The sequence below is a fragment of the Lampetra planeri genome, chromosome 8 (assembly GCF_965212315.1).
Source record: "Lampetra planeri chromosome 8, kcLamPlan1.2.h2, whole genome shotgun sequence".
In the NCBI taxonomy this organism is placed as follows: domain Eukaryota; kingdom Metazoa; phylum Chordata; class Hyperoartia; order Petromyzontiformes; family Petromyzontidae; genus Lampetra; species Lampetra planeri.
In genome coordinates, this window is record NC_136114.1 from 15,276,578 (window position 1) to 15,333,343 (window position 56,766).

The 56,766-nt window shown below is 47.8% G+C and overlaps 1 protein-coding gene across 13 annotated transcripts; it reads left to right on the plus strand.

The window, feature by feature from the left end:
• Positions 1-10,047: 10,047 nt before the first annotated feature.
• Positions 10,048-56,234, plus strand: PPFIBP1 (PPFIB scaffold protein 1). 13 transcript variants are annotated; one of them, XM_078597166.1, is made up of 28 exons: positions 10,048-10,197; positions 18,944-19,060; positions 19,723-19,949; positions 26,206-26,295; positions 26,539-26,652; positions 27,101-27,235; positions 27,691-27,783; positions 28,940-29,051; positions 31,160-31,192; positions 32,363-32,424; positions 33,120-33,204; positions 34,565-34,653; positions 34,904-35,016; positions 35,683-35,748; positions 36,172-36,232; positions 37,599-37,637; positions 39,597-39,804; positions 40,670-40,787; positions 41,319-41,447; positions 42,550-42,700; positions 43,171-43,282; positions 44,738-44,826; positions 46,008-46,130; positions 46,847-46,972; positions 48,645-48,833; positions 49,471-49,686; positions 51,412-51,480; positions 52,393-56,234. In XM_078597166.1, the coding sequence occupies exons 2-28, from the start codon at positions 19,000-19,002 to the stop codon at positions 52,468-52,470; spliced, it is 2,988 nt and encodes a 995-aa protein (XP_078453292.1). In that variant the 5' UTR covers positions 10,048-10,197; positions 18,944-18,999; the 3' UTR covers positions 52,471-56,234. The 13 variants fall into 13 exon arrangements, with proteins under 13 accessions (XP_078453292.1, XP_078453294.1, XP_078453295.1 ...); XM_078597168.1 differs by having other exon boundaries at positions 51,415-51,480; XM_078597169.1 differs by lacking the exon at positions 37,599-37,637 and adding an exon at positions 38,394-38,423.
• Positions 56,235-56,766: the final 532 nt, after the last annotated feature.

Sequence of the window (56,766 nt, forward strand, 5' to 3'; positions counted from 1 at the left end):
GTCCTCGCATCAGCAATGAGTCTGTCGGTCTTCATCTCCTGCTTTGTCGTCCTGAGACAGTGGTGCACATTCCACATTCCTATGGCGGGGGAAAGTCTTTGCCGTAGGACAACCACCGTTGAAGTTACCACAAAGTGATGCTTGTTTTATCGACTCCCGAGAGATGATGGGCTGAGTCAACCCCTGAATTGGGACGTGAACTCGAAATCTTCCGATTGCGAGCGGCTCGCTCTACCGCTGAGCCACGTGGGTAGTAGAGTAGAGCAGAAACAGCTCCTCTGGTCCCACGGACCCCCACGCACGAACCCCATCTGTAGTTGCTCGTCGGGCCCCCCAACCTCCCCAGTGGCCACGGCTGCTGCTGCTGCTGCTCCTGCTGCTGCGGCTGCTCCTGCTGCTGCGGCTGCTCCTGTTGCTGCTGCGGCTGCTCCCCGGGTGTGGCTCATCTGCCACTCGGCGCGCGCTCCCGCGCACTCCGCCGGGCCGCTCGCGGCAGCGAGTCGCCAAACGCCCGGCTATAAATTCCGCGTATGCGCCGTAAATATTCCACGCAGTGCAGCATGCACTTACGTTTGTTTATTTATTTCCCTTTTTGATTGATCGCTTTTGTTTACCCAGGAAAGCCTCGCTGAGTCGGTACGACGCGAACACATGTCGGAGAGACGTGGGGCACGACCGCGATATCCAACGCGGGGATTTCGCTGCTATGTCGTTCCATCTAGAAACGCGCACAGCAACAACACACACACATGTAATGTAATCATAGCACTGCCCCGCCCTTGGTGTTGGGGCTGTAGCGTGCACTCTCCTCCTCGCCAAGACGTGGATATAGGTGAGGGTTCCAATCCATGTATTCTACCATCACCACACAGCCTCCCTCCTTCATCCACAGCTCTCGCTCCCCACGTCACTCCTGCTGACGTGCCCACTTATCCCCACGGGCCCCATGCCCCCTCCCCTGCCCCGTTACCTGTCTTCTCACTGGACCACGTTTCACACCTTGGACCAAGACTCCTCATCTCCAGCCACCAATCCCCTTTCTTCATACCTCGAGGTTACCTCCGGTCAACTTGGTGTGGGGATTCATCTTCGTGGTTCTTTCGGTAAAGTCACGTAGAAGGGAAATAATAAAATAAGAAAAATAAAACATAATAAAATAATTCTCACGACGTTTCGGCCACAACGCAAGCAGCCATCCTCAGGTGAAGAACAGGTCTGTCGGGAAGACAGCGTCTGAATGAAACACCCCAGGCTCGGAGCGTATATTTAAGCTGCTGGGTTGGAGGGGGAAGAGCGCCTTGACAAAATAATTTCCATATCACTTGTTGTCATCCCCCCCCAGAACCTCCGATTAGCACGGTTGGCTACGTATGGTGCGGAAAAAAGTTCAACATGCGTACGTTTTGCCGATTAGCCATCGCTATTGTCTTGTAGGAACCCGGGGCCCAAGGCGGCCGACGGGCGAGTTGTCTCGTGAGGAGGCCGCAGGCGAGCGGCTCTGACGGCGCCGCACTGCGAGTGTGCCGAGTTGCCGGCGCGTGGCGACGAGTTGGCAGCAACGCCACCGCCACCGCTCGCTCGCTCGATCACCGCCCCGCCACTCGGCCAGCCGCTGACAACGCCACAAGCGGCTCGCTCGTCAACAGCAGTGTGGCCTTCAAAATGGCAAGGATGTAGTCGCTGACGTTTCGTGCAATGGCCCCTTCAGAGTACAGGGAGGCCTTTCTGTACTGCGAAGAAGTAGTGACAGATGCGGATACTTGATAATGATTATTTATGTTGGACTTCTTTCGCACCGTACGTAGCCAACCGTGCCAATCGGAGGTGCAGGGGAAGGACAACAAACATGATGATGCATGAATAGAACATTAACCTCCGGTCAGCATGCGGAGATTTTGGTCACCACCCAGAAAAGAATCGTTGAACCTATAACGAGACGTCATCACAGCGATGATTCACCACTCCACTGCTCCTGACGTAATCATCTGACTCAACCACCTCAGTGTACAATTCCAGCCGCTGCTCTAATGAACTTGAGGTGTACGAAGAAGACTGAAAATGGGCCATTGCCCGAGACGTCCCCTGCTATATTCTTGTCATTTTGATGGCCACAGTACTACTGACGACCGTGTTGCGTTTTGTTGTTTTAATTAACACCATCGCTAGTAGTGGCCTGCACCACACACATTTCACACTAAAAAAACCTGATAATATTCAGCAATAACACTGCTTTAAAAAATTGTTGCCAATTATATATCGATATATTCCATGAAAGGCCACACAGTATCATTAACGAATACGTTGAGTGTTGTTGTTGTTCGTGATTGTGCACCACCACGGCCAACGCAGCAGCAGCAGCAGCACCACCACCAAAGCAAGCGCCTCTCCCCGCCTCTGCCCTCACCGAGCGCTCCCCGGGCGGAAGTAGCGCGCCAGGCGCCTCGCGCGGGGTCAAAGGGGTCGCGAGGTGTGGGTGAGGACGGACGGGTTCACATCCCCGGGGTTTCATTAATTAATCAACCCACCCCCACCGCTTTGCTCCCCTGTAAGGAAGCGGCGGCTGTGTGTGCATTCGTTGTTTACCCCGACCTCAAACAACCCTGCACCCCGCCGTGCGTGTGGATCGGGGAGCGGTTGTGTAGTGGTCAGCGCACTGCTCTACAATCACGGCGATCTGGGGCCAATGCCAGTCAGTGTTTGAACCAGTCCTGGCCCTCGCCCAGGTCGGCTCAGCCTTAAATGAGTACCTGGAACAGTACGTAAACATCAGCAACAGCTCCTCTTGCGTCGTGCCGGCCTTCATAATAGGTGCTCGCGAACAACACTTTGCCCCAACAGGCTGTTTAGGCTGTACGGGGGATCTTTAACTTCGTGGCAGTCTCAGGAGCGTGTTTACCACGCCGCGCCACTCAGTTGTGAGACGTGATACACAAACAATGATTTACACACACGTGTGCATCACTGTCTCCTTCCTGCTATGCCACAATTCATAACCACGGTCATTAACAACACAAGAAAAGAACTCCATGCATACGCATTGCTCCTGTACTGCTGCCCAACATGACTCCAGTGCTCGGAAGCATGCCTTCAATATTAATGATAATGAATTGATGCCTGTTATACCCATTAGCGAGGTGTCGGCTTGGGATTACATCGAGAGCCCATGAGGGACTGATGGTGAAAAATAATGACGGTCTTGCAGCCAAAAAATGGAATGTATCTGAGAGGACGCCTGCCGCGGAGACGGGACGATGGGAACTGCTCTCGTGTGTACAGGTGGATTGTTGCATCACGGGGAGTTCGAGTGATGGCGAACGGTTGGGGAGGCTTTCATCCAGCAGTGGATTGAACATGGATGATGATGATTATCCATCCAATACTGGATGACATTTTCCCCACGCTAGGGGGACCCACATGTAGCCCTCGTGTCAACCCACTGCTGCTCCGTGCGGGTTGGTGAATGTGTTGGAGGGGGGGGGGGTGCGTTGTGGGATTATTGCCCACAACGCCTGCTGGTCGCCCATCCAAGCACTGTCCAGGCCCCCGTCCCTGCTTAGCTTCTGAGATCTGATGCCGAGATCGACCGCACTCCGGGCACAGGTGGCGCGTGTGATCGAAATGGGAACGTTTCCAACGTCGGGGCATGCCATGGTGAGCGTGACTATCACAGACCTCCACGTGTGAGTCCTGTCGGTGCGTATGTGGTGTGTGTGCCGGGTCGCGTTGATGGCTATCCATAATAGAGGTCTTTTTTTGTTAGATCGCGTAAATATAAATGTGTCGTTAACCCCGACACAGCCAATTAGTAAGGTGTTGCGCTATCTAACCCAACAACCTCGACTGTGGATACTATTTGGTCGCGAAAGCCTCCTGCTACGTATTAGACGTGCGACGGCTGTGTTGCACGTCGCTGCTGCCAGTAATCCAGCGAGGGTTGGTGGATCACACAGAGATGTTTGCGAACCTCCATTCCCCTGAGTGTCGAGGAGGTCGGTGCCATACTCTGCCTAGCTCGCCAGGAGAAAGTGCTCCGGCAAAGTGCGGACTAATATCATCTGTTCTACCTGTGTGGGGTAGAGTGTTTGATCCCTCGTACGCGTAGATTTTTTCCTTGGTACTCCGGTTTACCCACACGCGTTGACAAGAGAAATGGAGCACGAGCTGGGGAAGTATGCAAATGCGCATGGGAGAGGGTGCGTGCTGGGAATTTACGCTGAGAGCAGCACGCGGAACAGAGCGAGAAGCATATCAGAGACAGGCGTCGTCTGGACTGCGAGAGCACAGAAGTGGGCTTGGGCAGGACACGTCACGGCTAAAGGGGACGACGATGACGATGATGATGATCGGTGGTCAAGACTGGCGACAGAATGACAGACAAAGGTGGGAACACGCAGGCGTAGGAATACCACCGCGGATAGATCGAGAGATGGGATCAGCTCGGGCACTGAAACGAGATTGCGGCTTCATGGGACGGTGAGGGATGGCGACAAGTGTGGGGAGAAGGCGGGGCCTTCATCGAGCAGTGGATTGAACAAGGCTGATGCTAATGACGCTGAAGGGCTTTCCTTCCTTAAGCACACGTGGATTGTAGATGCGAAGCATAAGTGCATTACATTAGAGGAAGCGGGGCGCATTGCCAAGGGCACGGAACAGCGCCAGTCCCAGCCCCATCTGCTTTGCCTGGCGACACAAACTGCGGGTTTGGGCTGGGACTCGAGACTCAGTGAGGCTCGGCTCCGATGCAGCAGCTGCTTCGCTTTTATTTATTTATTCTCTTATACATTTTTTCTCTTTTTATTTGGGGTAGGGTGGGTGATGTTGATGCATGGCCAGAGAATTCGTTTTAAGGATTTCTTATTAACAAAAAGGGCGGCCTGCCAGGTTTTTTTGGTGTTTTTATTATTATTTTTTTTTATTATTTTTTACGAGCCGTTGTGCACTGAGCCTCCAGTAAATATAGCGGCTCATCCATCACGGCCAGAGCTATTGAAGCGGTCACCTCCGCTTCATAATGCCGCGGCTGACTGACGCGCCACTAACGATTGGTGCTGTCACATGCAGGAGTGATTCTATGTTACGGACGTGGGTCGCCCCGCAATCCCCCTACTATAGAATCGTACCCCCACCCCCCCACTCGAATAATCAACAACGGTGTTCCCTGCCATATTCAGAGTTAAAAAGGTCATCGCGGACAATGTCGCTGATGCCACCACTGCACCTCGCCGTCGCTTCCTTCCTTCCTGCCAGACCCCGCAGCAGCTGCGCAGTCTACGCCTCGTCACCTCTCCCCGTGGTTCTACTCCGAGGCCCATCCCACTCGTGGAGTTTTACGCTGACGATGTGGAATTATGTCTGTCCCGCATTTGCAAGGTGGTAACCATGCGGAGTGACCTCGCTTTAAGGGATGGATACATCAATGAAGGGGCCACGAGAGACAATGTTAAATAAACACGTGACTGTAGCGATGCATAAGGGGGGCTGAGTCTTCAGCAGAGGACGGCTCAGCACCCCCTCCGACTCTAGGGGGCTGTTAGTTGGTTTGTTCCCCCCCCCCCTGTTGACTGTGTCCTCGAGTCACCTGCAATCGTCACATTACTCACACGGACAAATGTACGTTTAACATTGTAGATCTCTTCGCAGTCAGCCCGTCCCACCCATCGTCATCATCATCACCAGCCATCATCAATCCACTGTTGAATGAAGAAGTGCCTTGACAAGCCTTCGCCATTTCTTACGGTTCTGAAATGTACTAATCCACCCAGCACCTACGTCCGAGTTGATTTCATCGCTCCATCTCCTCGATTGGCGGGCACCCTGGCCGTAGAGACTGCCATTCTCAGCCCACCCACCGTGGCGAAGAGAAGGAGCCAGCGCTACTCTGCCAGCTCAGAGAGAGAGAGCCCGGCGGAGTTGGCGTCAGCGTGCGAGCGAGTGCCAACACCCACGTGCAGGCTCGGGGTGAAGGCCACTGCCCCCGGGCAGAGATGTTTACATCCAATCGCCCTCGGCGGTTATATTGTATACATCAATAATGCACGTTTGGAATGTTGCTAGATGATTGTAATACAATTATTTCACGCGGACTTTTGTGAACACACTGCTGGATCAAAGCTCCGTGCCCATACCGCGTCGGTCAAGGGGGCTGTTTGACCATACTTCACCATATTGGTCAGTGCGAGTTGGTGCAGAAAGGTGGGGTGGTGGTAGGGGGAGTCCAAGACACAGAACAGGTTCTTATATCACTCTGATGTTAGTCGTGACCGGGAATACTCAGATCGCCGGGTTCATAGCGCAGTGAGGGCGCCACGGCAGCGAGATGTTAACTACCTCGCCTGATATACAGGATGTCGTGGGTCCAAGTTTGCATGTTATCTCCATGATCGCGTGGGATTTTCTCCGGGCCCTCCGGGGTTTCCCTCCACATGTATAATCAGCATGCGTTTAGAGTATTTGGCTGCTATACATTGTCACACGATAAGCAACTTCATTGAGCTATCATTTGCGGCCAGGTCGTTTCCCAAAAAGAACTATACAGCTCAGTGGGCCGTACCTGGTAAAATAGAAGTAGTACGAAAATCGTATTTAAAAAATAGTACAGTAGTGTGCTAACTGCTTCACCACACCTCCTTTCATTAAAATACAGCGGATTGAATTTTTCCTCCCACTCATCATCATATTTGTGAGTGAAGTTCCCATTACGCGTTCTCATTATACCACACTAGTGCTGCTCTCATTTCGGGGAATTTTCAAAAGTGTCCCACAGGAACGCAGACCGACCTCTGTTGTCCTTGCCCCGCACCTACAGCACGGTTGGCTATGTATGGCGTGAAAGAAGTTCTACATGCATACAGGCAGACAGGCAAGTGTTATTCCAGCAACGGGTCCTGACAGACACTGCTTGCAGTACGGTGGCAATAATCATTATGATCAGCTGTGATCAATCCACCGCCGGATGAAGGCCTCCCTACGCCGAGCTTCTCCTGGGAGTTCATTCCTACTTGACCATACTTCACCGCGTTGGGCAGTTCAGTGAAGGGGCGCGCAGGGAAGAAGGCTCCGGGGTAGTTGTTGATGTCACTCGCCACTGATGCTAGCCGCGGCCGGGTTCGTGGTTGCGGTGAGTGTGCTCACCACTCCACCACTCCTCAAACACTGAGGTGTTAAATCGGAGTGTTCTAAACTAAACACATTATCTGGTGATGCTGCTGCTGCGTTTTAAGTGGTGCACAAGCACAATGAACAACAACAACAAACTCAACGTATTCGTCAATAATACTGCGTGGCCTTCAATGGAATATATAATTAGCAATATGTTTTAGGGCGGTGTAATTGACGAATATTATTTTGTGTGTGAAATGTGTGTGGTGCAGGCCACGATCGTGGGAGTGGCGATTAATTCATACTATTTGTAGAAAGCGCATTGTTTCCTGGACTTGTAGCGCCCTCTATGCCTCGACAGGGACTACATCATCATCGTGGTGCGGCGTGGAGGTGGTGGTGGTGCAGCGTGATTATCACTCGTGCCTCGCAGCTAGAAGCACCCAAGCTCAATGTCCGAGTGGGGCGCCCCTCCGTGTGGTAGTTTGTGTGTTCTCTCTCCCGCTGTTCTGCATGGTTGTTCTTCATCTTCTTCGAGTTCAACCTCAACACGTAGCTAAGACAAACCACGCAACGCCATTGGAATTGGCCAAACATCCTAATTCTGGAACGTAGCCTGCACATTACCCACTTGGGACTACGGGCAGCAGCAGCAGCAACATCGCTCTCATCCATGAAAACTAAGCACGACCCTCCTGCAAAATAGTCTTGAGACTCTGTGAGGCTCTGCTGGGTAAACAAACATTCAATAATCATCTCTTAGGCGACTTCCGCCACGTTATAGGAGTAAATGAGAGGGTTGTCCATAGAGGTGTAGCCCAGGGGTCGCCAGCATGCGGCTCTTCAAGGACCGCTTCTTTATTCAGGACCGCCGTGTCGAATTCACGTTGCATTGGCCGCTCTTGAGATGTTTAGGTTTAGTTTTTGTTACCGAATTCTACAAAAAGAATGGTTCTTCTTGTTATATTGCTTGCCGACCGCTGATGTAATCCATGAACTCACAACCCTGTTGTCGCTCCACTGCTGGTATGGCCCGCGTGGAAGAGTAGGCCAAATACCCCCAGACTACGGCGGAGCTTTCTGGAGCCACCAAACAACCTCTGACGAAGGCGCCTCCGTCCGTGGAGACCCTTCACCTCGAGCGAGCCACGCTCACTCCGCGGGGCATTCCTAGAGAAGGGAGCAAGAGGCATGGGCTAGGGAGGACGAGCAGCAGAGATGAACGTGGAGTTCACGCTGCGTCGGCTTCGTACGGCTGTGGTTGAGCCGGATGATTGCGTGAGCAGTAGCTGAGTGGTGAAATCCGCCGTGATGGTTGGTCATTGTGAATGTGCCCCCGAGTCGTTATTTCTCCCCGTGGTCCGTGCTGTGTGGAAGTCGCCACTGGGCAGTAGCAGCAGCGAATAAAAGGAAGGGCCGGGAGGAAATGGATGCCTTTGACCAACAGCTGGTACCCAGGAAACATGTTTTGTGGTTGTTGTTTGACTTGCATCCCACTGGGATTTTTGCACACAGCGTTAGTGTACGGTGCTGTTTCTGCAATAGTTTGCTGTCTTCTTGGATTTTCTGATTGCACATAGTCACATATTCACTTTAAGAAGTTTTCTTGTTCATGTTTTTGTCTTTTGTTTGTTGTGGTTGCACCCGATTCAATAGCCGAATGGCTCACAGGGCTCTACCAAATTAACGAAACTGAAATGTCAAAGTTTGGCCGACATTAAAGTTACACGCGGTTAACGATTACACACTTTTGATCGTGGCTACTCGAATAACTTCAGCCTCCATTGAGGGAACCATGAATCAAATAAAGTGATGTGAGGTAGGAGGACTTCATGGAATTTATGATTTTATTCCAAATAAATATCCGGGTGCCCTTGTAATAATCATTACGATTCGAGCAGGAGATATCTTCTTGTAAGACAACCCAATCTGCTAAGGGGGTGGTACATCAACATGCTAGTGACGTGTATTGTTAATGATTTACAACACGAGGTAAAACATGTTTCATTTTTATTGTGGGATTTGGGCCGTAACAGCAGGTGGGACACAGCGCTTCTGTTGAATACTCTTCCTCATTGCAATCAGAATCAGTATTTATCCTGGAGGAATCTGATGATCTATAATACCCTTTTTCACAGATGTCATGATTATGATTGTCGAAAATCACCATCATGATCATATATGATCCATCGCCATCATAATGATTAGCAACATACTCTTTATCGTATTTCATAACGATTAATCTCATGATCGTATGATCTATCATGATCATATTCATCATCATCATTATAATTTACACCATAAATTATATTATCATCAACATATTCATGAGCATTAATCTATCATATCCAACCATGATCCACCTTCACAATAATAATATTAACGATCAATATTTTGTCGATAAATAGGATCACAATAATCATCATATTGGTCATTATGATCATATCGATACGATCATGATAATTGATCGTCCTGATAATCATGATCACCATGATCATATTGATAAAACCTGATCATCTTAATAATATTTATCATGATCATCATATTCTTCATCCTCATCGTATTGGTCACGATCACCATTATTATATTGATAACCCTAATCGTATTGATTATCCTGATCATATCGATTATGATCACTATTATTCATATTGAACATCAATATTATATTAATTATTTTGATCATATTGATCACGATCACCATGATTATATTTTTAAAAATCGTATCATCCTAATCATATTGATCACAGCCATCATATTAACCATTCTGATCGTATCGATCATCACGATCACATCCTCGAGTTATTCCGAGGCCGCCCCCGCGCCTCTCACATTCCCTAGTGCACATGCGTGCCTCGCCCTCGCACCGACGCCTCCTATTGGTGCACGGTCCCTCACGTGACGCATCGCCAGCCACTGGCGGCGCCTCCCCTAGGCCGCGCCGCCTATCCGCACTACGCTTTGTGGTGACGCCCCCAGCAGCAGCAACAGCAGCAGCGGGAGTCAGGCGCGGGGCGGTGGCGGCGACGCGCGGCGAGATACAAAGACGGCGACGGCGGCGAGAGGGAGACAAAGGCGGCCCTGGCCGGTTCGGATCTACGGGTACGGATCGGCTTGGCGAGGCTCGTGCGAGGGAGCGGTGGATGAGTACGGGGGGTGGAGGGGGGCGGCGTTAACGGGAGGCACCACGGTCCGTTAGCCGCGGCCCTGGGGGGGTCTCGAGACTCGGTCTCTCCCTCCGTGGCTCTCCGTGTCTCTGTCTCTCCCTCCGTGTCTCTCAATGCCTCCGTGTCTCCGTCTCTCCCTCCGTGTCTCTGTCTCTCCCTCCGTGTCTCTCGTTCTTCGGTGTCGGCCTTCCTGTGTCCGTGTCTCGGTGTCTGTCGACTCGATAGACGCCTCTTGGTGTCGTGTCTCTCGAGGTCTCTCTTGGTGACTCTGGGTGCTGCGTGTTCGCCTGCGTCTCTGTCTTGCTGGATTTGTCTCCCTCGTCTCGGCGTCGTCTCCGTTCCCGCGTTTGCCTCAGCGTCCCCTGTCTCCTGGCCTCTAACCCTGGTGGCTGGTTCGAGCAGACGTGGCCACGCAGAGTCCGGTTCGGCCGGAGCGGAATGCGCGGAATGCGGGAGACGCCACGGCGCCAGCGTGGCCGGGCCCGGCAGCCCCGTCCGCCCCGTTCCCCGTGTCCGCCTCGCCCCCCCCCCCCGTGTCCCCCTCGCCCCCCCCCCCCCCCGTGTCCCCCTCGCCCCCCCCCCCCCCCCGTGTCCCCCTCGCCCCCCCCCCCCCGTGGCCGCCTCGCCCCCCCCCCCGTGTCCCCCTCGCCCCCCCCCCCGTGGCCGCCTCGCCCCCCCCCCCCCGTGTCCCCCTCGCCCCCCCCCCGTGGCCGCCTCGCCCCCCCCCCCCGTGTCCCCCTCGCCCCCGTGTCCCCCTCGCCCCCCCCCCCGTGTCCCCCTCGCCCCCCCGTGTCTCTGTCTTGCCTGGCTCCCCTTCCTTTCTCGTCTGCCCGTCTCGCTTTATGTTTGTCTCTCTTCTTCTAAGTTTCTCATGAAGCCTGCTTGGCTTTGCTGCCCTTTCCCTCCTGACTTTGTTTGTCTCTCCTGCCTGTCTGTCCTGTCTACATCCTCATCCCTTTATCGCCTCTGATTGAGTATCCGTCGGTCTTTGCCGCCTCTCTTTGTCTCCCCTCCTGTCTTTTATGCGCCCCCCCCCCCCCGTGTGTCTTATTCACCTGCGTACCGTGTCTACTACATCCCCGGATTGTCGGTCTCCCCTGTCTCACTCCCCGCAGTGTCTGCTTCTCTTCTGTCTGGTAGTCGACTCAACCTTGGTCTGCCTGTCTGTCACCCTGGATCGGCTGTCTCCATGACTACTTTCTTTATGCCCATTAGCTCTTGCCAGTCTCCGGCTACCCAGTCGTCTTCCTGGCTGCCCGCCTTAGAAGGTCTCTGCCCATATCTCTCCCTGCCTCTCCCCCCACCTGCTCTCCCGGACAGCATCCTGCCCCGTGGCAGTACACACCGGACACCTAATAAGGGAAACACACACGTGACTGTATAACACAAAGCTATACTGCGGCATGAACCCAGTGGTTATATACTTAATGCCTTGTGCGCCTTAATGACTTGATAATAATGTGTGTGTCACGGAGAGCAACAAATGTAAGTTTTACAGAACAGTTTCACAACACGTGGAGTTGTGGCCACTCAACACGTGCCAAGATTGTGAGGCTACTCGCTCAACGGTATGCTGTCGCAGCTTGTTGTTTTGAAGTAGTTTCACCAGTGTTCGAGTTTTCATTTTTCTTAGTAAATATTTTAGGTTACAGGTACCTTGGAATCCCATCACGACGTGTAGACATATTTCCTCGGGAGTGTCTGATTATGACAGCCACTGACAGGGAGTGTCTCCGGAAAAATAGATTTGTAATGAATCATAAAAGCCGAATGGGCACGTTCCCTTGTGGCAAGCATACACAAAGTGAGTCTTAGCAAGCAAGCGAACTACCAGGCGACTATTGGTGAATGGGTGGTATTGGTAAAGCAGGCCTGGTAAATACTCTGATAAAAAGCAGACGCACATAACACGCTGGTTCATACGGATTTTTGGCAATCACCATGCAAGTACTTGGCAGTGGCACGGAGCGCCCTAGTGCGAAACACGGGTGGCAGTGCGTTTAACATTTAACGGTTTTGTAAATATTTGAAGGTGTGTTACTGCCCATTATACATAAGCACAAGCACATTAACCTGTTTATTAGTTTTATACACGTATTATAATGACATTGATGACACATGGACATTTGTGATTGCATGTAAACTTATTGACATTGTTGCAAACCTGTTTTCTGATCACGCTCGTCTCACGTTCCTCAACTTCAGCCGTTGTGACCCCTCATGGTAGAGCTTTCCATGATTACCAACTTTCAGGTACATGAAGTGTACGTTAGCTTACTTTTCATGCCAATAGAAAAGGTCGTCATGAAAACATGGATCGCGATTGTCCAAAATAATGAGAACTGCTGGAGTTAAGATACACTGTTCGAGTTAGCAATATCACACTGGCATGACACACACATATACCATGAGTAATACTATCGTAACAGAATTCCAATGTTTTAATGACTCGGGCATTGCACAGCCGGCATAGTGATTGGCATTGAATACTGTAGGATGTAAGAGGGGAGTGAAGCATTCTGTTTGCCCAGTGTTGACGTGGAATTAATTGGCATAGCCCGGGAGAATATATTTGTAATCCTACAGGTAACTTGGGATTTATATGGAAGGCTGGAAGGTGATTACATGTTGACATTTCATCATGACAGATTGGCAATACATTTGTGTGAATGTTTTCCGTTATAAATATATATTTGTCGTGTGTACGTTCATGTGACGTAAATTTAACTGATTTGCATTTTTTGCGAGTGAATTCATCGTAATTATCATTTTAATTTCCCTAATCAACTCACAATTGCATGAAATCGATACCAATGATGGGCCCCATCTGTCTGATATTTGTTTCTCGAGTGTTTTCCCTCAAGGTCACTCTGAAGACAAAACTAATTTAGTCAAATCCTTTTTAGCCAAGTCTTTACATCCCTCCGTGGTCAGAGCTTAATCCTTTCTCCCTCTGGTCTGTTGACAAACGTGTTGCTTTGGGATCTTCGTGCCCAGAGCAGTCGCTCCAATTGACTCGCTGTGCTGAGTTATTCCCCCAAGTGGCATTGTCTTTTCCTTTGTCAGAGCGCCGAATCGTAGATATGTGTGCCACCCAGGTGTTATAATTTGCATCAATGATCATTTTTCACAAGTTCATTGGAAATCAACAAATCACGATGGGCTATACCCAAACAAACACATGTTGACCACACAGTTAACCTGGTATTGTAAAACAGACTCGTGTTGTTGAGGTTGCGTGTCAAACTTTGACAGCCGAAACTTTTATTTTCCCTCGAGGCGCTGATCATTTGGCATTTGTGAGCCGTTTAGAATTCTCAAGAATTGAAAGCATGCGTTTCACTTTTTTTTCTCCCTGTAATCATTTACCTGTTGTCGTTTTTTTCCCCTTTAAGACCGTGCTGTTCTTCATATGTAGTTTAGCAAAACGCCTTCGAATAATTTTAACTGGATATAAATGCCGTTGACCAAATCACCCAGATCTCGGATGCTGAGCTGGGTAGAGGCCGACAAGTGGACGTTTGTGAAAAAAAGCTTCGTAGCTCATCGGATTTCTCCAGGATAAATAAAGATAATGATTCTGATAGTACTCGGATGTACGATCACGTGCACGATACGTGTTACAGACTGCTTGGTGAACAGCAGAATGCAGTGGAGTAAAATCCATTGTTGAACTGTATTTTGCTCCAACGCCTGACCACCGTGCAGGAGTAGTACGGCGGAATAACCCCACATCCAGCAGTGGATTAACAATCATGCGGCACCTGCGCATGTATGTCTTTCCTGTGTTGTTATCTTAACCAGAAAGCGTTGTAGTAATTGGAACTGGGTGCAAGTGACAGGCACGGATGCTGCTCTTTCCACGCATTACTGTACTTGTTTATACCCGCTATTATGGCAGGCGGCAGCAGTGTGTGCGTGCTGTGTTTTTCCACCTGCTCTGTCAGGCCCGCGCCATGAATGGTTAATGGGACGTTTGTTTGCATAGTGCTTTCTGACCCTAGTCTAGCTTAGCCCCTGAGCAGTGTTTGCGTGGTCTAACTTTGACTGAGGATTTATCGAAGTCGTTACGTGTACGCATTTGGTAAGCCTAATGTACACGTGCCGTAGTGCTATTTTTCATATTGAGCAATTATTAAGAGTGCTGTTTACTGCATTGTTGTTGTTGTAAATATTTCCCCTTAAAAATTCCACATGCAGTTACCATTGTTCTGCAATGAAATTTAGAGTCGTTCTTCATTTGATCGGTTGGCAGTTTGGTTTCTAGATAATAGAGGCAAATTTTGTTGTTGGGCAAGGTTGCATTGTAGTTAAATGTATAGATCCTCGGTGGCCCTGGCAGTTTATCTCAAAGGTAGCTGTGATTCATTATACCCACACTGTTACGTGCTATAAACACATGCTTTGCCATCTTTACAGAAGCAATGTCTTTTCTGTTTCATTGTGCCGCCCGTTCCTTAGTTCCTTAACGGGTGCTCTTTGGGCCGGAAAAAGCCATACATTAAGCAGAAAGTACATTTATATCTGTGCGTTTCTTGTATGTGCCGGAAAGAGGTGAGTTATCGGATGACCTGAACCGCGATCTGTTTATGAGCTGTTCTTTTGTAAGTGCTAACTGTAGACTACATCTGTAGACGTGTTTACATTCTTCCGTGAACTGCAGACAGTTGTGGATTAGCTCGGTCTTTGTGGTCCATTTCTCTGCATCTTCTCTCCTGGCATTCAACCAGCAGCACACAATAAAATATTTTTATGTGCTGAATGTACGTGTGAATAATTTAATGAGCGCTGTAATGTGCGATCCCACGCTAATGCTGTATTTATTGATTTTATTAGACACGCCACACCCGTTATCAGTGCGGCCTAGTTAAGATTTAATGCGGGCCATTAATATGTTTGATTACTTCCTTCCTGCTTGCAGGCGTTTTTGGTTCATTCTCGTTTCAGCTTTTTAAAGCGGTCGTCTTGAGACTACTTGGGCAGCAGAAAATATGACACAATATTCAGAAGTTAATTGTTTTATTTAGTTGTAATGCTTCGTTTCCACTGCAATAATATGTGGACCAATGCTTGCATGCTTACTGGATCAGAAAGCAATGCTCGATGCGTTGATTTCTAATAATAGTAAAACCTATAATATTCAGCCGTTTCACAATCTGCTGTTGGATGACTGCTTCCCCATGCCATGCGAGTTGTGAGGGGTTGTTTTACATTACCTAACCACACTGCTTCAAATACACTGACCACTTATCTTAGCCATCGCCGGGATTTGAACTTAGTTTGCCAGAATCATCGTGCAGTGTGCTAACCACCGCACCACCACTGCACCACCATAGCGCACCCGTTCTCATAAATATGTATGAGGAACTGATTCACTGCGGTGAAATACGAGGGCAATTTCTCATCCATTTAGCATACCCATTGATACGGACAATTAAGCTCTCTAGACGTCATGCCATGAGGTATCTGTGAAGTTCTTGGTGTGTTACAGCCTTAAGACTGGTGCATGAAAAGTACTGATAAGCAGCAGCAGCAGATGTCATCTCGTTTCGATTGTCTACCCCCTCGAGAGTTATCGTGTTAATTGGCTTTCTCTGGACCATGACGTGTGGCTACACGTGGCTTGCCGTTCGATGCAGTCACATGGAGAAGTGTTTTAAATCTGACTTTCATACCCACGCAAGAAGGTTTTGTTGGAGTGCACAGAGAGAGGAATCATAAGACCGTAACCCTCTGTGAAGTGTCTCTTCATTGTAAACGGTGATGGGCTACCCGTTCACAGCCTTTCGTCTCTCCGCATCATTTCATGACGGTCATTAGGTAAATAACACCTCAATTCATAGATTTTACATTCACGATGCATGCATAGAATTGTGCGTGTGAGAATGTATTGTTTTCAGTTCTTATACCCTGTATATAATGGGTTCATGTGACTCCTGCTGCCACTAGAAGCCACTACAGTCACTTTTGCGTTCGACCTTTCTCTTTCTTGTGCCGTGTGACGCATCGGGGCAACGGAGCTTTGCCACCACTTCCGGTCTCTAAACCAACTGAGTTGTGTCATCCCAGGTTATTCATGGAATTACTGTTCGTAGAAATACCATTCGTAGACATACCATTCGCGACACAATTGAAACAAGGGAATTGATTCTTGAATGAAATCGCCACCGCAAATAGTGGCAATTCCTGAACTCGTGAAGAGAGCAATTTGTAATTGGTCCAATGGCAACACGTAATTTAAAACAAATGCTGTATAGCTGATGCAGCATGGGAGCCTTTTATGAATAGTTAATAGTCACTGTCTATTAAAGCCGTTCTGCTGTTTGTTCTCCTGTTGATGCGGTCCTCTCCTTTGCAGTACAACCTAAAAATGTGTCGACTTTGCTTTAAGAAATATTTATGAACACGCCCAAGGATCGTGTGGGCTGTGAAGGGAAGCCTGTGCCCTAGTTTGTTCTTGGAGTGTGTGTGTGTGCGCGTGTTTGGCAAGCAAGTATCTGCACTCAAGCCTTTTTTTATGCAGGATCTGCAAATTTTTTTATCATTATCAAAAGCCGTCCTAGACATATACATTCAATCTCTATTCCCAGAGTGGCCAGGAGTTGTCATATTAATGTTGTTCCTTTGTGCCTCTTTTCCACGGGTCTGTCAGTGCGTGGTATGTCGTTATCGTGGAGGATCGGCATTGTTTTGACAGTGCTGACAAAGCTTAACAAAACATTAAAAAAATACATCTTTTCAGTAGTATACAAGAACTTATAACATGACGTGACAATAAAATATATAGATTTCATATTTAGTATTTTGTCCAAAAATGAGGTGTACATTCATAAAGAAAAACACTTATTAGTTTTTTTTGTACTGCACAAAGGTTACCTTGCCAGATGCCTGACCGGCAGTGATGACCCTGATACTCTAAGCATTTTGACATTTGGAAATCACCATGAGTCATTTAACCAAACATGTAAAGAATGAAAGTGCCCAGGTGCTGGTAGATTTTTTTTCTTTCTTTTGTTGAAATGGTTATTCGCCTCAATTTTCCGTGTTTTCAGCCAGAAGATTTGTGCATGCGAATTCTCTATTAACCTTTAACAAGCTTTCTAAGCTCATAAAATGCCAGAACACTTGCACCTCAAAGTGATGCACATGGAAGGTTTCACTGCAGCTCAGAGATACAAACAGCAGAATACAACCCAGCCTATCGCAAATGTTTGCTTACACTCAAGAAATACTGCCGAGTAGTGACCTTTGTTTATGCGTGGTTGTGGACCACATGAGAAATTCATCATTCTCTCTGTTCTCTGCCAAACCCCGTTAGTTTATTGCTATGTTGTGACATGACCTGAAACCAGGACTCTTTTGTAATTAATAACAGACCTGTTCTCCCCCAGTACCGTCCACCTTCTGGTGGTAATTCTATTTCATTGTGTCGTGTTTGGTGCGCGTATAAATAAATAAGTAAAACTGGAGAGACCTTCACCTGCAGGAACTTGGAAACAATTGCGCATACGTGGAAGGAAATTGAGGTGAAGGTTAACATCTTCCTTTACAACAGGACATTGTCAGGAGCACAAGGTATACCGATTGGCCCGGTGACCAATTCTATATCTGTGGCATAGCGCGCACAAGTGAACTCTACATGGCTGGTTTTGCAATGCGCACGTTTGGTGTTGCTGTGTTGTGTACCCATTGGCAATTTCCACATTTGCACCCCATGCTTCCCTCCTTTGGATAACAAAGCCTTGCCTTCCAGGACCAAATAATCAATGAACAACCTATTGTGCCTTCTGTTGGCCCAGCCTTTCGTGGGGGCCACGTGATTGGTAGGGTGGTTGGATGGTCAGTTCACGGCGGGTGAAGTTTTTTTCTACTTTGAGTTAATGGTCGGTTGGAGCACATTTTCCGTCACTCAACGCAAGCGACGTACGTGAGCTAGAGTTTTTGTTTGGCTCGCTGTGTGGCCCTGCGGCTGTTTTATGTCAGTTATTTACATCTCACAAATAATGATAAATAATTGCGTACAATGGACAAGTCCGGAGTGGACTACAAGTGGGCTGTAAACATGGGAAGTCACCTGATTTTATATTCCACACGCACCTCACACATGTTAAAGACATCTTTGCTCTGACAACTGGCTCATGAATGGACAGTAGAGAGCCCTTATTTAGCTCCCCCTCTGTTGCATGACAACTCTTGAGTTCAAAGTTCAATGTGCATTGCTTAAGGGTTGCTCACATAGCTTTCCTTCTGTTTGAGTTTAGACAAGAGCCCGACTTTCTCTTCCTGTTCAACTGCTTCGCTCCCATATGCTTGCAGAATGAGGCAAAGCGCCGCAAGTTGCTATTTTAATAGCATATTGCCTTTAATGCTCGGTATGTTATTCTAGTATTTCTGTTTGCCACGTGAGGGTTTTAAATAGCTAGCACAAAAAATAGGAAATCAGACGCTGTTAGAGCAAAACAAGCTCATGCTTGTCTCGGCAAACAAGCCTGAAGAATACTTGTCTGCTGACACATTCGGCGTGACATGTTTTTACCTTGGCATTTTCCTATTGGCATGTTTGCTTACGTTTATTCTTCAAATAATAGTCACAAATAATGTAGTATGCTAAGTATAAATTAAACATGTCTGTGCGTCTCTGTTCCTCCCTCTGCCCCTCCCCTTACTTTGCTTTGCTGCAGAGGAGAGGGAGTTTTGGTGGCTGTCCGTGCTGCAGTAACGGAACACTAACGCCAACATGTCGGATGCCAGTGAGATGCTGGCTGCTGCCCTTGAACAGATGGATGGCATCATCGCAGGTACCTCCCTCCCTGCCTGCCATCGGTTCATCGTGTCTGCGGGAGTCAGTGGTGTGCGCCCAGCTTCTCGTACGTTCATATCTGTAGAAGGTTTTTGTTTAATCATGAATAAGCATCTGAAGGCAGGCACGGATCCGCTTCACACATGAACACACATTGCAGTTGCAGGATGCGCACGTGTGGATTTCACTCGCACTCAAAGACAGTCTTGGGTGGGGCGGGGGTGGCAGTGGGTTTACGCATTGCGCTGTGCACCTGGCAACCTCAGTTCGATTCCCGGCCATGGCGATTGCCAGTAATGAGTGAGATCTGAACCGGTCCTGGGCACCCCCTTCACCAACCTGCACTAACCAGCGTGGTGAAGTGTGGTCAAACGTCTCCCATAGCCGAAAGGCATGAGAAGGCTTTTGGACAACAGTGGATTGTTAAGGGCTATACATGCATATACCAAGACAGTCTGAGATAACTGCAGTCCTGTTTAGCCGCTGTCAGTATTGTTGTCCAATCACCGCAGGTGTGCGCAAGATAACCAACCGTACTAGTGGCATCCCTCGTACAGATGTAAACGAGCGCCGGATGCTGTTGTAAAGGATTTACGATGTTTGCTCGCTCGCCCATTCACCCACCTACCCGCTCGCCCGCCCGTCACCGTGTTCACGCAGGCTCGAAGGGCATGGAGTACGGCAATGGGCTTTTCGATTGCCAGTCTCCCGTGTCTCCGTACGGCGGCACCATGAGCTCGCTGGGCGGCCTGCGCGTGCTGCAGCTGGTGGAGGAGCTGCGTGGAGCACTGGACGCGGTGGGAGGAGAAGAGGACAGGGAGACGCTGAGGTCGCAGATACCGGACTCAACCGTCGACACCCTCGCGGACTGGCTGCACTGCGGCATGGTGAGGACTTCCTCCGCAAAGGGCGATCGTAACTGCCTGATGCAATATAATGAAGATTTCAACTTGGAATGTGCACTGTTATCGCTCGCTCTGGTAGAGACTGTATTTACTGTCAAGTGAATTCTGCCCAAGCTGTCTCCATCTCTCATAGCAGCATAGTTTAATGATTGTCATTATCAGCCATGATCTATCCACTGCTGGACGAAGGCATCCAAAGCATGTCGCCATCTCTCACGTCACGATTCAACAGTCCGTTTAGCTTCTGCACACGAGCAGAATTCGTTGATCCACATCTGCACCTGACGTTCCCTCCGGCGCCTGTCACGCCGTCGATCGTCTTCGACCACCGGCTTACATTTCTTCTTGCAACGTGCCCTGCCCAAGCCCACTTCACCTTTCTTTACAGTCAGTGAGATGTCTCTTAACGCATGTATGTTTTGTAAGCCACGTGTTCCTCTTCCCGTCTCTCACTGTTATTCCATGAGCCGCTTCGTGCTTCTTATAATCACAACTCACGGCGTGCTCAGGAGCCAGCAGTTGGCGGTTTATGGTTTTGTATAACGAACGTAACATTTTGACATTTGTGGTTTTTACACCGTGTGATTTTTAGCTTTGGGGAAAAGTCGTTGGTAAAGGGGGCTCATTGTCCTAGGACTTGAAAGGAGTAGGATTGGAGTTTTAAAATTCATAAAAGGGTTGATAACATCAGCAGAGCAAGGCTTTTCACTGTGTTCATGAAAAAAAAGTTGGCACAAATTCATGGGTTTCTCTTTTGAGTAGTGGGAGCCGGAGAGATGCATGAAAGAAATAACAGAGAGTTGTTTATGTTAAACAAGATGTGACAGTCAGGAGAATATGTAGATACATTACTGGAGGCCATGAGTCGTGGGTGAAGGTCTCCGCAATGACTATTTATTTTAACCTTCTCAGAAGTTGCCTTTAGACAGGCTGCGCGCGAGTGCATTAGAGTTGATTTTTAACCAGTGAGGTACATGTGGCATCTTCATTTTCGGTGACGTTTACAAGCGACGTCATTGAGAATTGAGAACGAGACGCTGTATAATGTCAAACAAACTTGATGTTTGTCGTGCCTAATCTTGAGCCGCATTTCCATTTCTTCAATATTTCAGTCCATTACTATTAGGGGTGGCGACAACAGTAACAGTACTGTCATAAGTGCAGGTGAAGCAATTTCGTTAGTTACAGTACAATATTTTTTTAAATTCATAAATGGTTGAGTTTAATGGGTTCATGTGACCCTCCACAGCCACTATTGGATGCTAAATTCACCACTGTGTGAAAAATATATATATATTCTCAAATCGAATTGCGACACTGAATCCTGACAATGCATAGAATTGCCATGAGGATAAATAATTGCACCTCGAGTAATAAATACAGGCCCGTTGTCCGTTTTAGGTCCCACTTGTCACAACATTTTGACCACTCGCACGTTTCCCAGAATTATGCACTCCAGCGCGCCTGCTAAACTCGTGCTGCTCCATTTATCTGCCGTGGAGGCAGCAGGCAGCTGAGCACAGCGGTGCCGTTTTAGTTTTTTTTGTTTTTGGCAAGGTCAGCATGCTGTCACTGTTGTTTTCACAATACCAGAGCTAAGCTTTTTGCATCCCCGGATCTGATGCCGAGCGAAGTAAATTAGATTTTTTCCTTGCGGCTCGGCTGCCTGTTTTCCATGAAGAAACTATAATTGGAAGGGCCAGAGCCACAGGTATGGTTTCCCAATTTAATATTGGGAGAATACATATACTGGCCTTGTCAGGGAAGTCTGTACAATGAGGCAATTTTCACAAATACTCCAAGCACCCTGACTGTGATGAGGGTAGTTGCCTTGGGCAGCAATCCAATCTGCTGCGCTCTTGGTGTGTGTGGGAGGTTGTGTGCGAACGCATACAGGGAATGTATGCTGTGGTGTTTAGCCTACCAGTTTTAAGAGAACATGTGAGAGACAATGAGACAGTGTTGTGTGAGTGTGGGATAAATATTCCCAGCAGTTGGCCCAGATTCAATGCTTCTAAACTGAGCCTTTCATTAGTGAACCCCCGGTTACAAGGAAAGTTGTCTTAAAAATGGCACGAACAGAATAAGTTTGCTTTGCAGAATTACTCCGTTGAGCGTGCTGATTAAGAGGTATGGAATTTTTTTCGGACAAAATTTTCCCTTCCTCGATAATTAAGTCAATATGTTACATTACTGTTGTCGGGCACTGCGTAAAATACCAGCAAAGCAGCTCACAACCCTTTAGCGAGGAAAACACCCGCGCCCCAACGCTTGACTCCGTGCTATAAACGCTTTGGTGGGGAGGGGAGAGGAAGAGGAATCGAGTTTCACGGCCATGCGGTGGATGGGTGGTGGGGGGCGGGGGTGCACGGCCAGGGGGTGCGAAGACGCACGCCTGCAGGTCGCCGCTCTTCCGTCAGGCTCAGATTGAGTTACGCACCTCTGGCGGAGGGCCCCCGCAGAGCGCTGCCCGCGTCGCGCACGGAGCACGGAGGGCCGGCGCTCTCCACCGACTCGCCACGAAATTATCCGCCGAGTCTGAGGTCCGGCGGCGTCCTCCACTACCACCCCCCTCCCCCGTCCCCGTGACCCCTGCCCAGTGACCCACCAACGTGTGCTTGGGGGCATGGCCGAGTGGCCTCAGGCGGAACCGTACCGACGGATAACCTGGCTGAAAAGGGTAAGGCCGCTGGGAGGGCGACGAAAGGGGGGAGGGCGCTCTTCGGAAAGCAGATTTGTGGGTGCTTGCTCGTGGTTGGCATTTATGTTGTGGGCAGGCGTCGTTATTCTAGAGGCATCCTGCGGACACGTGGGTTTTATTATGGCCCGCTTTTTCATTAGAAATTTTGATTTTTCTCAGTAAAAAAAACCCATTGGCATGGTGACTGTCTAATGTTTATTGTTCTTTCCTGCCAGTGATGTGAAAATCAAAACTCTGTTGTTATTTTTTATTGTCATGTTACTTATTGTATAATTTCATTGAAGCAGCAAGTTAGTACCTTGTGTTTTTGTTGTTTACATTTAAAGGGCTTTCCTCAGGTGTCATGAAGTACCTGTGGAAGCATTGCACTGGATCTTTAGTTTCTGATTCAGGCATAAGCTAAATTTTCTGCTTTTACATTGGTGTTATCTTTTTATGAAGACATGTGCTAAAGACATAATGATTTGGCAAATGGCAGTAAGCAATCTCGATTTGTTCTTTGCAAAAAGTAAGACGACTAATGTTTAGGACTATGAAATTGTATATTTCAGTTTCCCATAAACTGTATTTATGTATTATTTTGGTTCACTAACCTGTAAGTCAGGACTGGACGTTTGTTTAGGTCTACGATGATGCGTTTTCTGGTTGTACTGCGTCCTGTTTGGCATGATGTCCGACGTTTCACTGCACGTGCTCGGAGCTTTCCCAGTTGAACTGAATACAATTCCGTCGAATGCAGTTAAATTGCATCCAGGCAATGAATCGCACAGCACAACCCCAGACGTCTACTCGGTGGTACTGATAGAAACTTCGTGTGGTTGTTTGGCATCTGAGCAGCTTCGAAGAGCAACTGATTGTACGTTTGATTTGTTTGCTGAACGGAGGAAAAAAAAACCCTCCAAAACTTTTAACCGTCTCGCTTTTCAATATTTAGACGCCGTTTCAAACATCGTGCTTGCAAACCTCAGCCCTCGCTCCTGGGCTCACACATGCCAAACATTCCAGCCAGGCAGCAAATGAGATGGACTGTTAAAGATTTTTTTTAGTCTGAACTCGTTACAACCCCCCTTATTTTCGGCAGCTCATTCCTTTTGCGTAGCCCTGGGGAGTTGGAGCAGGGTTGGAGGGCTCGCATTGGGCACGAAAGTTTCAACAAGCCCAGGCAAATTTCCCATCGTGTACTCGCTCGTGATTTTATTTTCAGGGCTGGAGGTTTCAGCGCAGTGTAAATATAACTTGAAGACTAGTCGTTGGAGTTATTGTATACTCATTCTTTAGTTGTATATATACCTATCACGTTGTTTGGAACGAACAAACTAATTTTAATTCATGCATGCTTGGGTCATCACGTTTAATTATGTGGTAATGGTAAACTTTGTTATAATTGCCTGTACATATAATTACTTCACCAGCAATAATATCCTTCCTGATAACCAGCCATATAAAGTACACTTGATTATTAACATCACTAGCCTTTTGCCCGTCCAAGGATGGCTGTGTTGCAGTAAATCTGAAACTTGCAAGCGAAAAGCAGACCGCGACGTGATAATCGTTGCATCAATGCGTGTGCAATTTGTACGGGCACGGTGACACAGACTTATTTAATTTAAAGGTTATAATCCCTTGTTCATCACGACGTCCTTTTTACTTTGATGTCTCAACAGCGTCACGGAGATCGCGTGACGTGATGGTTCTGCCTTTGTAGTGAGGGTTGTAAGTTGACGCTGAGGAGGGGGGTGGAGGCGCCTCGCCCCCCCCATGTGGAGTGACGTCAGCTGCTAATTATTATTAATGGAGGGGGTGTCCATTTGGAGGACGTCGCCTTTTCATGATTATTAATGGGGGGGGGGGTGCTCTATGTGGAGTGACGTCACCCACTCATGATTATTAATGAGGGGGGGTCCATGTGGAGGACGTCACCTGTTCATGATTATTAATGAGGGGGGCTGGTTGACGTGGAGTGACGTCACGCACGGGACACACACATATTCTTGGCTTATTATAGTAGTAAATTATAATTTAAATCCATAATAACGATTTACTGTCAAAGTGGGTTTATAACGATGTTTGTACGAATTTGCTATGTAAAATATATGTAGACTTTACGCTAATAATTATACGCTTGTGATAACGGTGTGGACACAACTCTACCAATCAGAAACAATTCAAACGAGACGGTAAAAAGGGACAAAAAATAGTAAAATTTATTTGAATGAAATCACAAACCTCGAAGCGTGACAGTTGATTGAGTCGCTGAGTGTGTTAATTGATAAGTGCGTCGTGGTTGAGATCCAGCATCAGCCTGGGCTGTTGTGGCAGTTGAGTTGCTGTAAATTACATGCATTGAGAGTCTAGATAAGTCGAAAGCTACCGAATATCCACGTGATTGGCCTTCGTCCCCCCACCCCCATTCATAGAGCTGCATTGTTTACTGAAAAAAATAAACGGTCTCCATTTTGTGGCTAGAAATACATACTGATTTGTTTATTAAGCAATTATGAAAAAACAGTGGCTGGAGCTGAGCCTTAATCCAGAATGTGGTTGCCCGTCCCTGAGCCTTGGTTTAGGCTCCATGATAACGACATTGCCAGTGTCCCGTGTTTGGGGGTCATCTGTTTACGGAGTAACCTGAATCGCGGCTTTATTTTGAAGTCCTTTGAAACTCTTTAATTAATTTGCTTTTGTCTTCAGAGATTCCATCCTGAGCGTGTTGCGTAGACATTATTTTACTGACCAAATGTTTGATACACACGGCGTGGTGAATAATGGCCAACTAAATCTCATGACCCGCATGTCATGGCGAAGCCTTCATCCAGCAGTGAATTTAGGGTTAGGGCTGTACTTGTGCATGGAAAGATGGACTGCATGTGTACGTGTACATTCTATATATGTGTGTTGCTGTAATCATGATGTATGTAGCCATTTGGTCACATCAATAATGCATTTCTGCCACGTGCAGTGGCATAGGGCATTGCCTCTTTAGTTCATTGGTCATGCAGTGCTGTGTTGTGTTGCACAATAATTTCCCTTCTCTGGGAGGCTCGCGGGGAAAATGAGCGTGGAAAAAAACACTAGCTGCTGATGTACACAAAACACTTTACCCTGCATAACCTCTACATTTAAGTTTGCGTGATTATCGGGTAAGCAACATGTGTTGCGTTGTTAAGAACTGAAAGCGGCACACGTACAATTACATGTTATTAACGCTCTCCAACTAAGGCTGAATGCGTTGATGCGTTAGCTCTTCCCACCCGCCTAACGCTCATGCAATATGAAAGTAACCATAGTATGAAGTTGAAAATGGGACACATCACTCGAATTGTCACCCAAACCTTGCAGACACAACCCAGGTAAAAATTGGACTTTGCAAATGGGAAAATGCATTTTTGCCCTGACAGCTGCTTCCCATGAACTTCCATACTGATATTTACACACTTTCGAGGACAAAGTGCATAATGGAAAGAGTTACGTGTTTTAAGAGCACGTGCTGAGGACGAACACGAAGTTTCTTACTCTCTTTGCTTGTGCGTTGCCTAGACCAATGGCCACTTGCAGTATGGCGGCGCGGAGAGCTACCAGGAGAGGCTGTCTCGTTTGGAAGGAGATAAGGAGTCTCTTGTACTGCAGGTAAGGCTCGTCGTTCTTGCTGCTCATGTATGCGTCACAACGGTGGCCCAGCACGGTTGTTCATTAATCTGCCTCTATTTGGCTTCCAACACTAAACACTTCGTGTGTGTTTTTGTGCGGACTTGGCGGTTCACGAGTTCCACTTTCTTTATTCACTTTAACGTCCACTGTGAAACGGGCCCGCGGCACTAAGCGGAGCGGCCTGCCAGACTGGAACCTTTGCGCGTGCATGTGCCCGTGCAGGTGAGTGTCCTGACGGATCAGGTGGAAGTCCAGGGAGAGAAGATCAGGGATCTGGAGGTGTGTCTGGACGAGCACAGGGACAAGCTCAATGCCACCGAGGACATGCTGGAGCAGGTGACGCCACTTTCCACTCGCGTACACTCGCGCTTAGGTTTGCAGCCCTGTTGTCAGTTCACTGCCGTATGATGGCCTCTCCAAGCCTGCGCAGGTTGTGGGAGGTTATTTGACCGCATCTCACCCCCTCACCACATCAGTGCGAGTAGTTGGAAGCGCGGAGCTTGGATGTGGGACCATAGAATCAGGATCTTAATTATTCAGCACCGGATTTTGCCGCGCCACAGTCTGATTCTGAGAATGTACAGTACCGTTCTCTGCAATGCACACTGTAGCGTAGTGGGGTAGCTATGTCGTGGGCTTTTAAGTCAATGCCTGCCAAATCTCCGTTTGTTTAACCTGCACAGAAGGCACCAAGCAATGTTAGCTTGTGCAACGAATGGCTATTTATACTGACGGAAGCTCGGTATGCGAATAAACACAACAAACATGCACACTTCCGCGTAAGCAGGAGCTGCTAAGCCGCACCTCACTGGAGACCCAGAAGCTGGATCTGATGACCGAGATTTCTTCTCTCAAGATAAAACTCGCCTCTGTGGAGAGGGACAGAAGCGAGTTCATGGATAGGAGCTGTGATGGAGAGGTAAGGCCCCTTTCCCCATGTTCCACTTCATGCTTTCCGACTAATACATGAAAACGTTTCTGCATTAGCTTTTCTTTGTGTCCTTTCCGAGAGGGGTGCATAAAGATGAACCAATACGATTGAAACTTTTGTGTAAAGTTGTGTTGCTATTTAGGATTTATACTTTTGAAAACTGGCCACACCAATCACAGTGTCACCCGAAACTTGGAGACACAAACCAGAGCAAAAGTTATTATTTTTAAATGAGTTTTGCGACCTGTCGGCTTCTGTACTGCCAATTAAATACAAGTAACCGGTTTACTTGCCGACATGTTTGTGGTCACGTGTTCACTCACTACCAGCGGGTGGGGAACCAGCGTGCGTGTGTAAAAAACACTGATTTATTGATCGGCAACACCGATAAATACATCCATTGACAATCAAGACTAAACAGTAACACCTCGTGCTCTCGCCAGGATTTTATGCACGAGATAGCCGAGCTGCGGAGAAGGGTGGTGGAGCTGGAGGGGGAGAAGGTTCACTTTGAAAAGAAACTGAAGAACACCAAGGTGAGGGAAGCCACTGGCCTTTGCATGACCCCTGTGTGCGGGTCAGAGCTCACGAGGACAATGAGATGCTCGCGTTACAGCCATCCGCTTCTATTTGTGTTCCAGCGAGCAACGCCCTTTCCCCGGTTCTCTTTTGTGTACGCTGATTGGTGTGGAGCAACAACGGTCTTTTTGTGTAACACTTTCAAGCTGGGCTTAAAACATTTCTCTAATTCTTCTCCTGAGTTCCTGTTCCCTTCCTAATTTTCATTCCACTGCGCAATCTTGCAAGGTGTTTTTTTTTAATCCTTCTGTCTGAGTTCTGTGCCCCTGCTTTCTGTCCCTCTGCGTGCGCCTCTCTGCCATGTGCTCACTGCCAGTCTGCCATGGCCAAGCTGGCCAGCATGAAACTGAAAATCGGACAGGTACAATACGAGCGACAGCATTGGGAGCGAGAGTGCTTGCAAGCCAAGGTTTGTCGCTCAGAGTTCCCTGTGCGTCTTTGTGCATCTGTGTGCATCACTTCGTTGATGCGTGTCGTGTGCATGCCCCCTTGTGTGTGATACATGTGTTTTTTTTATACGTCTGTTGAGAGAGACTTGACAAGAAAATGTTTTCATCTCAAGTTGAGTTCTCATCGATGTATTTTTATCTCGTATTGGCCACGTGTCCGGCAGGATTGCGAGGCTCTATTGCATTTTCTATGTTATTTATAAATCATCGTTGTGTTTATAGCCACTTGTACAAGGGTGGGGAACCTCTCCCTTTACCAAGGGCCAAATAGGACTTCCCGAAACTTTTGTCGGGAAACACATTAACACGTGTAAGGCATTTTCCAAAAAAAAAATAACATGAAATATGCCTATGGCTCACTTTTGCAGTTGACACAGCATTCTAAAATTATAAATACCATGTCAAAAACATTCCCCCTTCTAGTACTCCATTAGTGTGGCTAAGATACTTGCAGCTTTTGACAAATACAAGTTGCTGTCTGTTTCAAACTAGTAGGCCGTCGTTTTGCTCTGGGCCCTATGAAATGAAGTCGCGGGCCGTGTCTGGCCCACGGCTTGGAGGTTTCCCCACCCCTGTGCTCGTAGAAGGCAAAGGGTGGTGGCGCCTCGTGTGGCTGGCACTGAGCGCCGTGCGCGCTGTCGGGACCCCCCCCCCCCCTCCGCAGGTGGAGCTGGACGAGCTGCAGGAACTGCTGATGCAGCGTGAGGTGGAGGTGGAGGGACTCAAGGACCAGCTCGTCAACCAGATGACGGAGCAGGCCGAGACCGTCGAGAAAGGTGCCGCCGCCACGCACCGCCACCGCCACCGCGCCCGCTGAACTGCACCCGATAAACCGCATACGCTTGTGGTTACTCCCGTCGCGTTCGCCAGGCTTGTGGCGATGTCATAGAATACGGATGAATTGTTTAATAATGATGATAATAACTTCATTTATTATAAGAATAGGTTTTACCCTTAAGATGTTAAACCACAAAACGGACACCTTTTGCAAGTAATCATGCCTGCATTAGCCACATATACTTGTGCAGAACATGCAAATAAAAAAACATGCTTGAGTAATATATTCATTTACTTGGAACCGATTGGTCAACACCAGATTCCTTGCAAAAGGTTTCTGTTTGGTGTTTTAACATCTTAACACCTTCCACTGGCAAGAGGTCCCATGATGTAACTTAATTTGTTATTGCGCATTTCTTAGAACACGAAGACTATGGCAATGCGGAGTTTATTATTTTCGATTTGTGTGTACATGTACAGTCCATTATATTTGTGTGTACTTGTACAGTCCGTTTGTCCACTACCATTACAGAAAGTCACCCTCCACCTTGTCACTCATGGAGGTCGTTTGGCCATAGTTTGCCACGCTCGCTAGCCAGGCCAGGTTGGTGAAGGCACGAGCATAAATGTAGAAGCGTAGAAGAAGTTAGGTTAAACATCGGAATCCTCTGCATTGCCCTCTGCTGCCACAGTGTAGTGTACAGCCTGTAACACCTGTCACGCATGGTGGCCACCAATGCAAGCACTCTCCAGGCTCAACCCTCTTAGCTTCCGAGATGAGATTTGGTACATTCCAGGTGATTTGGTCCTCGGCTTTGATTGGTATATGTTGTTTATAATCGGTGTATGCAACCTCTGCAGCCACTGGAGGTGTTACATTAACCACAATGTAAATAATTACAAATCCCAGATCACGGCCGTTCATCAAATTGTAAGGGTGGCAAGTCGTTACGTGCCGAGCAGTTAGATGCAAGGCAAATGTAAATTATACTGCTTTTTAATGTATGTTTTAGAGTGCCATTTGTAATATTACGGTAAAAAGTGCACGCTTGTTTTGGGTAATTGACTTTTCAAAATAAGATATTTATAGGTCTCTTTAACTGTCAGACTGGTCTGATTAAAAATAAAACCTTGAAAGAACACGTTACAGCGCTGCAGTGAATGTGTCTGCAACGTCATCGTGACTTGCACGGCCTGGGTGGTGATGGTGGCTTCAGGATGCGCTGTCTCTGTCTGGTGTTACGCACGAAGTGGCCGCCTTGCTTATAACCAAGGGAGGAGGTGGTTGCTGCTGGTGCATTTGCTGCTAGGGGTGCAGAGACACGTCGATTCTTCAGCTCGGTGTTGAAATTCTGAGCTCACGATTCACGCATCGAAGTGCGTCTGAAGAATCGCCGTTTTCATTCAATTCGTATACCTTGTCTGTAAAATTACTCATTTGGAACGGACGTTGCAATCATCGTCGCTCTACTGCAAAAACGCGACAGGACCCTCCTGATAAAGAGTCATGAAACTGGGTGAGGCTATCCTGGATAAATGACGGTCGTAATAATAATTCACCACAGTGTTAAAAGAAGGGTCGATGATTGAATCGAACTGTGACTCCGCTTGCCGTTCTGCACGCACCGTGTTTGGATGCAGCAAAGAACAATTCTCACCACTTACCGCCCCCTTCACACAGCCAATGTTTCACCAAACATCTTGGTGTTTTACGAGTAAAGTAACAGCGATAGTAATGAAAATGTGTTGATCGGTTGCAAAGTAATCAGGTACAGAAATTCAATATTTGAGGCCTCCTATAATGCGCTTTTATTTAAATATCCTGGTGGCTTCCACCTTAGCTTGTCAGCGCCCGTAGGAATCCGTATTGATCTGTGAAATTAAGAATTTAAAAAACACGACAAATTTGCTGCATCACCAAATAACTTTTGAGCAGTGTGCGATGACTGATACTGGATTTTCCATGTGTTTTATTATTAAGAGGTAATCTACTCTGCTCCGGAGGTTGGCTTTGATGATGTTGTTGGGGTTTTCTGGGGCATGCGGCTTGGTGTTGTGGCTGTTTCATTAATGTTGCCTTGTGATTTTCCTCGTTGCTCGCGGGCAGAGGAGGAATTAAAACGGATGCTGAGAGACAGACGTAAGCTGGCTTTGCTCTACGTTCACTCCCTCCGGATCGCGGGAACAGTTCACCTATATGTTCTTGAATTCTATTTCCACGACTTGTCTTTCGTAACCACGCGCTCATTAAATTTGTTTCAATGCTCAAAATTTGGCACGCTCCGCAAGAATGTTTGGTGTTGAATGATGTTTGACGAAAAGAGTTCTGAAACGCATTTCTAACGTCAGTCCTGCATGGTGTGTGCGTATGCAAGCATATGTTCTCCAGTCCATGCTTTTTTAACAACAGCTGCACCAATAACATCGCGGGGCTTGCGTCTCGTAAACATCTTCAGTACCGCTCCACCTCCACAGCTTTTCCCGCATCCATTTTGGCCTCTACGCGTCCGCGCTGACAGATGCGTAGCAGCGTCTCCGAGCTTGTGGGTTGTAAATAATCCCATCTCGTTTTTCCGCAGGTTTCCTGCTTTCGAACCCACCACCGCCCGCCCACCCCCCCCCCCATCTCACCATTTTGCCTGCAATCAAACATTAACCTTGCTTTGCAGGACCCCTGCACGTGCACCCTTGTGCTCTCACCGCACGGTTCTGCCCGTCGTTGCGTTGTCTCAATAACAGTTTGTGCACACGCTGCTGCCATCAGTGCTGGCCGCTGTGAGCAGGACGCCTCGGTCCACTGAGCGTTTCCACTGAGTGCAAAGCGCCGGATGTGCTGCTGTCGATCCGGGGATTGTGTTTGCTTTGCCTGCGGTGCAGTGCCTTGACTCGTACGGATTTGTGCTTCTGCCAAACTGTTGTTCTCGCAACATCACAATTCGCTTCGCTCGTGGCAGCGTCCATCGTGGACCACCCCCGGTTTTATCTCACTTTCACGGTGTACGAAAGTTGTAGAGTGGAGGCGAGCAAAATGTATGGGTATCTCGAACACTTGTGAGTGTGTTATTTATTAATACATGCACTACTCAGGGGCACCTACTGATTGGAACGCAGGCCTTTGTGTCGCATTTGCATCGACATTACCCGATTTCAACTTACTCGTGAGCCGTGATGCATGCAGACTATGAGAGATGAGAACACGTTTCATTTCCCTATGGTATTGTAATGTATGCCTACTCTGGCTCAGTGTCATGTGTGAGCTATTAGTCTGTAAAATTAACATTCATGCTTTTTCGTTCTTTGGGCTTTACAGATCAAGAAATACACCGGCTAAAGGTGGCGATGGAGTCACTGATGGCTGCCAATGAGGACAAGGTTCGTCTCACGCCAGATGCATCGTTAGCTGAATCTGTGGTCACTTTCATACGAGGTGCAGACAAATTGTGTTTGACTGCACGATGCCAAAGAAACTCACAGCAGCCTAATACTAAGCTTCAGCTTGGAACTGCAACATTCACCAATCAACTAAAGCTGCGCAGGGTTCAGGTTAGGAGTGACTTGTAAAGTAAAGCAACGAGATGAACAACCTGTGTTTACTTTTTATGTCAATATTAAGAGGTTTTGTCTGCTGGCTAATTTATGGCCTTAGATTGATTTAAGAGGAAATCAAGTAAGGCCTCCTTTGACCAAATCAGCTCGCAGGCGCACCCTGTCTCGTTAGCAGGGTTAGGCCTAGTTCGTGCTTCCATGTAACAGGTGTTGTGGGTTGCTGCTGGAGTCTGTTGTAGGCAGCAGAGGGCAGTTTAGTGAAAGCCATTTTTGTACTGTACTATCATCTATGCTCCCTGCCTTCACCGACCCGCAGCCTGGTGAAGCGTCGTCAAATAACCCCCCTAACCCGCACCGCATGGGGAGGCCCTTATCCAGCAGTGGACAGACAAAAGGGCTGTACGTGTGTGCAGATGAAGCCCTTTTGGGCTGGCAGTGGTGTTAACCTGTCGCGATGGACACGAGCGTGTCCTCACCCATGTGACTTCGTACTCCCCGCCCCCTCTCGTATGCAATTTCAGGACCACATGATAGACGATCTGCGGCAGTCCCTGACGCGCTACAGGAAGGTGCAGGAGATGGTGCTGGCCGCCAAGGGTAAGAAAGGTGGGTGGTCTCCTGCCTCTCGCTGCCTTCTTCTCACCGCCTTCTTCTCACTGCCTTCATGAGGGCTTTATCCCATTGTTTTTTTAAGATTCGTAACTACTTTTTAATTGCCTCCTCTTGATAATGTTATAAAGTAGTGATATCATTATTTGTTGGAAAAGTATAAAACTTTGCCCTCATTACTTTTTGGTAAATTACCTTCCGAAGGCAATTATTGTATTTTATACAATGTAAGTCACTTGCCTTAAACTTATTATCTCCATGAGCTGCATTGGTCTGATTTAATTAAGGTGCATTGCTCAGTCTTAATTAGTTTCTCGTAATTACCAGAGTGAGCGGTGTTATACATTGGTTTGTCTATCCTTTTCTGCTTTTATTATTCTTAAATTATGTTATGCTTGTCCTGTCTTTGTACTTAAATCAATTCTATAAAACTGAGCACTTTGCTAAAACTCTCCGAATTTTTTGGATGCAGTGACTTTCCATCTAGTGAAATCACCGTTAATATTAAAATGTAAATCTCCAGCATGTTTCTGAGCCACTCGCTTGTCTTGATGGCATTGCACTGAAATACATTTTCATTTTCAAATTTATATATATAAATGAATAAGCAAAATACGTGGATGTAAAATACATGTGGTCTGATTCTTAGATAAAATTGTACTATATATCATGGAAAAAATATTGCGTGAAATATAAAGTCATCATCACCAGCTACGATCAGTCCACTACTGGATGAAGGCCGTCACCATCCCTCATGGTCCAGTGCTGCCACCATCCGTCTCCCACATAGGAACCAATCTCACCGCTCTATCTTCGTGGTGCTCCTCTTCTTTGACGCGTTTCCTCCTCTCTCTGCCATTCTGTCACCAGTCTCGTCCGTCGGCCATCATCCTGGCCAGTGACTCGTCCTCCCTGAGCTCACCTACTTTTCCCGATTATCATTATGATGCCTCTGATTCGTGCTCCTTCCTTGATGTGTTCCTTTTTGTGTCTCTCAATGTGTAATACCAAGTGTGCACCTCGCTCTGATTCTTTGTATACGTGTATGTATGTGTGTTGAACTTCTTTCGCACCATACGTAGCCAATCGTGCTAATCGGAGGTGCGGGGGAAGGACAACAAACTAAACACAAAAAGCAGTTTTAAAGTAATTGGTTTGCAATCTAGATGTGTTAAAGTGCATAGCTCCAGTGGCTTCCTAATATCAGGAGGAAGAGTGTTCCAGACAGCAGCAGAAATGCATCCGAAAGCACACGATGTTGTGGCTGTCTTTTTATTCGGACAAGATGGTGCATAAGAAAGCAAATCCCTGACGTTCTTATCGTATGGAAATGCCGTCTTTTGTGTGTCCTGGGCAGGGTCTTCTGAGCGACTACCGGGCAGTTCGAGCGACGATAACCTGAGCGCAGAGATGATGAACATGGACGCCGAGGAATTCCTGGGCGAGGTGAGCGTGCGTCTCGTTTTCCCCGCGATGGAATCTCTCTCGCTGCGCGCGCCGCTGTAATTAACGTTATCACTTTAATTTGGGCATTGATGAAAAGGGCCGTTCGTGTACTTGGGAACTTATTAGCATTCTTAATGAAAAATAAACAATTGAGCAAAAGTATCAGTGCCTTGACGTGCATTTGTATTTAGACACTATATAAGTCGAAATTGTACATGTTAAGCAGGTGTGGTTTTTTTTTGTTGTGCAGGAGAGTTTTGGTGTTCAGAAAGATGCCGCCCCGTCTGCTGACACAGAGCCAGAGCAACCACTGCAGATCAAAGCCGATGATGTAGAGACAGTGGATTATCCCACTGAAAACGGGTGAGATTAACAAAATCTAATCAGCATTGGCCATGGTTATTCCACTGCTGGATGAAGGCCTCACCAATCCGCTGCCATTTCACATGATCCCTCGATAGAGCAATCCAGCCAGCACCTGCTTCATGAGCTGGTTTCATCACTCCATCTCCTTGGCAGACATAGTCTAGGACACAGTTCCATTCCTTGGCTCCCACTCCTTCATGATTCTTGACCGTATGTCTGTCGTCATGCCTTGTAGCCGTGACACGTCCTGCCCCAGCCCACATACATTTCCTAACAAATGGAACGATGTCACTTACCTGACGTTTGCTCTCTAACCCACGTGTTCCTCTTCCTGGCTGTCGTTGCATTTCCAAGCATGTGTCTCACCACGGTGTTTTGTGCCCTTTTTAAGTGAAAAGAGAAAATCGGCAAAATGTAACGGCGGGCTTTAACATCTCAAAGATTGATCACATTCTGGCGAACAAGCAACACGGGACCCCGTGTCCAGGTGTTTAAACCCCCGTGCTGTGATGGCATGGGTTAACACTCCCCGTGCCGGACAGTGACAATGCACCCCTGTTGGCTGGTGTGGGTTCACTTTGGGGTTATGGTGAACGGTCATGGGTGGGTCTGCGCGAGTGGCTTTCTTTTGTTTTTTAACGCCGCTCTTTCTCTTGTGATCAGAGACGCACAGAAGGGAGAAGACAGTGATGAGGCTGTGCAGGAGATGGCACCGCAGCCAGCGTCCAGGTGATTTGCAGTGGCCACATTAAACCTAAAGCCTTTTAAAGCCACATGAAGTTAAAACCCAGATATTTGATGTTGTTCACATCCTTAATTAAACATGTTTCATTTTCCAAACTGCTATTTTATACCCCGTTCTTTCTAATAATTTTACATAATGCACCTTTGACCATTACAAGCCTTTGAATATCCGACATCAGAGTTTCCTGCTATTATTGATTAATACTTTTTGGGTTCTGCTGTCCTTCAAGTCAAGATTATCCTTTTGATCGGCGTCGCATTTGAAGCCTGCGTTCGCATTCCAGATCTGTCCGCGACCCTGCCTCGCTCTCTTTACTGCGTGTGTACAAAGCAAGGCAACATAAGCATACAAAAGCAACTTCCTTTCAATTCGCGTGTGGCCGTGTTTTCCATGACTCCGGGTTACAGGTCACGTGACTGGCAGTCCGCCAGCAGCTCTGAGCACGTCCAACAAGACGTCGCAGAGAAGGTACGCGTGCATTTCCTGCGGGATTCTTTTTTGCTGTATCCTTGCCATGTTGGCGAGTTTATTAGCGACGTGCGGGATAAGCTCATGTCGTGATTGGTGGCTCAGCCTGTGCACGGTTTTCGTGGTGAACATCTGAAATACTGCCAGTGGCGAATGAGTGAAGCGGGCAGTGGTGTCACTATTTCTGAGCAGAGGCACAAATGCCCAAAGTGCCAACTGGCTATCGATAAGTGGCACTCTTGGAGGTGTAAAAGTAAAAGAGATGTTATTCGCCGTTTGAGATTGGTGACATACTGTGAGCTATCATCTTCTACTGGAGGAGGATAGCCACATCTGCCGTTCGACTTTCTGATTTGGAGAGATTATAAACAAAATGAAATCGGAATGCAGCAGAGGGTGAGCGAAATCAATTCACGGCGTACCCACCACAAATGGGACATTTCCAGTGAGTGCTGTGGGTTTAAATGCAGTAGGTGGCTAGTGTAAACAGCAATCTGGCATGGGTGAGATTTTCCCTGTCCCTCTCTCCCATGGGGACACAGTGGGCTGCTGTTATAGCTGCGTGTGTTTTGGCCCGTGGTCTGTGTGTGTGTTAGTATGTACACTTGTGTGCGGTGAGCTACACTATTTGGCAGCTAAAGTCCGATTGCGTCAAGTGCAGGAAGCACGTGCTCCAGCCTTTCGTTCCTGAAGTTTAGTCAGCTGGGGGCAAAAAGGGTCAGCGTGGGGGGCCGTGCAGCCCAGACCCAGCCAATCGGCTGCTGTAGTGGAACGCTGTCGCTCCTCAATGTAGAAGCATGTTTTTTTTTAGTGCATAGATAAGGTCACGTGATCACGGTTGGGTTGATGTTCATGGCTAAAAGCAACTTCAATCACGCAACGTCATTCACTGTGATGTGGTAAGAATCGTAACGTATGCCGCTGCATACGTCACTGCGCCGGCACGCCGTTAATTTGCAGCCGCGTAGCGGTGAATCGGTCGTGACTGATGTTGATGGTGAATGTAGACAAGTAATAAACTCAAACGAGTAAAAATACGTTATCATTTTGATGCGCAAGCCAACCACAAGTTTAAAATATTAATCTGCACTGGAGGATTTGTGCAAAATGACCATGGCTGCAATCGGAGTAAGCGAAGTTCAGTTTGGTAAAGAACTGCGAGGGGGGAAGGGCGTCTCGCAAAGTTGACTGTCGGTCGCTGTGTTTGGCCGTGCGTGCCAGGGGCCAGGAGAGGCCTTGAAAAGTTTCCAAACAAGGATCGTACTGTGCCGCGCGTCTTAATGTTTCGCACGTGTGTTAGTGTGGTTTCAGTCTTTTTCCGTCTCACTTGCCGGAATGCCTCTCGGCTGTCGTCCCCCTCCTACAGAGTGTGGTGTGGGAGCGGAAGGGACGCGAGCCTGCCGAGGTAGTGCGAGCGTAGCCCTCCCTCCCTCCTCCAGCTCTGTTCGCCTGCCCCGCATTACCCGATGAGCCCCCCCGCCGAGCACTGAACTCTCCTGCTCTTGTCCCCTTCCTGGAACGTGCCGAGTGCTGCTTGCGTGGAGTAAAATAAAAAAGTGAAAGATATTCCCTGCTGCTCAAATGGACATTGTGGCATTGCCACTCATCTCCTTGTTTACAACCCCCGGCAGAGCAGGTGGTGGAAATTCCACAGTCCTATGGCATGGGCGATCACGGAAATCCCAGTCCTATGGCAAAGGCGACTATATCCATAGGACAACCACTGTTGACTAACCCACAAAGTGGTACTCGTTTTATCGACACTTTCAGAATGATAGGCTGAGTCAACCCCCCCTCGCCTACCAGGATTTATGCCTGCAACCTTGTGATTGCGAGCCGCTCACTCTCCCGCTGAGCCACCTTACCGCCAGTCGTGATATTAACTCGCACTAATCGTTGTGTACGCAGATAGGGCATCTTTTGCATGTGTATGCCTTCTCTTCTCCACGTCTTTTTACCACAGCTGCCCCTTCATTTGTGTTCCTTAACATACGGCGCTAACCAAAGCCGCGTATGTTTTGTGTTGTCACGTAATTCACCGTTATTTAACGTTTCACGCACTTTTCCGCTGTGCCGTTGGCTCACGCCTCTGCTACGCGATCCCTGAATTCACCGTTGCCTTTGTGTGTGGGCTGTCTGTGTGTGATTTCTTCACCTGTAGCTGGCCCAGCGCCTTGAAGTGATAATACAGGTTAGAGGCACACACAAGTCTGCTGTTTGACTGGTCAATTCACTTCGTAGATGTCTTATGTCTGCCCAGTGATGCGCTTCTAACAGGTTCTGCCTTGTGCTTCTCAGATTTAAAACAAACAATGTTCACCAAAATCAGTGATGAGATTTAATTGACCAGATTTTTTGTGAGCATTGTTTAATTTTACCTTAACAGCCGACTTGGCGCTTCTCTTGATTTAATGAGGAAACGCGGCTTCAAATGTTTGCTTGGTGGATTGTTTTTAACTCTTTGTGAGCCTCAAATTCGGTGCTTCTTCATGCTGCCGCCCACCATTGGGGGAGCGCCGGGCCCGTGTTTGCGAGGCCACTGCTGTTTGTGTCGGTGTGCCAGAATCGCTGAAAACAAACCGTGTGGAAAGTTTCAAGGCAAACTCGCTTACCGTGCGTTTGTGGCTGAGCTTCGTTTCAAAAGTGGGGCTTTTTTCACTCGTAGAAAAGCACCGATTGTGCCGTTAAATTAACAGCGTGTGAGCGCATGCGTTAATAACAGTCACGAGTTCATGTCCTTGCCGGTTCTTGCCAACAATGTTGAAATGATTGGCGCAGAGGGATAAAATTTTGTTCAAAGCCTGCGCACACGAAGAGACATCGCTCTCTCACATTTCCCGGACACCGAAGGCCTCTACGTGGGTTTATTTTGCCACACAAACCAGCACGCTCTCACTGCAGCATGATGCTCCCGCGTGGTGTTCAGCACGATCTCCGAATGTTTGCTCCAATTGCTGGGAGCTTCTTCAGGAACTGTTGTTTAGTGGTGGTTGTTCAGGAACCGTTTGTGAAGAGGATCGCACATCGAGCCCAACAACACGCAGTGCAACTGAAAAACACATCGGAGAGCCACATAAAATAAACTATAAACTATTTTTATTTTACCAGGTAAGGCCCACTGAGCGAAATAGCTCTAATTCAGAAGCTCAACGAAGTAGCTTATCATGTGGAAATTGATAGCAGCCAAATGCTCTAAACGGCAGCACAACCACGAAAAGCTACGCTATAACTCGCCGCTGTGCTTCTTCTCGTGTCCGCTGCCTGCCACTGGCACCCCCCTTTCGCTTCCAGCGCCGAGCGCTCACACATCTTCTTCGGCAGAAATCATTGACGTTCCGTGCGATTCCCACTCGCTCACCCACAGAACAAGGCGTTGCAGGAGGAGGAAGGAGGGTCCCGCCTGCAGACCCTGCCCCCCAGCTCCCCCAGCTCCCCCAGCTCCCCCGCGCTGGAGCGGCACCTTGCCGACGAGGGGGCCAGCGGGGGGGCGGCTCGCAAACCCAGGGCCTCATTTGGGCGTGGGTTCTTCAAGGTGAAGGGAGGCAAGCGCACGGCCAGCGCGCCCAACCTGGGTACGTCGCTCGTGCACGCCACCTGCGCGGGTCACCTGATGGGACGTGGAGCAAGAGAGCGTCTCTGTGTTTGTGCATGGCCCCCTCGCGCAGATTTACTGTGAAGCCTGGCTGGAGTAACTCGATTGTCTCTCATCGCTTACACACAGGGTGTTGGTTTATTGTTGTCGTCCATGGCCAGTGCCAAAACTGTCCCCCTGGTGACCACGAAGAGGGCCTGTCTGCACAAAGCCTACGAGGCACCCGAGGCACAAGACGGCAGTAGGCAATGATGGCTACACTGTACCGATGTTTCCGAACAAGGATGAAACCGGTCTACGGTTGTCTCATTTGTCCTGCCGTCGTCTAAAATAACATGGCCATAATTCTTACTCTTTTGGATTGGTAATCCAAACAAGGCTCTGTGCGTTCGACGAGCAGTGGGGTCATGTCACGTAACAAGCAAAGGCATTATGGGAACATGAGCATATAATTACATTGCTCATTTTGCTGTCTAGCGATCGCCTTTTGCGTGAATCTGTCTTATGGATTTCTCATCATTTTCAGAAGGTATTCAAATTGGTTTAAGGCAATTGGTTTTGCTCCAACTCATGCCAAATTTTCAATTCGCTAAATCCTACTTATCCATAATTTACAACCTGACAGATCTAAGCTTGAAACGATGAACCGTGTTATTAGTTCTGGCCCCGTCCGTAGTAGTAGCTTAATCATCGAACTGTCTTCACATCTAGAAACAGCCGAGTGGGATTTGACGTGCTTTAAAATAAGGGCTTTAAAAGCTATTACGGAAGCCGCTGAGCTACCCTTGCCTGATGCTGCCTGCTAATGAATGAGCGGACGGACGCTGTATGCGTGTGCGGAACAGAAGTGGACAAGGACTCAAGTGGTCGGCTCAGTCCCTCGGAGCTCGCCTCCCCTCCCAGCGCTCCGCTCTCGCCCGAGACTCGGAAGAAGTCGCGTGGAATCAAAAAAATCTTCGGAATGTGAGTGGGTAGTGTTTTTGCTCACGAGGTCAATACTTTGCGGTCGTTACAAGATATCAGCCGATTATTTTCTCCGATCTTTTGTGCAGTAACAGAACATAATCTTCCATCCGTTAAAATGCCCACTCAGTCACTTCCTCGTTGTGCGTGCCCCGAGCCACTACAGTGGTTAAAGAGCACGCCCGAGGGCGCGGTCCGAAGATTCGCAATGCAGTTATCGTCAACATGATCGGTAGTAGTACCGGGCATGGTCTGTCCATGCTGCACGTTCGGCACATCACAGGAGGTTGGGCGCACTACACATGCATACGCAGCAGGTGAAAATGTGCAAATCCTAAAGTGGATTCGTATTGGAAACACGTTTCACTCTAATCACTCCCTTTAATCTTCCTGCCACATGTTGCGGTTAAAACTTGATCCCTGCCTCTCTTACCACCCGCCCTGCCCCCCACCTCCTCCCTTTAAACACTCTCACCCTCCCCCTTGCTCCCCATCCATCCTTGCCATTTGCTCACCACCTGCTCGCGAAAGGCTGAAGAGGAGCCAGTCGACGAACTTAAACCCCGAGGAGGAGCGCGAGGAGGAGTTCCGAAGAGGGGGTCTGAGAGCCACGGCCGACCCGCGGCTCGGCTGGTCACGTGACCTCCGTGGGGGCTCCAGGTGAAGCGTCTTGGCGCGGGCGATTTTTCCCACAGTTTAATCCAGATTTGTGCGATCTGCTTCATGCCACGAGATAAAAAAATCCTTACGGTTCTCTCGCAGAGCAGTATATCCCATCGTTATAGTTACAGCCCACGGAAGCGGACATCACAGAGCTTCCTCTGAGATCCTTTCAAGTGACCTCTAGCCTGCACAGAGACCATAAGAGTAGTGTCCGTCACATGACTGTCAATCGAATTTTAATTCTCAGAGCTGGAATGTATCCGAATTCATTTCAGAACAAAATGTAATGTGATGGGTTTTATTTGTGCAGTCATTAGTGGCTGGGCTGTGACCATCAACTCCAGTCAACAACCGATTTTAGTTCGAGGCAGCTGCCTGGATTCAACGCTTTGACCTCTTAAGCCACCTGGCGGCCACCTCTTAAAGGGAATTATTTGTATAAGGCTATGCGGGGGCAGGGTCTGCAGCTTTGTAAGCAATTAAAATGAAGCCGACAACAAGTCAACTAATGCACCTTTGTGCATTGTGCAGATTTCCCATGGAGAGGCAATACGCCACTCCCGATTAGTGCGGTTGGCTACGTACGGTGCGAAAGGAGTTCAACATGCATACAAACAATTTAATCTTTACGGAAGCAACCCAAAAACACAAATAACTCTTACCTTTCAGCCATGTTAGCTTAGCCGTGGCCTCCATCACAAGCGATGCTCTTTTGGGGTTTCTTCACGCGAGGTGCAGCTCTCAAAACAAAGTAAACGAAACTATTTTTTATTTTACTAGGTAAGGTCCACTGAGCTATATAGGTCTTCTTCAGAAGCAACCTGGCCACAAATGATAGCTCAACAAAGTGGCTTATCATGTAGAACTTTCTAGCAGCCAAATACTCTAAAAGCATGTTTCTAGGTCTGGAGGAAAATACCAGAGGACCCAGACAAGAATCCACATGACCACGTGGAGAACATGCCAACTGCAGAAATATACGGGCGTCAGAGTCGAGATCGAACCTATGAACTCCTATATACCAGGCGACGAGTTAGTTAACTTTTCGCCACCGTGGTACGCGCTCGCTCACCGGCGGCCGTTTCGTTTTCGTTGCCAGCGACCTGGATGCGCCATTTGCCAAGTGGTCGACGGACCAGGTGTGCAACTGGCTTCACGAGCAGGGCCTGGGCATGTACGTGGGCATGGCGCGCCAGTGGGTCACCTCCGGGCAGACCATGCTCCGCGCCACCGCACACGACCTGGACAAGGTGAGCGCGCCCGCCGACTCGCGCGTCAAGAGTCGCACGTGGCGACGTAGGCGATCTGTCAGCGGCGTAACCTAATTGTAATTGTCGGAACTTTATTGTAATTGTATTATGGTCTAAAAATAGTCTGCCCGAGCTGATTTTACGCTACAGGGAATGTGTTGCTCGATATTGATTTTGTGTTTGTGCAATATTTTCGATTTCTCAAGTGACGCAGTTTTTGCGCTGCTTTCTATTCGCTTCATTGCTGTACTTTATTCGCTTTATCTTGCGTCACTTCGGTCACTCGTGCAAATTTAACTATCCTGTTCTCTTTGAGTTCTAATGTGGGTCGACATTTAAACTCGAATTTTGACAGAATCAAATTGGAATGGCAATATGCTCAGCTGAGATGTGCCAAGGTGATATTCGAGTGCACATAAATGGTCATCTGTGCAGCCCAGTTGCCGTCACAGCTAGTGTCCGTTCTGCAGGAGCTGGGCATCAAGCACTCGTTGCACAAGAAGAAGCTGCAGCTGGCCCTGCAGGCAATGGGCTCGGAGGAGGAGAACTCCAAGGGCGAACTCGACTACAACTGGGTCACGCGTGAGTCGCCCGCCCGTCGGCACGAGGAGGCACAGAGCCCTTTGAGGGGGGCAGCCAGCCCTTTGAGGGGGGCAGCCAGCGCTTGAGGGACGTGGCGGAGACTGGGCAGCAGACGTTTGCGTTGTTTTTGCCGTGGCCTGCTGCTAGAAAAGTCCGTTCTCCTATAACGCGGTAGTCGTTGCGTTCCTGAAGAGCCCCGCAATATAGAAAAATCGCATCATAAATAATATGTAATATAAGATAAGGCACAGTCAGTGATAACACATGAGGCATATTAAGGGGGTGAACAAAGAGTCGTGGGTAGCATGTAGAAGCATCCAGCAGCATCCCGCTTTGTGTGATGCTACGCCGAGGCAGCCGTACGACCGCTTATTCCTACTCGCGCGACGTAGTTCCGTTCACTCAGTCACATAATATCCAATTCGCATCCGAGTTATAAACAAAAATGTGTTCCCTAATGCATTCATCGCGGTATATCCAATATGAAAACACAAAGCCTTCTAGGAGAACAGACTATTCCACTGCACACCACGTGTTCTCGCAATTTACATGCAGGCCCATCACGCCGATGACAAAGTGGCTTTGTCGCTTGGTAATTGACTATTAACTGCACAGTAATTAATACCTATTCCAGAGGGGACAGTGCCTGGGTTAAGCTATTTTGAGGAAGGGCACTTGCCTGGGATAAACTATGGATTCTTCCAACTACTCAAACAGGAACATTTCACACGCCCTGGTGTGGCTCCTGCTTTCCATCATCTGGGGGACGTTGCTGCCATCTGGAATATTTCTCAGCTGTCCAGGAGAGGGCACCTTGGCAATGATTGGACCGCACCGCAAGAAGCGCACCCTCGTTGCGACAGCCTCGTGTCAGGTTGATTCATGGCGACGCTTGCGCTCCCCACTGGGTGGCAGCAGCGCAGAGGTTTTTTTTTCCCGTGGTGGCGATGGAGCGGCGGCTGTTTATGTTGTGGAGCAGTGGGCATAGCGAGAGTTCGATTCCCAGCCACGACCAACATCTGTGACCATTATCTGTACCGGTGTTGCGATTCGCCTGGGTCGACTCGGCCTTAAGTAAGTACCTGGTGCGTTGTGTGAACATAATAACTGGGGAGACAAAGGTGGCTGGGCATGGTGTTGGCCACGCCCCCTTCGTGAGCCTTGATGGCTTTAATCGGTACGACTGCACAGGTTTTCACGGTTGCCCTGTACAGCTCTCCGATGGATTTTCGGATCGTGCCGCTCGCTGTTCGGCGCGGTAGCTGCCGTTTCACTGCACGTGCTGGGAGCTGCTTCAGTTAAATTCCTGAAGAATGTCCCAACACGTGAAGTGAAACATTGGGCATTGTGCTGAACAATAATACGCAGTCCGTTGCTCGCGAACAGCACGAGCCCCGACTGTGTGAATAGCTCGGCGAGGGGGGATGTTTGTTTGATGTCTCCGTGCCCCTGCAGGGTGGCTGGATGACATCGGCTTGCCACAGTACAAGGACCAGTTTAACGAGGGGCGAGTGGACGGGCGCATGCTGCACTACCTGACGGTGGTAAGGGGTCCGTGCAGACAGCGGGGACCACGCACGCCTGCGTTCGACCTTCAATGGCTGTGCACCTACAAGACTGTGTTGGCTAAAACCATTTGGGAGTAATCTAAAAAGCCGTAGATAATAAAGGCATTGTGTATTAATGTTTACTAGACTGACTGTGATTGTGTACACTTTTTTGATAAAGGAATCCGAGAAGTTTGCTCCGGCTAACCAACTCTCAAGTCGGAATTGAAACTTTTTTACGAATATTTCTCGTCGTTGCTGGGATTTCCTTTTCTTTCCTTTACTCTAAATCTTTTATTTTTGTTCTTAACCTATGACGAAAGGTGACGTTTAGCCGTTCCATATTATGGATAGCTTAAATGCCACTGTGTGCTTGATTATGCATCAGCAACTTCTTCGTTTGACAGACAGTCTCAGCCCCCTTGAACTTGGAGAGGTTTATACAAACACAGGTAATTTCTAGAAAGGTCGTGGACGATGGCTGGCCTGGAGGTCATCGATTATGTACCAGATCTCTGTTGCTGTTCACTTTTCTTATTCTCTACATTCTTTCTCTCCGAATCTCGCTTGCCTGGCCACAGAGACTCTCAAGGTAATAGTTGCTTGCTTCTCCCACTTCCTGTATTTAATCGCCACGTGCAGCTCTTTGTCTGTGGTTGTTGTATTTGGATGTTTGAAGAAATAAATATCGACAGACCATACTTGGCAACGTATCACCGAAGATAAGCAGGTTTTAAGCCTGAATATTACTTGTGTGGGCGACCATCAAGTATCCGAGGCTGTCTTTGGCAGCTGCGGGGCTACAAGGTGGGCAGTAGAGGGCAGCGCAGCAACATTACTTGGCGTGTAATATGCTCCTTCGTGCTGCGCTCCCCGTGTTACACCAGCTGGCAGTGACCAGCGTGGTAACATGCGGTCAAATTACCCCCACGGTCCGCACAGAATGCGGAGACCGTCATCCAGCAGAGTGGACTGGCAAAAGGGCCGTACATGTACTTGCCAACATAAACTATGGAATGAAAGCGGAGTAAAACATCTGAGATTGTGGGGTTTTTACGCAAAATATTAAACGGAGGCACGATTCGTGCGTTTACATTTTTTTTTCGCTTGCTGATTTTCTCCCTCTGCAACCCGTCCCTCCCACCTCTCCACCACTGCCCGCACACGCGTCCACCCAGGACGACCTCCTGTCACTGAAGGTGACGAGCCTGCTCCACCACCTGAGCTACAAGCGCGCCATCCAGGTGCTGCGCATGAACAAGTTCCACCCCAACTGCCTGCGCCGACGGCCCTCCGACGAGGTCAGAGGTTAAACCCCCAAGGGGCCCTTTTGTTATTTCATCTGGAGTAATATTTAGCAGGTTGTGCGTTGGTACAGTGGTAGCCGCACCACGCGATGAGCTTTGTGACCGAGTTCGATTTCCGGCCACGGCTAACGTCGTTGGCCGTGAACAGTGCGGTGAATAACGATCAAACATCCGTCCTGCCCGCCATGGCATAGAGGAGAAGCCTTCATCCAGCGGTGAATTGATAGAGGCTGTAAGGAGTGTGTGTGTGTATCTAAATACCGCAGTGATAGCCAATGGAGGGAATGCGTCTGAGAGCACGTCCACCACAGAGACGGAGCAATTAGATCGGTGCGTGCGCAGATGCTACGTGGACTGAGAGATAGTGACGGAGTGAGGAGGATATCATCTAGCAGTGGATTGACAATGGCTGATGATAAACAACCACGGAAAGCTTTGCAGCTGGCAGGGTTCAAAGCAGATGGCCTCCATTGTATCATTGTGGTTCTTGTGTTTTAATGTTGCTGCATTATAATGAGAGCATTCTCTTTGTGATTAGTAACTCGGGTGAAGGTTGTTTTCATCAATATCATTGGGTTATTGTTCAATTCGGGTATTCATTTGTTTACTAATACAGCAATTGTGGATTATACATAATTATTGTTATTGTTAAGTCTCACGTGGACCTCCATGTTTGTCGTTTACTCGCGTGGGTGTGTGCGTGCGAGCAGGGGAACGTGACGCCTGCCGAGGTGACGCAGTGGACGAACCACCGTGTGATGGAGTGGCTCCGCTCGGCCGACCTGGCAGAGTACGCGCCCAACCTGCGTGGCAGCGGCGTGCACGGCGGGCTGCTGGTAAGCCGAGTAGCACCAGTGTGGTGCTAGCTCTGCACCAGCGCTGCGCCGGCGCGGCATTCGTGCGGCGCCGGCGTGGCACCATTGCTGCGCTGGCGCTGCTCCAGCGCTGCTCCAGCGCGCCCGTTGCGCGTTCCACCCGTACAGCCATGTCCGTTTACGCGTCAGCACAATGATCACCCCCTACATCTGTTAACGGTTTCTATAACTTCATTTGCGATTCTACTCGACGAGTCGAAAGCGTCATTTGTGCGAGCTGACCAACTCTACAGGGAAATTATTACTTCACATTGATTTGTGTTTTGTGACAATATTTTGACTTCTCACATTACACAGTTATTGTTTTTCTCTCTCTGATTTCTATTTCCTTCATCGTTGTACTTTTTTTCATTGTTTTGCGTTCGTCATTTTACAAAACCAATGTCGCTCTTTACAATACATCAATCCTGGTTTCTTAAGTTCTCACCTGGTTCATAATAAAGCAATTGTAACATGAGTGATATTTCAGGGACATCAATGTCCATGACTGAGGCACTGAAAATAAATTATTTAACAGGTACTATTGACCACAATAAACTTGAAACATTTGAGCGGTTAGCACGTGCGTGTATAAAAATATGCGATATGTACGTGCTTATATATGAATAAGCGGAAGACCTAAAGTCAGCTGGTGGTGATGATGATGAGACTGTAACAGCAAAATTTTGCAGTTAGGTGTTGACTGTTGACTGCTTGCAGGGTAGAGCAGATGGTAGGAAGCTATGGCGTAAACATCATCGACCGTGAGGACTTCTTCATGTAGATAAATACAGACAAAGAGCGAATAAGAGTTGGAGAATGCACTTTACACCTTGGTGCTTGATAAAAATAAAATGTTAACCATGTTTCCTCATGACCGCTTTTTCAATTAGCATAGTAATAGTTGCTATAGATGAAGAACAGTACGATGAGCATCCGAGTGGGAGTGGCGGCATAGTGGTTAGTATGCCGCGATATGAACACAGCTACTCCCGCACCTCCGATTAGCACAGTGGGCTACATACGGTGCGAAAGAAGTTCAACATACACATATACTGTTTAACACGTAGGCTTTCGCGACCAATATTGTTCATAATCAACGATTTTTGGGTTTAGATCGCGTTATTTATAAATGTGTCGTAACCCTCCACCACCCGACACGGCCAATCAGTAAAAAAAAAAGTGTCACGTTGACAAAAGACAAATAGTTCACTGCTTTAGCCCACCGGTGTGTTGAAGCGTGAAACCACAACATTTACAATTTGAGTACGACGTTTCGCTGGTAATTGCATCCAGCATCATCGGGCAATTCGGTGGGCTAAAGCAGTGAACTATTTGTCTTTTGTCAACGTGACACTTTTTTTTTTACTGATTGGCCGTGTCGGGTGGTGGAGGGTTACGACACATTTATAAATAACGCGATCTAAACCCAAAAATCGTTGATTATGAATACACATATACTTCCGCGTACATTTAGAAATTCAGAACTCCACAACCACCCGGCGCATGCGAGCCTAGAGAATGGACTGTAATGTCTCGTGGCTCTCGGCCTGTTGAGGATTTTTGCGCGTGGCTGCTCGTGTCGGGAGGTTTTTGACTACCGCCGGTCGATAAGGATATTCGAGGGATCTTCGCGTGCCACGTGCCTCAATAGGTACTGGAGCCACGTTTCACGGTGGAGACCCTGGCCCTGCTGCTCAACATCCCGCCCAACAAGACGCTTCTACGACGCCACTTGGCCACGCACTTCGACCTCCTGGTCGGACCCGACTCTCGCCGCCATAAGCAGGAGGCGCTTGAGGTGCCCAACCACATACCGCTGACCACCACGGCCAAGGTGAAGGTGAGCCGTCGTTATTGTCCATGCCATCGTAATGCATCAGCTCCTACGGTGGTGGTCTTTGATGACTTGTGGTGTAAGACCGGTGACGTAATATAGTACAGCGACAGACGTGGGCAAGAAGGAAGAAAGAAGGAAGGAAGGGTGTGTGAAAGGACAGAGATTAAAATGCTGAGATAATCATATATTTTGTATTTATATGGCACTTATATGTATCAGCGACTCAAAGCGCTGCGGAGATTCTGGTGCGGGGCAGAAGGGGTAGGGGACCTTATGGTAAGATGGGAGGATGTGGTGAAGATATAAGGACAGTGGATGAGACGGGAGAAGAGACGGAACAGAAGCAGATGGAAAAATCTTTGTATAGAACAGGGGTCGGCAACCAAAATAACAAGAAGAGCCATTTCTTTCCAATTCGGTACAAAATTCAGTATTTCAAGAGCCGCAATGCATCTATGTACATACTGTACATACGTACATATCGTCAAGAAGCAGCCCGCAAAGAGCCGCATGCGGCTCCGGAGCCGTAGGTTGCCGACCCCTGGTATAGAAGAAGAACATCTCTAGTTTAGGCAACTGGGCGATCGCCAACGCACGTGTTTACTACACCTTGTACGTCTCGCCCTGTTATCCATGCCAGCCCAAGAAGCTTCCTCTGGGGATCTCGGGATTCGGCTCTCTGAGGCGACGGAAGCAAGAGGACGCAGAGGACTACGTGTGCCCCATGGAGCTCTGCCGGCCCGGTGGCCTGGCCTCCCAGCCAGGCTTCTCCGCCGCCTCCAGTTACCGGATGCAGGCCGGCGGCGGCGGGCGGTCCGGCTTCCAGGACGACGATGACCTCGACCGGCTGGAGCAGGTCGGCACGATAGCTTGAGACGACGACCCCTTGTCCCCTGTGTTTTACTCCGTTGAGCGTCGTCGCTGCCAGCCTTTCCCGAACGGCGGTTCTCGTGACTTTCCCCACTGCGCCTTTCCAGGATTATGGAAATCTGCGTCACGAGGGCCGGAGTTTGAGAAGTGTTGTCCTGTATATTTAATATTTATAGTAAAAGTGCAAAGAACATAAGAATAGATCATCCCCATTACATTTTCATCTCATAAGTTTGTTTAAGAAACCTATAAATGGGTAATTTTAGAACTTTCGTGACTGCAGGAATTATTATTTGTTTCTTTCGGTTAAGTCACGTCTAAAGATAAAATAATAAATTAAATTAAATAATAGAATACGACGTTTCGATTGCAACACAAGCAATCATCATCAGGTATAATGAAATAGCGACATAAAATCTAACCAGAAAACTATAGACAGACATATTAGCAGACAGATATCACCAAGATACATAGCGAGAGCAACACAGGTAACAGAGAGGGGTGATCGTCTCTGTGTGGTGGCCTTAAATAGACAGAGGGGGGGGCGGAGGCAGAGAGAGGGAGGAGGGTTAGAGAAAAAATTAGCATATCAATGAGTGGTCAACAGACGTGGTGCTGCGAATGCGATGGCACGGCAAGCAAGCCTGAAAATCAGGAGAAGGACACACTAAAATTAAATAACCTAGTAAAATATCGAAATGTAATGTAATACAACACAGAGGGTCGGTCAACACACAATTAACGCATAGCCTGGTTGATTACGTATTTCAAAGATTGCTAAGTTAGAATTTAAGTGTGAACAATCTAAAGAGAGGACACAGGCAGAGAAAACAAGTCGCCAGAGAGAGAGAAAAAAGATAAGCTTAAAACTTCCCCGTAGAAGTGGTTCAATCTTAATTTTAGAACTTTCGTGACTGCAGGAAGTTTTAAGCTTATCTTTTTTCTCTCTCTCTGGCGACTTGTTTTCTCTGCCTGTGTCCTCTCTTTAGATTGTTCACACTTAAATTCTAACTTAGCAATCTTTGAAATACGTAATCAACCAGGCTATGCGTTAATTGTGTGTTGACCGACCCTCTGTGTTGTATTACATTACATTTCGATATTTTACTAGGTTATTTAATTTTAGTGTGTCCTTCTCCTGATTTTCAGGCTTGCTTGCCGTGCCATCGCATTCGCAGCACCACGTCTGTTGACCACTCATTGATATGCTAATTTTTTCTCTAACCCTCCTCCCTCTCTCTGCCTCCGCCCCCCCCTCTGTCTATTTAAGGCCACCACACAGAGACGATCACCCCTCTCTGTTACCTGTGTTGCTCTCGCTATGTATCTTGGTGATATCTGTCTGCTAATATGTCTGTCTATAGTTTTCTGGTTAGATTTTATGTCGCTATTTCATTATACCTGATGATGATTGCTTGTGTTGCAATCGAAACGTCGTATTCTATTATTTAATTTAATTTATTATTTTATCTTTAGACGTGACTTAACCGAAAGAAACAAATAATAACTATAAATGGGTTTCATGAACTGTACAAATGTTTCTGTTCTTTAATAATCACAATTTGGTTTTGACAAAGCCTCTACCGCAGCACCCTCACTTTGAAGTTTGCTGTCGTTGGCGTGGGATGTTGCGGTGTCCTGGGATGGTGCCGATTTTTTCATCCCTGCATGTGCGCACGGCTGTGTGTGTGGTGGCTGTGGTGCTCCCTAGCAGATGGAGGACTCTGAGGGCACCGTGCGCCAGATCGGAGCCTTCTCAGAGGGCATCAACAATCTGACGGTGGGCTTTTATATTGCACAAGTACAGTTCAATCTTGATCACCCACGGTCGGATTATCCGGGTTGCGGATTTACCTAGCGTGCCAATAAATTTATATTTGTTTAAACCGAGTAGATTTTCTCGGTTGTATTGCTGTGTCTCTGGGTCGTGCCGCGCGTTGCTTGGCACTATGTCCAACGTTTCGCTCCATACGCTGGGAGCTTCTGAAGGATGATTTTTTTTCCCTCGAGAAGCGTTTCTTTCAAAGAAGCTCACAGCCCGTGTTGCGAAACGTTGAACATCGTATCAGATGCACACGCGGTACAACCAGAAAACACATTGGAGAGTCATAGTATCTCCACGTGTGCCACGGTACTCAAACGACTACTGGCACGTCGCCAAGTAAACGGATTACTTAAAGATAACAATATAAAACACGCCATATGTATGTCTTCACACCCATTCGATGTCACAAATTAACTCAACGAATTTGTCAAGAATATTCTGTGTAGGCAGGCAATCGATATGTTTTTAAGCCTGATTTACATGTGTTTCGCAATATCTGTGATTTTGCTTCATCTGGGTCACCCCTTTTCCCCACCATTGCCCCGGATAATAATCCAGAGTTGACTGTAGATATCGTTTTAACGTTGGAAGTGATCAAAACAAACATTTAGACACAGCATACAACTAATTAGTAAAGCAATGTATTTGGAGCCTTGAACATCATTATTACGTTTAATTTCCTTGGAAAACTGAATCTAATACCGTTACACATGGGTGCGGTGATGCAATTATACGATGAAAAGAGGGCTATTTCACAGATCCGCAGGTATACGTAAACATTACGTGCGACGAGAGAGTGCAACGTGCACGGCATGGCCTTGCCCTTTGCGAGCATTGTGACTGGACTGTGTTCTATTTCCGCTACAGAGCATGCTGTCGGACGATGACATGTTCATGGAGTACGCGTCAACGTCACCCAACGCTCCACACCTGGACAACGAATAATAGCGACACGTTCGTTTTGGAGAGTGATGGGTGTTGGGGAGAGGGGCAATGTTTGATTAATTCATTCAATCAGTGGCTGGGTTTTCTTTACCGGGCGCGTGGGCAATGATTTTAGGAGCCAGACGGAGTGTGATCGCGATGCGTTTCTGAAGCAGCAGTGCCCTGTGTGCGCAGAGATAGAAATAGCTCTGCTGCTGGGGGGCGGGGATCTGCTGTGCGAGCGTGGTGTGGGGGTGCTGCTGCTGCTCTGCATTGTGTCTCAGGTGCAACTCGTTACTGATGAACCACCCACCTCCTTCCCCCTCCTCCACCGTGTTGATGCAATCGTAACGTCGAATGTTAGGGCCACGATAACAACCCATGAATTACCGAAGAGAGAAAAAAACACTTGGCCCACGCTTGCAGCAGGGAGTGAGTTGATTTTTTTTTTCCTCCAGCTCTGGCATGAATTAATACTCGTTAAGTTTACACTACACAGCCAAACCTGACTGCGGTTGCCGCTTGCGAAGGGATTGTTTTTAATTGCAATTTTATCGCGTAACGGTGTCGGTGCGCCCTGACTGCTCGTCGCGCTCCGTGCACATCGTCGCCTGGCCACTCATCCTCACTGCTTTGAGACGATTGCGAGGGGTGGTCGAGGCTTGGTCACGCGAGTGCTCAGACCTTACGGCAATGGAGTTGACCTCTGCGTGATGAGGGCAGCGATGGTGAGGGTGGACGCTGGGGTTCTGTCGTCTATTGGTGGGGGGTCACCTTCGGAGCAACGTTTCCAGTTTAGGCGCTGGGTCTTAAAATGGTTAAGGAAACAATTAAATTATACTATTAAACATCCTTTCAGCGACCAACCATGTAAGCACCTCCATATTATCAAAGTTTATATTCTGTACAATAAGCTGTCATTATTGGTAGAGTAATTTACAGTAGATTGCTAAGATATATAAAATCATGTATCCACAAAGATCATATTTTGTGAGTAACCTTGTCAGCCAGGAAAGACAGTGTTACACGTAATATTTCCTTTTTTAAATGTAACTTAAGGGGAGTTCAATGTGTTGTACGTAGCTTGACATTGATGGTACCAAACTCAACAAGTGACTGCTTCTAAGGCCATTTTTGCAGCCTTACAACTTGATATTTTTTTTAATCACTGCAAATATAGTATTTTATTCATCTGCTTTCTGTGGCGTTCTTTTATGCAATATGAAAATATATACTTGTATACAGTTTATTTAAGTGCTTAAAAAGAGATATCTGTGTAACCTTCGCAAATGTACCTAGGTGAGCTTCGTGTCTCTTACAGACCACAACGGAATGAGTTGTGAAGCTTACATAGTTTAACAGTTTAAAACCTGACATTTCAAAAGTAAAAAATAGAGGCCAACGATTATCTATATATGTACAGAAAACACGGGGTGCAATTGTGACACTCTGAACTGTGATTCTCTGTAAAAAAAAAATTCCGAGACAAGTATTTGTCATTATGGTTTAATACGTAATGATATCAGCAGGTACAGAGACCACGTGCCGAACGACGTGGGTTGGCGCAATGTCGGCAAGTGTAGTAACGCGACATTTCTCATCAAAACGTTTGCTTCTGTACGGTTTTTGTAAGACTACCTGGGAACGCAGCAGTCAAATAAGCGTCTGTGTTTCTGTGATCGCTTTTATTTTCGCCCTGATGTTTACGCGCGCGCGCAGCTCGGCACCATGTCCCCTGGGGGTGTTGACAAACTGAAGAGTGAAAACAATTTTCATATTTGCGAGCACTGCCATGTGTGAACATCACTGGGAAATCTGTCCACATTAGCAGCGATGCTTTGCTGTTCATCTCAAGTGTACGGCAAAACACGCACGCTTGCCTACATCTGTAAAGACACGTTATGTTGACTGCAGTGCAGCGGTTAAACACTCCACTCGGCCCACAGTTTTTCGTTTTTCTGTTATGCTATAATTGTGTGGCTCCACGTGTGTGTACTCTCTGCCATGCACGATAGAGTGCCAAGTTGCTGTTTTTGTACGCACACAACACACGGTGAAATCATGAGAATCTTCTGTAGCCCCGGCGAAAATTATAGGTTAGGAATAGCATTTTTTATATATTTAATCGTGCTCTGCTTCTAAGTTTCGTATTCATGTAAGCCATATTCCCAGATATCCTGATGCAATCTTGCTACCAAATAGCATTTTAAAACAGACACAGGATGCATTGACTTGGATGCCCCTGCACTCTCATGTTTTAATGGTGTCCACCTTTTCAAGAGGACGTTTTAAAAAGGACAATTGACTCTGAATGGATTTCACAGGGACATTTGACGCTTGCACATTTGTCTGGCTAATAAATTATGCGTTTGGTTTGTCATATCCGGTAATGGAAGAGTTGACGTTGTGGTCAAAAGGTGGGAATTGCACAGTGGTCATGAGCTATCCCGGCAGTGCGGCTGTAGCCAAGGCCCTTGAGTCCACTGTGCTCAGAGGTGCCGTCTGCTGATGTGTAAACCATCAAGCCAGCTGCGATGGTCACGCGTGTATGCACCTTGTAGCTAATTATGGAGAGACAAACGAAAAAAAATCTATGCAAATTTAACTTTTAAATTAAATGGCTAGGAACGGAATTGCGCAGTGACAGCAGTTGAGTAGAACAAGCGGTTTTACAGTTTTGTGCAAATGCACGCGTGGGCACTGTGCTGTGACATCCCCCTCCGAATATCAACAAATATAAACGACACGAGATTACTTAATGCAGCTAACCAGTAGTCCGTGGGCCAGAGCGGAAATTGGTACCATCTAATTGAGCAAAACTTTAGTCGTATCGATTTGTTTGGATGGCCACTAAGAGTGGATGCGTTGATAACCCCACTCATTTCAAATGGTTATCACGTAATTCGCTGAGTGGCTGCATTCATTTCATGAACCGCTGAAGTGATACCTCCTCAGGTGGGACCGACGGGTTCAATATCTGGTCTGAGCACATGGACTACAGTAGGCCGAGGAGATTGGTACATTTCTTGTTATTTTTTACATTGTATGCAGACGCACCTGTTCACATTTTTACTTTAATTTCACATCTGTAATGCATATATATCGTGGAAGCGACGCGGTGGAGAAGTGGCACACCCATTGTGTGTACTGTGCTGCGAGCCTGGCGACCTAAGTTCCATTCCCAGCAATGTCTCACATCGGTGGAGATTGATATCTGAACTGATCCTGGGCTTGCTCCCTTCACCAACTGGCACTGACCAGCATGGTGAAGTATGGTCAAACAACTGACAACAGCATGGGGAGGCCATCCCGCAGTCGATTGACAATGAACTTGTAAATTACAATTTTGATTTGCATTTTAAGAACGTGCATAAAATGTCACTACATTTTATAGCCAACCTTAACACAGGAGAGAAACGTTTATCCCTGTCATTGTAATTGAAAGTGGCAGGCCCCAGTCTGAATGACACCTGCGTAAATTCCCATTTGTTATAATTTTCTAAAATTGGCAACTGTGGTGCCATCTATTTGTCCCCTTTTTTTAAAAGGCGTCAGCCCTCATTTGGATCTCCGCTTGTCAACTCGTTGAAAAATTTGCAAGTTGGTGCTTGCATGCGCGTCTGTGCCAGTCTTTATACACATGTATTTATTTTTATTCAAAACTGTCACGTTGCTTATTCGCGACGTGCTGTATGTCTTGTATTCTCAAGATGGAGGGTGGTTTTTATTCACTCTCTCACATATACACTTTTAACCATTTCAATAAATACAATCTATATTTCTTACCCAACATGCTGAGTTTTATGTTGAGCCAGAATTGTTTTCTCTTGTTACGGAAATTGCTGCAATCTAGCTGTCGGTGTGATTATCCAAATTGTTTGTGTTTCATTCCACCAGCAAATTATAGTGCCGAGAACTCTGTTTGATTCAACGCGTCAAGCCCACATCACGGGGAAGTGACTCCCAACATTCGGGGCCCTCCGCAGAATGTCTAATGAGCTCGTGTTTGGGTGCAAGAGTGGCACAATGTAGCCCCCTGCATCGCTGGCGTTGCACGACAGAATGTCGTTCAAAGGCTTCTCCACATGGAGCCCTGGGAACACTATCAGCTTGTGACCTCGTGACCTGTACCCTCAGTAACTTTACTATCGTGTCAACCCATCTGCGTCTCGTGTTTCCAAGTGCCCTGCCACAAAGTAGCCACAAACAACAAATTATTCTGTATAAATCGAGTCCAAACTCATGAATAAGACAGCCATGCAACATCTTGACCCAGCAAAAAAGACCGTCATATACCTTGCTCCCCTTCAAAGGTTA

Coding starts and splice junctions, on each gene's coding strand:
- PPFIBP1 (XM_078597166.1), top strand. CDS start 19,000: ATGTCGGATGCCAGTGAGATGCTGGCTGCTGCCCTTGAACAGATGGAT. Junction 31,193..32,362: donor ACGGATGCTGAGAGACAGAC/GTAAGCTGGCTT, acceptor TGGGCTTTACAG/ATCAAGAAATACACCGGCTA. Junction 46,131..46,846: donor GCCGACGGCCCTCCGACGAG/GTCAGAGGTTAA, acceptor GCGTGCGAGCAG/GGGAACGTGACGCCTGCCGA.